This window comes from Lytechinus variegatus, chromosome 1, assembly GCF_018143015.1.
Source record: "Lytechinus variegatus isolate NC3 chromosome 1, Lvar_3.0, whole genome shotgun sequence".
Lineage (NCBI taxonomy): Eukaryota > Metazoa > Echinodermata > Echinoidea > Temnopleuroida > Toxopneustidae > Lytechinus > Lytechinus variegatus.
The window spans coordinates 45,569,697-45,641,785 of NC_054740.1; the positions used below are offsets into that span (position 1 = coordinate 45,569,697).

Consider the following 72,089-nt stretch of genomic DNA (forward strand, 5'->3'; position numbering starts at 1 on the left):
ACTATTTAAACTTTAGTATTCATTATAGCCATGCTCCCTTGTAGTTCTCTATCTCCGGGAATCATTGTCAGTGGAGATAAGTAGATATTCAGTCATTTTACCCGTGATTATAATTTTGGCGCCAAGTTTCTGTACATATATTCTGATCGATACACACATCCCCTATTTTTGTTCTGCATTACTAACTGCATTCCTGAATATATTGTTTAAATTCTGTTTGCTACTAATGAATGCTTACAGTGTATATCTTTTCCCCTTTTTATTCTGATGGGAATCAATATATTATTTTGTACTAGTACAAAAACCCCTTCTTGACAGGGATTCCTTAACAAGACCTTGAGGTAAGGTGTTATGTTAGTTGTTTATCAGTGAATAAGAGTCTTGTTTATTCATGCATGCTTATTTTTTTCCATTTTGCTGTATTCTACTTTATGCATGCCTGCTCAGTTAGTTATCTTACTACCGATTAACCACTGTATTTCTTTTAATGCTTGATCCGTTACAATAATTTGCATGTTTTCCCCAATCTACGTTCCTTATTTTTTCTTTATTATATACATATATATTTTGCTTATTTATTATTATTTTTTTACCTATTTTTTGCTTGTTTCATTCGGTATACGCTTTAATATTCACTTGCTATTTGTCTAATGATGTTGTATCCCCTATTCATGTACTGCATATGCTTATATTTTCTTGCATAGCTTCCCATTGCGGCATGCTAATTTCATAATTGATATTCTATCGCATATCTTTATATATATTGCAGATATTTGCTCCTGTTCTGTATTCGCTTGCATTAGTCGTATTTGTACATGCTTGCTTTCCCATTTGTTGTTCATTTTTAATTTTTTCTCTTTTTGACAAACTCAGATCCTTTTTCTATTTTTAGTAGATGTTAATTGCTTATTATTTTATTCCATGTAAGCGTGATTCAGTTCATTTATTTTTAAGCTGGAGCACCGCATGATACACCTCCAAAGATGAGAGATACTATTTCTGTTTTCATTTGTTACTTTTTTTCTAATGAGAGTATTTCATGTTTGTTCTGTGTTGTGTTTGTATCTGTCTTCTTGCCTGACTATCTCCATTTTTCCTTTCTTCAGATGTTTGCTGAGATGCTGCTTAAGAAGTGCTGGATTATTCCATCTTCCTCACAATTTATTCATGTCTTATGCTTCTCCTGTTTTGATAAATTTTTAAATGACTGATACAAATAACTCATTTTTCATTTTTTTTATAATGATTCATCTGATAGAGAATCCAGTGACTTTGATACCTCTTCTGCCTCATATGATAATAATTTTGCAGATAACCTTAATCTATCATCTGAGGAGTTAAATTATACCAATTATTCTAATCAATGTTCACTTCCAATTCCCTCCTCGAAATATACATGTATTACCCAATTACAATTAAAAGAAGTAACAAAAAAATTCTAAAAACTAATTTTTCTTACTGCATATGAATATCAGAAGCATAAGTAAACATTTTGAAGACCTTCAGGTTCTTTTAGACAACCAAAATAAAAATTCTTTTTCAGTTATTGGCTTGACCGAAACTTGGATTTCCACAAACACAAATTTACCTTATGCAATAGATGGATATGATTTTATTGTTAATAACAGATCAAAAAAGTTGGGTGGGGGCGAAGCACTTTATCTTTCCATTAATTCTGAATTCACTGTCCTAAACGAACTTAATTTTATGAATGAGTTTATTGAGTCACTATTTATTGAAATTTCTATTCCTCATAGCAAAAATATAATAGTTGGAATGATTTATAGACCCCCAAACTCAAATAATAATGAATTCTTTCAATTTATAACATCAATTCTGAGTAATGCTAATTTTGTCAACAAAGATGTATTTGTAATGGGCGATTTTAATATCGATCTATTAAAACATGCTAACAACAATATCTCACATGAGTTTCTTGAAACACTTTACTCAGCCTCGTTCTTGCCATTAATTTCTAAACCTACGCGTGTTAGTAATCACTCAGCCACTCTCCTTGACAATAGTAACTCATTACCACCCCCAGAATCCTTAATAGCCCTTTCTGATATTACTGATCATTATCCAATTATGTCATTTTTTAATCTTAAATGTTCCTTAAATAAAGTATATCCCCTACCAGCTAGACGTAGGGCCACCCCAGAAGAATTAGCTAGTCTTGGTGTCAGTTTAGATAGAGTTGACTGGTCTAGCGTTTATAACACTGACGATGTTGATTTATCTTTAGGCAATTTCTTAAGTATATTTAAAAAACATCTAGATGATCATATTCCTAAAAAGAATGATAATCGAGTTAATTATAAAACATCACCCAGACTTCCCTGGATTTCTAACTCCCTCTTGCGCTCAATTAATATAAATAACCGACTGTACTATAAATTCAAAATAAAGAAGAATGAACATTCAAAAATTAAGTATACTTCTTATAAAAATACATTAATAAAAGTCTTGCGTGCAGAAAAAAAGAAATATTACTCGATTCAATTAGAACAATATAAACATGATATGAAAAACACATGGAAAGTTATTAAGCAAGCTTTGAATATTTCAAAAAGAAATCAAATATTACTAAAGTAAGATTTAATAATCGGAATATAGAAGATCCCACAGAAATCGCCAATGTTTTAAATTCTTACTTTTCTACGATAGGGGAAAATTTGGCACAAAAAATTCCACAATCTAATAAGCATTTTGCTAAATTCCTGGTACAACCTACTGCCAATTCCATTTTCTTCTATCCGACTACTATTTATGAAGTGACCGATATTGTTTCCTCCTTAAATAATAAACACAGTGCTGGTCATGATGACATAAGTAATTTTATATTAAAAGGAACCATATCGTCTATTATTGAGCCCTTGACACATATATTAAATAAATCTATATTAAGTGGTATTTTTCCTAAACAAATGAAAATTGCGAAAGTCATTCCCTTATTTAAAAAGGGAGACGAGCTTGATGCTGGTAATTACCGTCCTATATCCTTACTCTCTTCTCTTTCTAAGATTTTAGAAAGATTAATTTTCATTAGAACAACTAAATTTCTTAAAATCAATAATATATTCACTAACTTCCAATTTGGTTTTAGACAAAAACATAGCACTATCCACGCTCTTTTCAATTTTGTACATAAAGTGGCCCATTCTTTAGATGATCATTCGCATCTAATTGGTATATTCCTGGACTTCTCCAAGGCATTTGACACTATTAACCACGACATTTTCCTTTACAAGCTTTCTCATTATGGAATACGTGGAATTGCCTTGGAGTGGTTCAGGAATTACCTTGAAAATAGAAAACAATATGTTTATTTAAATAATCACATCTCTGATCACCATGACATTAATTGTGGTGTCCCACAAGATAGTATATTAGGGCCTCTTTTATTCATTATTTACATTAACGATTTTCACAGATCATCTGACATTCTTTTTTCATTCTTTTTGCAGATGATTCCAATGTATTTTTTGCTCACAAAAACCCTCAAACTCTAGTTCAGATCATGAATTTGGAACTGCTAAATTTGACTCAATGGATACGCGCCAATAAACTATCTCTTAATTTAAACAAAACCAAATATATGATATTTAGTAATTCTATTGAATCTTTACCTTCTGACATTATCTTTGATGATACACCTTTACAATGTGTTTCCAAAATTATTTTTTTAGGAATTATAGTTAATAATAAGCTATCTTGGAAACCGCACATTCTTCATGTGAGCAAAATATTATCTCGTAATATTGGTATAATTAATAAGTTAAAACACTATTTTCCTCCGGTCACATTACTCATGTTATATTCGTCCTTGATTTTTTCCGTACCTTAATTATGGAATATTAGCATGGGGAAATACCCATAATTCTTTATTTGACAAAATATTAATTTTACAAAAGAAAACACTCCGAATTATATGTAATGCACCAGTTCGTTCTCATACAGATCAATTGTTTCTGGAACATAAAATCATGAAAGTAAAAATTTATATTTATTTCAATTAGGTCAATTCATGTATAGATACAAAAATAATTCGTTGCCACGCATATTTGACTCTATGTTTCACCAAAACCATTCCCTCCATAACTATCCCACCAGACAGTCAAATGAATACCACTTGCCCCTACTCAGAACGCATCTAGCACAAAATACTTATTTATATACAGGTCCAAGATTTTGGAAGTCCCTTGACGATGAGATTAAAGAAGTCCGTTCTTTACTGTCCTTTAAAAACAAATTAAAATTTATGCTCCTTATTTCCTAATGAATTATATTCACTATTTAAACTAAAATTTTGTATCATTTTTCGCTAATCTATTATCTATGTTTATACAGAACATGAGGCCTTATTATTATTTTTTTTTCCAGTTAGACATAAAATTTGAAATATAAAAGTTATAGCTTGTCTATACATTATATTGTACCTTTTATATTGTATGTGTGTATGTCCGAGTGTGTGTGTGTATGTAATGTGTATATGTATGTGTGTGTATGTATGTATATGTGTATGTATATATATATATATGTGTGTGTGTGTGTGTGTATTGATGTGTGTGTATGTGTAGACATAATATATATGCAGCAAATTAGCTTTGCATCCCTCTCCCTATCTCTATTTTCTGTCTATATTCTAGGCAGTTGACATTGTACTATTGTCCACCTCATGTTCCTGTGTTGTGTTGTTTCGTGTTATTTACTATTATTACTTACCTTTTCGTTATCTTCATGTATTACTTTACGTATATTTCTATATTCCTTGTATATATTTGCTTTTCAGGGGACCCCTCCATTCTTCTTATGATATATAATTGCAATTCAATTATATATAATGATATTGATTATATTGATTTAATTTGACATGTATGTTAATTTATATTTAAATTACTTTCAAATATGTATTTTTTTTCCAATATTGAATTTTGTTCATGCTATTGTTTATTTAAATTGAATCAATCTATCTTGTACTTATTTGTATCATTTTGAAGAATGAAAATAAATTTGAATTGAATTGAATTGAAAAAGCTAAATTATTGCATGCAGAGTCTTTGTCAATAGAATTTGAAAATTCTAGCTCAAAAAAATATTATAGGATTAATATAGACCCCTGCAGTTAACAGTTCATGTTGCATATAATAATGAGCTCATTAGAATTTAAGAACAAAGGCTATAGACATAAGAGCATCGGGAAATACATTACTATTAAAAAAGAGAAATAAATCCATGTGAAAGATCGATTTTTTCAATGATTAACTAGAACATCTTCTTAATGAAAAAAAAGGAACGAAAATAAATATATTTTCATGCTCGTCAATTTTAATAACTTCTTGCCCTCATAATAATAACTGCATCCAATTTCATGAAATTGGTATATTCGTTTGGCCTTTCTATTATCAATAAATCCACCAGGACGTAAATTATCAATTCAGATTGATAACTTTTTTCAAATGTTCATAATAAAAAACCCATAGGATTTTATGTTCTGAATTTTACCCAACTTACCCATATTTTTAACTTGTGAATGTACCCTTACCCTAGATTAAAATAATAGATAGGGGAAGGCGGGCTAAGTTGAGCCACCACCCCCAGGCCAATAATGAATGAGTCAGGCATTGTGGTGGTGTCATGTATTGATGACCCATTACATAACCCTTAAACCAACCATATTGTTTTCGACTTTGAAACAAAAAGTACTTTTTAGACGGAAAAATACAAATTTCAGCCCCAAAAGTAAAAAAGGGTGTAAAATGGAGGAGTGTTTTTTTACCACACACGTCTTTAAATGTAATAAAGAAATAAGACCAATATTGTTGGTCCAGGTATGGATCTTCATTCTTGTCATAGTCTTTTAAATGATGGATGCATAAGAAATGTGTGTATGTGAAAATATCGCATTAAGTTCGGACTGGGGTACTGTGAGCCAGCCAACATGGGGCAAGTTGAGCCATGGTAATTCCTATGGTAATAAGAAGGGGAAAAATGAAAAGCCATTGATATGCAGGCAGAAAGGTGTAAATTCACATGACAGTTCTTTTACTTTTAGAGGATGTTAGTATTTATAGAGAATTAGCAAGTGAAAAAACTTTAAATAAAAAAATTGACATGCTGCTTCTTCCCGCATACATTTTGTACATATTTTTTGGCTCAACTTACATGTACCCAAGAAGGTGGCACAACTGACCCCACATATGGGGCATGTTGAGCCATTTGACACCGTTTTTTTCAAAGGTCACAATGAATTTCAGTGTGGGGGTAGAAAGTTATACCAAGGTGAAAAATATTTCGAAGAATCAAATTTAAAGCCAAGGTTCTTATTTCTACAATATCATTAGTCATATCAATTCTAACATGCAAAATGCAAAAAGTGTCACAACTCACCCCGTTTTCCCCTACTTCAGTATCGAAAAGAATTTTAAAAGAATATACGGTAGAACTACTGAAGCAAGATTTATTGTCAGAAGCATGAGAGGATGTTTACAATGAGGTAAATCCAAATACTGTTTACAAGAATTTTGATGACATATTAAAACGTTATTATGAAAAGAATATCACTCTAGGTAAAGTAAAAACAAAGCAAAAACGTAATAAGCCAAAAATTCCTTGGATAACAAAGGGTTGACTAAAGTCAATACAGACACGTAATCGCCTATGCAAATATCATTGACGCAATCCAACTGATGATTCATTAAAGACATATAAAATATATCGTAATAAAATAACAAAATTGATTTGAATATCCCGAAATTGCACTATGCTAATAAAATAAACGATGCCAATGGAAATACAAATACAACTTGGAAAATTTTCAAAGAAGTGTTGGATACAAAAACACCCCCACCTTCCATCATCTTAATGGATCTGAAATTTATACTTTATCCCACTACTTATGCAAACTCATTAAATTCTTTCATTACGATCGGGCCCGAACTTGCCAAGTAATTTAAATAGTCACAACGCACATTTCACAGTTTTTCTCTCAGATCCAAATGAAGGATTTCGTTATGTAACCCCAAATAACCCCTCTGAACTAATCAAAATTACCCGTTCCCCTCATAATTCTAGATCTTCTGGTTGTTATGATCAGGTTGTTTGTTTTTAAGCAAATAATTCACCCTCTTGCTGACAGCACTGACAGCACCCCCCCCCCCTCACATATTTAATAACTCATTATACAAAGGTGTTTCCCTGATTTATTTAGCACAGCAAAAGTCAATCCAATCTTTAAAAAAGACAGCCCTCAAGAAATAAGTCATTACCATCCCATTTTCTTGCTTCCACTAATTCTAGAAAAAGTAGTTTACACAAGATTTTATGACTTTGTCAACAAATACAATATTCTACATTCTAATCAATATATTTTTTTTGGAAAAAATCATTCAACAGATTTAGCATTACATCAAATTGATGACAAAAGAAGAAATACCATAGCGAACAAAGAACATATTGGCACTTTTAGCGATCTTAGTAAAACATGTGACACCGACCACGATATCTTACTCTTTAAACTCAATCATTATGGAATACGAGGTCAGTCTCTCTCATGGTTTAAAGAATATTTAAATAATCGAAGGCAACATGTTACTGATTCTCTTTTAGTTCGATGTGGTGTCCCTCAAGGTTCCATTTTAGGGCCAAATTTAGGCCCAAATATTTATTTATTAATCGTGAAATTGATGACATATCACATTCGATTAAAGCCAACAAACTTTTCCTGAATACAAAAAAAGACACATATTACGTATTTCAGACACCATTCCATAAAATTAACACACCGAATCATATTAAAACTGACAGCACCCTGTTGCACCCACAAATGTAATAACGCCCACAAATGTAATAACACTTTACCCACAAATGTAATAACGCCCACAAATGTAATAACACTTTACCCACAAATGTAATAATTTTTGATCGCCCACAAATGTAATAATGACTTTACCCACAAATGTAATAAATTTGAAGGGATTTTTGGCGAATCCGTTCTAAACTAAAATCCTATAGTAATGCGTTCATATAGCACAAAAGTGCAAAGTCTTTTTTTCAGACCGGGTTAATAAAACATCAAAGTACAATTCCAAAGTCTTTCTTCCAGACCCGGTTGTTTAAAAAATTATAATATAAATCCATAGTCTTTTTTCCAGACCCGGTTGTTTAAAAAAATATAATAAAAGTCCAAAGTCTTTTTTTCCAGACCCGGTTGTTTAAAAAATTGTGATATAAGTCCAAAGTCTTTTTTTCCAGACCCGGTTGTTTAAAAAATTATAATATAATCCAAAGTCTTTTTTCCAGACCTGGTTGTTTAAAAAATTATAATATAATCCAAAGTCTTTTTTCCAGACCCGGTTGTTTCAACAATTATAATATAAATCCAAAGTCTTTTTTCCAGACCCGGTTGTTTAAAAAAATATAATAAAAGTCCAAAGTCTTTTTTTCCAGACCGGGTTAATAAAACATCAAAGTACAATTCCAAAGTCTTTCTTCCAGACCCGGTTGTTTAAAAAATTATAATATAAATCCATAGTCTTTTTTCCAGACCCGGTTGTTTAAAAAATATAATAAAAGTCCAAAGTCTTTTTTTCCAGACCCGGTTGTTTAAAAAATTGTGATATAAGTCCAAAGTCTTTTTTTTCCAGACCCGGTTGTTTCAAAAATTATAATATAAATCCAAAGTCTTTTTTCCATACCCAGTTGTTTCAAAAATTATAATATAAATCCAAAGTCTTTTTTCCAGACCCGGTTGTTTCAAGAATTTTAATAAGTCCAAAGTCTTTTTCCTGACCCAGTTATTTCAAAATTTATAATATAAGTCCAAACTAAGATACGATAATGATATTCCTGTGGAAAAAATGGGAATCGAGCTAAGTCTTTTCTCCAGACCCAGTTAATTAAAACTGGTGGAATTAATGTCTTTGTTGTTGTTTCAACTTATACGGTGTATATTGTGAATATATGCACTTAGAGTAAATTGAGAATCAAGCGTAGTCTTTTCTCCAGACCCGGTTACCTGTTATTTAAACATTATGAATAACAGTTTAAAAACAGTATAAAGACCCCATAATCTTATTAATGCTGGATATATAGCGTAGTCTTTCAGCCCGACCATTTTTTCTTTAAAAAACGCTAATAGTAAGAATTAAAAAATCAGAGTTTAAGACCAAACAAACCTTCAACCTAAGAACCTGTTTTAAAAGAGGTTTAGAGTGTTGTCTTTATTCCAGACCTAAAACGAAAAAAATCTTCTAACATAAGACCTTATATTCTTATTCTCGTGGAATAACACGAGTTTTAAAACGTACTCTTTCCTCCAGACCCGGCTATTAGAAAAAAGTAACTGAAAAATTTCGAATCTAAGACCAAATTTCCAAGGTTTCACCCTGCCAGTAAAAATACGTCTTTTTTAAATAATACTACTACCCCTACAAAACATTGTAATAACGCGTGGGTAAAGCAGACATCCTTTCTCCAGACTTGGTTACTATTTGAAAAATAAAATAGTTTTTACAAATATTCTAAAACGAATACCCAATAATCTAATTACTGTGGAACAACATGGAGACCGATTGTCGAAGATCGACTTTCCTCCAGACGCAATTATTTCAGGAATAAAAAATCAATAAAACTCAACCCCCAACAACGAATCTAAGAACCAACAATCCTCCAAATTAAGACCATGCATGTAGAAAAGCACACGTTTAGAGCGTTGTCTTTATTCCAGACCCGGTGATTTAAAAATGATTTAAACAATCCTAAAAACAAAAGACTCATATTCTTATTCTTGTGGAATAACACGAGTATTATGCTTAGTCTTTCGTCTGGACCCGGTTATTTAAAAGATAAAGAAATATTGAAAAAAAAATGACAGCTGAGACCAATCTTCAAAATTAAACCCCTTTAAATGCTTGGGCTTAGAGTCTTGTCTTTACCCCTCACCGACGTATATTATAACTTTTGAAACGACCGGGTCTGAAAAAAAGACTTTGGACTTGCATTATAATTTTTGAATTAACCGGGTCTGGAAAAAAGACTTTGGACGTATATTATAATTTTGAAACAACCGGGTCTGGTAAAAAGACTTTGAACTTTTGTGCTATATGAACGCATTACTATAGGATATTAGTTTAGAACGAATTCGCCAAAAATCACTTCAAATTTATTACATTTGTAGGTAAAGTCATTATTACATTTGTGGGTAAAGTGTTATTACATTTGTGGGCGTTATTACATTTGTGGGTAAAGTGTTATTACATTTGTGGGCCATCAAAAATTATTACATTTGTGGGTAAAGTGTTATTACATTTGTGGGCGTTATTACATTTGTGGGCGATTATTACATTTGTGGGTGTAACACACCCCCCCCCCCTGTTACACCCAAAAATGTAATAATCGCCCACAAATGTAATAACGCCCACAAATGTAATAACACTTTACCCACAAATGTAATAATTTCGCCCACAAATGTAATAATGCACTTTACCCACAAATGTAATAATTTTTGATCGCCCACAAATGTAAGAATCCGTTCTAAACTAAAATCCTATAGGAATGCATTCATATAGAACAAAAGTGCAGTCTTTTGGGGGGATAAGTCCAAAAAAAATTTCCAGACCCGATTAATTAAAAAATTATTATATAAGTCCAAAGTCTTTTTTCCAGACCTGGTTAATTAAAAAATTACAATATCAGTCCAAAGTCTTTTTTTCCAGACTCAGTTGTTTCAAAAATTATTATATAAGTCCAAATTTTTTTCCAGACCCAGTTAATTAAAAAATTATTATATAAGTCCAAAGTCTTTTTTCCAGACCTGTTTATTTCAAAAATTATGATATAGGTCCAAAGTAACATACGATAATGATATTCTAGTGGAATAAAAATGAGAATCGAGCATAGTCTTTTCTCCAGATCGAGTTATTTAAAACCGGTGGAATTAGGCTAAAGGTAACCCAACCCTCTTATTAATGTTTAATAACATGGAAATATAGAATAGTCTTTCATCCAGACCCAGATCTTTCAAATAACACATGATGAATAATAATAATAATAAAAAAAGCAAACAAAGAGCCACGATCCTATATATGTTGAGTAACATGGAAATATAGTGTGGTCTTTCCTCCAGACCCAGTTATAAAAATCATAAAAAGCACAACAACAGCCAACAACAAAACAAAGACCCTGTAATCTTATTAACATTGAACAGCATGGAAATATGGTGTAGTCTTTCTCCAGACCCAATTATTTCAAAATAACAAAAATTATTTTAAAAAAGAACAACAGAATCTAAAACCCAACTATCCTTCAAACTAATAACCTTCAATAAATAAAAGTTTAGAGAGTTTTCTTTATTCCAGACCTTGTCATTTTCAAATATAAGATAAATGAAATCTTCATAACTAAGACTCAATCTTATTCTCGTGCCTGTTCAACATGAAGAAGATGATTGTGGGAGTGTTTCATCAACATTTATGTCCGACCTTGATGTTGATTGGCTAAGATGCAGTGCTTCCATGGTGAGTGTCGGATAAAATGGGATTTGTCGGATTAAACGTCAGACAACTCCTTTCATGAAATGTTCCCCGGGCTCTAAGTTTTGATGGTTTTTATTAATTATAAATTTCTTTGCCTGGAAGAAAAAGTGAATGTTTAAATACATTATATATTACAGGATCTTAGGCTGGAAGAGGGTTTTAATTTCAAATGTTTGTTTTGTTGTTCTATTTTTTAAATAAGCTGGTCTGGTAAAATTAAGTATGCGTTATCACAAGGGTTTTATAGTTTGGAGGATGTTGGGGTCTAACTTTTAAGATTAATATTTCACTTAATTTGTATTTTTAAGAGAACTGGGTGAGGGGTAAAGACATTACTCTAAGCCCAAGCATTTATACTGGGTTTAATTTTGAAGATTGGTCTTAGCTGTGATTTTTTTTCAATATTTGTTTATCGTTTAAATAACCGGGTCATGAAGAAAGACTAAGCATAATACTCGTCTTATTCCACAAGAATAAGAATATGACAAAGTCTTATGTTTTAAGATTGTTTAAATCATTTTAAAATGACTGGGTCTGGAATAAAGACAACGCTTTAAACATGTCCTTTTCTACATGCATAGTCTTAATTTGGAGGATTTTTGGTTCTTAGATTCGTTGTTGGGGATTGGGTTTTATTGATTTTTTATTCTTGAAATAATTGTGTCTGGAGGTAAGTCGATCTTCGACAATCGGTCTTCGTGTTATTCCACAGTAATAAGATTATTGGGTCTTCGTTTTAGAATATTTGTAAAAACTATTTCATTTTTTTCAAATAATAACCAAGTCTGGAGGAAGGATGTTTGCTTTACCCATGCATTATTGCAATGTTTTGTTGGGGTCTTAGTATTATTAAAAAAAACTGGGTGTTGGGGTAAAGACATATTTCTTTACTGGATGTAACTTTGGAAGATTGGTCTTAGATTTGAAGTTTTGTAAATTCATTTTTTAAATAGCCGGGTCTCGAGAAAAGAGTACGTTTTCAAACTCGCGTTATTCCACAATAATTAGAATATGATAGGGTCTTACGTTAGATTTTTTTTGCGTATTTGTTTTAATGATTAGGTCTGGACTAAAGACAACGCTCTAAACTTCTTTTTAAAACATTTCTTAGGTTGAAGGATTGTTTGGTCTTAGATTTTGATTTTTTTTATTACTATTAGCGTAATTTTGAAAAATAAAACTGGGTCGGGCTGAAAGACTATGCTACATGTATATGTCCATGTTATCCAGCATTAATAAGATTATGGGGTCTTTATACTGTTTTGAAAATGTACATGTAATTCATAATTTTGAATAACTGGGTTTGGAGGAAAGACTATGCTATATTTTCATGGAATTCAACATTACCAAGAGTGGAGGATCTTTTTTTTTTCAATCATATCTTATTTTGAAATAATCTGATCTGGATGAATGTCTACACTTTATTTTCATGTTATTCAACATCAATAGATTGTGTGGTCTTTTTTTTTAAGATTTGATGAATGTTTTAAATGACCCGGAGAAATATGTTTGCGCTATATGAATGCATTAATATAGGGTTTAGTTTTTAGTTTTAAGTAACCGGGTCGAGAGAAAAGACTTTGCATTTTTGTGCTACATGAACGCTTACTATAGGGTTTAGTTTTAAGTAACCAGGTCAAGATTACGCTTGATTCTCAATTTACTCTTAGCGCATTATTCACAATAATACACCAAATAAGTTGACACAACTACAGACATTAATTCCACCAGTCTTCATTAACTGGGTCTGCAAAAAAGACTAAGCTCGATTCTCATGATTCCACTGGAATATCATTGTCGTATCTTAGTTTGGAATTATAATTTTTGAAATACCCGGGTCTGAAAAAAGACTTTGGACATATCGTATAATTTGTTTAACAACTGGGTCTGGAAAAAAGACTTTGGACGTATATTTCAATCTTTGAATTAACCAGGTCTGGAAAAAAGACTTTGCACTTTTGTGCTATATGAACGCATTACTATAGGGTTTAGTTTTTAGTTTTAAGTAACCGGGTCTGGAGAAAAGACTACGCTTGATCCTCAATTTACTCTTAGCGCATATATCCACAATATAAGCCGTGTAAGTTGAAAAAACAACAAAGACAGTAATTCCACCAGTCTTAATTAACTGGGTCTGGAGAAAAGACTAAGCTCGATTCTCATTTTTATTCCACTGGAATATCGTTATCGTATCTTAGTTTAGACTTATATTGTAATTTTTTAATTAACCGGCTCTGGAAAAAAGACTGCACTTTTGTGCTATATGAAGACATTAGGGTTTTAGTTATTAGTTTTAAGTAACTAGGTCTGGAGAAAAGACTATTGTTGATTCTCGATTTACTCTTATCGCATATATTCACAATATAAGCCATACAAGTTGAAACAACAACAAAGACATTAATTCTACCGGTCTTAATTAATTGGGTCTGGAGAAAAGACTACGCTCGATTCTCATTTTTATTCCACTGGAATATCATTATCGTATCTTAGTTTGGACTGAATTATAATTTCGGAAAATAACCGGGTCTGGAAAAAGACTTTGGACTTATATAATAAATTTTTAAACAACCGGGTCTGGAAAAAAGACTTTGGACTTATATAATAGCTTTTGAAACAACCTGGTCTGGAAAAAGACGTTGGACTTATCTCCAACAAAGACTTTGCACTTTGTGCTATATGAACGCATTACTATAGGATTTTAGTTTAGAACGGATTCGCCAAAAATCCCTTCAAATTTATTACATTTGTGGGTAAAGTCATTATTACATTTGTGGGCGATCAAAAATTATTACATTTGTGGTAAATGTGCATTTGTGGGTGAAATTATTACATTTGTGGGTAAAGTGTTATTACATTTGTGGGCATTATTACATTTGTGGGTAAAGTGTTATTACATTTGTGGGCGTTATTACATTTGTGGGTGCAACACCCCCCCCCCCCCCCCCTTGAAAGAAAAAAAAACATTCTAAATATTTAGGTGTAGTTATTGATAAATCTTTGACTTGGAATCAACAAATACACCATGTTACAATGTGCGTTTCAAAATATATATATTGCGATAATTCCAAGTGGAAATGATAAAACTTTATTTTTTTAACAGTTTCTTAATTCATTAGTCCTCCCTTTATATAATATACTGTAATGTAGTTTGGGCAAATTGTGGTTCTTCTAAACTCTTTAAACTATCTTCAAACTAAAAGAAGAGCAATTCGTTTGTGCCTAGGGTTACATTAATTGGCTCACACCGACACATTGTGACACAAACGCAAAACGTTGAAAATTGCTGATATCAATACGCTTCAAGAACTTTTACGGTGTCGGCTTCAAAATCTTGGAACGACCTGCCACTTATAATTAGACAGTCTCCATCATTAGCAATGTTAAAAAAGTCATTAAAAACTCATCTCTTTAGTACTTTGTAGTTTTTTTTAATATTACATTAAATAAATTAATTGTAAGCGCTTTGGGCCTAATGGGAAAAGCGCAGTAAAAAATAATAAGTAATAATAATAAGTAGATATTTATAATAATAATAAGTAGATATTTATGTTAAATATTTAATAACCAACTTCCTCCGTCCTCTATACCGCGTTTACACATTGAGCCGGCTCGAGGGTTCAACACGCGAGCCGTGCTCAACTCGGCAATTTTATGCTGTGTAGACGTTATCAGTGTGATCTGCACGCCATGTCGAACCATGGACCTACTCTAGTAGGTCCATGGTCGAACACAGCTTTTTTGATCCACCAAAATAATAGGTTTCAAGACTCGTCAGACTTGCCCATATTTTCGTATGTAAACAAAACGCCGTGTCGAACCTAGGTTATGTGAACCTATGTCAAACACGGCATATCCGTATACGTCTATTCTACTTCCGTTTGTAATCCGCGGGCCGTGTCGATCTCGCCCTTTTTGTTTCAGTGTAAACGCGATCACAGTTGCCCTGTTCGCAGCGTTCGACCCAGCTTGAAGATTCACAACACTCGAACCTAGCCATGTGTAAAAACGGTATTAATGATATGTTTAGCTTTAACTGGTCTATATATTCCTCCCAACTCGCACATTAGGAAACCTCCATCTCACCGACCCCAAAGTTATTATATAATAACTCATAAATCAATTTGACACTATGGACTACATGTGTTTGGAACGATTAGACTGTATGAAATTATGTTCGAAGATATACTCATCGAAAACGCTTCTATTAAAACAAATATCATAGAAAAAACGTAATGACATTATCATGTTAAGCAGGGCCCGCTAGGAGACCAGTCTTCGGAACTGAAGTGGCTACCCTGGGTAAAATATGACGAATTATGATGAAATATCATTATCATTATAATAATGATAAATAAATAAATGAATAAATAAATGATGATGATAATAACAATAATGATAATAAAGATTACTATTATGTATATATATATATTATATATATATTAAATAAATATGATTATTATTATCATTAATATTAGGGGGATCCACAATTTTACAAGCTTTGATTTTAGTGGATCCCCCTCATTTCCATTTCCATATCCATTTATGCTCTATATTATACTGGTTTTTTTTACGAAGTAAGAATGCCCTTCTGTAAAATTGTATTTGATTTGTATTGTTTTATATTACTTTGTATTATGTTTTGAATGGAAATGAAATAAAAGAATTGAATTGAAAAAATTGAATATTATTATTATTATCATTATCATTATTATTACTGCCCGAATACAACTGGCACTTTTCATCATATGCTGTCGCATTGCCCATCCTTTCTGGACAGATTTACGTGGTGGCATAACAATGTGCTTTTGGCTATCTATAGAATGATTAAAGAAACTGCTACAAGCAACTTCAATCTTTATGTAGACCTCGAAGGTTATTCTGTAGCACCAATCCTCGAAGGTTATTCTGTAGCACCAATCCTCCCCATATCCTCGTTACAAGCCAACCTGGTCGCAGTTTGGGAAGACACAAAGAAAATGCTTTTGGTAGAGCTGGCAGTCCAATTTGAGACTAATGTTCAGAACGCACATGAAGTGCGAACGATAGAAAGGTTTGCTATCTGACTTGAACGAAACCGGTTACTCTATTTCTTTTGAAGCCATCGAAACCCTAAGACCAATGAATTTGACAAAGATCATAAGTTAGCATGCCCTTTTATCATCTTTTGTTATTTTTTTTTTACAGTAGGAAGGATCAGCATTGGGATAACGTACAAAATCTTAAGTTATTATTTTTTCATCCAATATTCAACCCATCTGTTTCCATTTTTTTTTAAGTTTTTTTAATAAGTTTTTTCCCCCTCTCCCTCTCTCCTTAATCAAAAACACTGTGTTAATATGTACAATGATTATTGCTACCATAACGGATGTATGGAATGCTTCATTGTTGATGCCTTTTTTGTGTGGGCCTTTGCTCTTGTAAGCAAGTCTATTAAAAGCTCTTTTTTCTAATGTTAACGTAAATTCACCTACTCGGTTTTATTGTAGGATTGCTTTTTGTTCGCAATCAATATCTTATGTCTATACACTTTTTATGTACATTTTAACCTGCCTTGAACAGTCAGGACCATATTCGATTTTCCACTAAGGAAATATTAGTGTGGAAACGTTCATGGCTTACTTATGCCCATAGAGGGATTTCGATCGGCGTCGGCGTCTCTATCGATACGCTCTGTGTGATCGAAAAAACTAGCATTTTCACAGCCGTTTTCTCAAATGCGAAACATTCTACGATCTCGCATCGGCGTAACTCCCGTGTGCATGGTGTGTATGAGTATGAGAGTACATTGTGTACCCGTCTGCCCGTACCGTCTTGTATACACATAAGATTATCCGCTTCTCTTTCCCTCTCACGCTCTCTCTCTCCCTCTCTTCTGTATCCTCTCTTCCAGCCCATGGAGAAATCACATGGGTAGCCTAGCTTAGCTCAGCATTTGTAAAATAAGCGCACAACTATGATTATGAAACCACAGGAGTTCATGTATCCTACCTTAAAATGAAATCCATTGATAACCTGCCATTAGAACAGCGATACTTCACAGAAAATCATGTTATTCCAAATTAGAGTATTCCACGCTTGTCCATCGTGAGTCAATCACTGAGAAATGCATTTCATTAAGTTGTTCCAACAAATAACAAGTGGCACACTTTTCTTCGATCGTCCCAGTTTGGGACCAATCGCTTCCACAGTCATTGGTGATAAACCAAAAAAATAATATATGTATGGTTAATGAAAGTTAATCTCTCCATATAGCCCCTGTTCATGAAAGCACACACAGCAAATATGGCACAGGAACACCAACCGAAGAGATGTTGGCGGGAGTTTTATACTCTGGCATATCTGGGGTCTGTTGCATAAAACTCCAACCTGCCAACTGATTTTCAGGTTGGAATCCCAAATTCTGATTGGAGCCCAGCCTCCATAATATTACCAGTTGCTCTCAGAGTACTGCCAAACTAAGCAGCTGATTCGACCCGAAAAAAGCTAAATTGCAGTTTATGTAACAGATCCTTCTCTTATCCGTAGATTGGTAGTCTTACCGTTGAAACATCTTATCGTATTTTTGCCAATTATTTGAGTCGTCACAAAATAAATATTTTTCACCAATTCTCCTCTCACACTCCAGTGATACAGCAGTTGTCTTTTGCATCATTTTCATTACGAATGCCTTAATGATATCTATTTAAAGAACGGGAAAGGGGACGGGAAGATAGTAAGGCACAGTGCAAGGTATTACTAAAAAATTCGAATGAAAGACTATTCCGAAAAGACAAAGCATCAGTGTTCATCATGTTCATGGTGTTATGCAATGCCAGCATACCAAGCTTGCATGTGAATAGCGCATGCTCGCAGTCAATGCATATTGCATGCTACGCATACGTCGATCGTGTGCTGGCTGTATATGTGTTAATATGGGTTGACAGTCCGAACTTATATACGACTGTCCTTCCGAGACTAGTGTACGAACAACCGTTGAGGATTTCTTAGCCAAAATTCAAACTTGTTGTTTCGACGCGAATTTCGCCCAATGTACAGGTTAGTTTATTCTGAAAAATTCTGAACCGCTAGTTCATTTATTCATCTTCCAACACAGGGAACTAGAAAATAAACCAACCTGTACATAGCGCGAAATAATTTTTTGTTTCATCGAATGTCAAAACCGGAGGTCGGTTTCCCATAGCTATAGCACAGCGGCCAAAGTATTGCGCAATGTTGCATAACAGGTTGAACCTCGAAACTAACGTTTTCGCATTAACATTCTCGTTAGTGGTATATCGAATATGGTCCTGACTGTTGAACCAGTATAGGATAATGGAACTGGTTTCGATTGTGGTTCTTTCATTGTTTCACTTTGTTCATTTATACGCTGCTTTTCTTTGAAATAAAGAAATGAATACAATCAAATTTTCATCCCCCTCTTCAAGCTGCCAATTGTACAGCCCTTTACTGCACCTGCACTGCAAATTTGCACCATCATGATCAATGAATAAAGACATGTTTCCGTTTTTGTGAGGCCGCCATCATTTTTTAAGCTTAATCGCTCACGATGGAGGTCTTTTAAATTTTGATTTTACTTTCAAATGAATGTTTCTTGTTGATATCTACTTTTATTGCTTATATTACGACTATTATATTATTATTTTTTATATAAATGTGTATTCCATTTGAATAAAAAATTATGTTATATTGCATATTCATTATAAATACAGAAACAAAATGAAATAAAATTTAGAATGCAGTGCCATTCATGCCATTAGCATTTCATGGGACACGCTGTGTATCAAGAATAAGTTTTTTTTTCGTTTTGTTAAAATTTTAAGAATCCTTATTTTTATGCTCTTCCGCGTACAATTGCAAAACAAAAGTGTAAAGTTATGATTCATGACGTTGTTGTAAAAGTAGAATTCTGTCGTGAAATCATAATGTAGTGGTGTGTTCCTTATAGAATATATCAGTCCTTGAATATCAGAAATATTTGAAATTATTTGCGTAAGTCTCATAATCTAATCACAGACTTTCAAAGTAAAAGGCCTATATTGTATTGTGCGACTAATGTCTTATAATTTCAAAAGAAAACAAAAGATGGCGCGCTAATTCTAAGAAGTACGTCCATCTTTGAAATAATTTAAAATTAGAAATCAAAAAAGAATTTTAAAAGGAAAAGAAACACAACAAAACTGACATTATGAAAGGCCGATTGGGTGCATGCCATTAAGCACAGATACCGTGTACTGTAATGTCATGTCTGTAAACCCTACGTTTCTATTCCCTTATAGAAGTCGTGCACTCACAGCTTGCCATACACTTCAAGATTGCTAAGATCACCATTCCCCTGAGCCCCTGAGATTGATTAAAAACCCAGCCGAGTTCGTAATAGTTCTGCGAGCTTGAGGCAAATTAGCTAGCAATATCTTGCCGCGCCACTCTCAATGCATCGCTTGGCCCATACGTACGTCGAACGAGCCAATCCCTCCATCAGTATTCGACTGGAGTTAACAGACTGTTACTTATCTCGTTCAACTGATTGAAGCGCGCTGACTATCAACAATTTGGCGGGAAAACGTTCAGCAGTGCTCGATTATATCTAAAAACTTGTGTGTTTTTTTGTTTGACTTCCAAGGCAGTCATCTTATTCGATACAGATCTGCAAACAAAACTTAGGTAAGTATGATTGACAAATTTTAATCCACCTCAATGCGCACAGTGCAAGGCGACCAGGTTAAAGGAAAATAGAGAATAAGCAGTAATCGCGAAATCATAATCTGATGCAATCATTTATGGTTTACGTCTTTCTGTGACTGAAACTTAGTCTGAACTCCACCTTTAAAATTTCCTCTTCATTGTTCTTTCTTATTGTAAATGCATGTATATTAAGTACTCAATTATTTTAACATCTTCAAGGTGGATCCACACTTTACAAGCTTTTCTTTAAATATCAGTCCATTAATTTTTATCAGATTTAGGCCCTATATCACTTTTATTACTTTGTATTAGGTTTGAATGGAACTGAAATAAAGGATTGAATTAATTTGAATTAAATTTTATCTGAGATTCAGAAATTGATACCATTTTCTAATATCAATATTTACCAAAATAAGAACTTTGATGCATTTATTAGCATTTTTACTCCAGATTATGATGTAGAATAAGTCTGCTTTAAATCAATTGATAGTACAATAATTGCAAATATGGCGTTTTAAAGTACGTATTATGACATAGCGTTACACAGTGCGTCCCACAAAAAAACGACACCGAGATTTAGCGATGATTTATATTATATCTACCTTAATCATAAGTACAAAAGAAAAAAAAAGAGTCTCCTCTTTAATCTGGTACTACACAGAATATTTCTCATCCACGCATGAGTGAGTAAAAGCAATTTCAATAAAGGATACCAAAAAGTCATTTGGCTGGGGTATCTGAATTGCTCTTTATTTTGATGCCTCAATAAAAGAAAATGGTCAAGAAATAACAAACCTCTGTTCCTTGGAAGTATGCTTGTGTTGCCATAATTTCATTAAACAGTGCATGAAACAACCATGTTTTCACCACTTTCCCATAGAAGCTATTGCATGGCTAAAAGAAGACTTTTTGCATGGCTGATCGTTAATAAAACGTAGTGTCGAGTAAGTCTAAAAGCTAGCCTGTAAATCCTATTCATTTATTAAATTATTGAAATTCAAGCTTTATTTCAAATAAAAAGAATTATGTTATTTCTTGAAAATTGTATATGGTTGAATTATCAAATTAAAGGGCAGATATTGAACATTTAAAGAATGTGATTTTCTTTTTGAAAGTTAGATACCGCTCGTCACCGGACATTTTGGTATCCTTTCTTCAAATTGTGTTATTCACTCGTGCATGAATTAGAAGTCTTCTTTGTAGTACAAGATGAAACAGGGGTCAATAAGCTTTACAATGATAGCTCATTTGTCTATTGTATTTATGATTAAGTAATGATAAATCATCGCTAAATCTCGGTTTCTGTTTTCGTTGGACGCACTGCATTATCATGTTCACATGGTCTACCTTCTAAAGCAGTCTAACCGTTTCCATTTATAAATGTCCATTTTTGCATGGAGAATATATCATAGATCTTGATAATTCTAGTATTTAAAAGAAGGTGCAACAGTACAATGATTTTTGTTTCGTTTTCAGTGATAAAAAGAGGAGAAAATGGGAAATAATCATTATTCAAAATGAAGATAGTGAAGGGTGGTTTAGAATATACCAACAAATTCGTCAAGGGGAAAAAATGTAGAATTGAATGTCAAGTACAATTGCACCATATGGCTGTTCATAACCTATTCACAGATTAAAAAGTTAATCACAGACGAATGTTCATAGCCTACAATCATATAACATTTTTCCCGCGAAATCCGGAAGAGAGAAATACCATGTTATACACTGTAAAAAATGAAGTGCTAATTTAGCAGTTAGAGTGCTTGTATAGTGACTGCACTACGAGTGTTGATTTTCTAGTTTAAATTTGAACTAGAAAATCAGCACTAGTAGTGCAGTCCCTATACAAGCACTGTAAGTGCTATGTTAGCACTTCATTTTTTACAGTGTACATAATAGACTTTGTAATGGTAGGAAGAAAGAGATATACACATGGTTTCAGAGAAATGTTTAACTGCATAATTATGCAGTTAAACATTTTTCTGAAGTCTTTAAATAGGCACCGTTTCACACATTCAACAGTCTTCTCGAAATAGAGCGTGCTTTTTATTGAAATGAATAAAACTATCTAATGGCGCTGTCACACCTTGGCGTTTTAGACAGCGTATGCCCGACGTATGAGGAATTTGGCGAATACGCTGGCGTACGTCGAAAACGTTACGGGTAAGTTTTGCATACGTTAAGAGTACGCTAAAACACGCTGGTATACGTCGTCATACGGCGAGGTCGTCGAAAAATTTTGTGCAAGCACAAAATTTTTCGACGTATGCCATCGTATGGCTCATACGTTCCGCATACGCGGGCCATAAGTTGTAGGCAAGTTACGATATCGTTGATACACGTTGACACACGTTACTCGTAAGTTACTCATAAGTCGATGTACGTCGAGATAATGTCAAGCGTACCCTAAAACTTACTTCTAACCTATGAGTAACGTGCTTTGAACGTATGTGTAACTTTACTCCAACGTGTACTGACATATGAAGACTTGCTCCGGACGACCACAAAACTTACTGAACGTGTTTATAACTTACAGCTACTGTATAATGGCGTATTGACAACGTTTACAGGAATTGGTATATAAGGTGGGGTTCACAGGAGTTTTCTTCGGCATAGCGGTGGTGTTGATACGGTGATGTATCGTGCGGTTATGATTTGAATAGTCGAGCGGCAGCCTTTTTATAGGCTACGACACGTGTTCGTCAGCGATACGCTGCCGCGCGCTATGCGTAAGTTAGGCTATCGTAGGGCATAAGTTGTGTACGCCAGCAATACGCTAAGCATTCGTTGGAATACGTTACTTATAAGTTAACGGAGCGTTCGATATAAGTTACTAATACGTTATGTATACGTCCAACTCATTATGAATACGCTTAGTATAAGCCCAGAGTTGAAAAAAAAATCAAAGTTCAGCGTATGCCGACGTTTTAGAGAAAGTTTGATACGTCGGACATACGCTGTCTAAAACGCCAAGGTGTGACACCACCATAACGTCGGGTAAATCGTCAGATATTTTTTTCATTCGACATGCATGCAACACTCAATGTAATTGGTTTTCATCTCACCAATCATCATTGGTCATCATACCTTGATAGTGGGATCGGTTACAAACATTAAGTGCAATTTGAATTTGACAATCATTGATTACTAATGAATCAGTCTCATGGCACGTTGAAATCTGTTTGCAGTCTCCATTTAGTACGAAACACTTTGCACACTCTAAAAAACAATCAAATGTTAAATCAGCATTTGAAAGGTCTAAGGGGTGACAACCTTTTACAAATGTTATATTCCAATGTTATACTCCAATTTTATATTCCAATGTTATGTTCCAATGTTATAATCCAATGTTATAATCCAATGTTATATTCCAATGTTATGTTCCAATATGTTATATTCCATTGTTATGTTCCAATGTTATATTCCAATGTTTATAGTCCAATGTTATATTCCAATGTTATGTTCCAATGTTATATTCCAATGTTATATCCAATTTTTATATCCATAAAGCTGAATCCAAAATTTTAAGTGTTGGATCGAAACATTTAAAGTGGTAGTGGCAACATGTGGAGCGTTGTGGCCCAGTGGATAAATCTTCTGACTCTGAAAGAGAGGGTCGTGGGTTCGAATCCCAGCCATGGCGTAATTTCCTTCAGCAAGAAATTTATCCACATTGTGCTGCACTCGACTCAGTTGAGGTGAATGGGTACCCGGCATGATTAATTCCTTGAATGCATGAGCGCTGAAAAGGCAGCTAAAGCCGGGGTAATAATAATAATAAAAACAACGCGCCTTGGAATAGGACATTTCTAGATAGATGACGCTATATAGACGCCTATTGTTATTATTATTATCATTACCATTATTATTATTTTTACTATTATTAAGAAAAGGTGTCACTCCTCCAACCTTTCACAATTTTGTTGACTTTAACATTTTGTTTTTGTTGAAAGTGTGTTATAATCAGATAAACGTAACCTTCTTTAATTGGGGAGGGATGGCTGGGTCAGCCCCGAAAAGCAAAAAAAATAATAGTAATAAAAAATAAATAATAATAATAACAATAAAAATCAATGTTTGGAAAAAGAGCAAAATATTAAAAGAAATGATCATAGATATATTTGTCCTCTTTCTTTACAGTGATCAGCCTGTCATAGAATTTTGGTTGCTGAAAATGTACTCCAATAATTCGTTTTCAAAATTTTGGTATCAAAAGTGATTTTCAACCAACAAATGCTAAATCAGCAATATTAACCCAACAGAAACACATTTTAGAAGAACGGAGTAAATGTCCTTTGATTGAAAATCAGGAGTATTCAATAAAGTAGACAGAAAATATATTAATTTCAAGCAAGGTATTGAGGACCAGCCCAGTGCCCCTCACAGAGTCAATATGACACCATTTATTGGACGCCTGTCATATTAATGTTTACAGTGAACCGGCAGCGCCGCGGTACATGAGCGTGATGATAATTTAGGCCATGTATATTTACTATACTTCATTTATGTTTATAGGGGTGAGTGTGTGTGCGATGTGCTTTATAAACCAAACAGAATTTCCTCAGATTTATTAATGATTTTAGATTATTCTATTTCCATATAGTAAAAAACCATTAATTTCAAAATAAATCTATACACAATGGAGTTACATATGATTTAGTATAAGAATTTATTTTAAAAAACAAAACAAAGCATTTGTTTCCCTGATACAATTCAAACCAAACAAATGTTATTTATGCATAAATAATTACGGCAAGAACTGAAAAACATATGTTAACAGAAATAGTCATAATGTGTTTTTAACTTGAAAGCTTTATGAACATTATCCAAAATTGTGTTTTTAACTTAAAACTTTATGAACATTATCCAAAATTACCATAGTAGTTTTCTGAAGAAAAAAATGAAGAAATTACCATTGGCGTACAGATTTTAAGGAGGCCTTGGGGGCCATAGACCCTAAAAAGTGAAAGGGAAAAAGGAGAAAAGGACAGATAAGAAAATGGAAAGGGGTGAGACATTATATTATTTTTTTATTATATCAAAGTCCAGTTACAGAAAGATTATATTATTGTAAAGTGTAAAATTTTTCCTTGCTCGCTCGCAGCTTTCAAGAAAGTTTGCCACATACACCATGTCTGACCTTTGACCTTTTGGCCTATTGTGGCACTGGAAGTGACGGCTTTCTACATGATGTTAGCCCTCCCCTACTCTCCCTCTACCACTAGAGAGAGATCTCATACCAGAAAACACAAAATAATTTGTAGATGGGGACTGAAAAATGACCTTTGGAGACCACAGGAAGGAATGATAACATACTCTATTTTGGTAAATGTTTACCAATCGGCCGCTAAAAGTTAATTTTGTTGCTTTTTGAGGGGGCAGTCCTAATTCAAGATTGAAGTACATGAAGTATTAACTTTATTCTTACAAACAAGATATTGATTTATTTCACAAATTCTAAATAAATGATGCAAGCGCTTAGCGCGAGCTGAATATTTCTGTTATTCGGCACTTTATCATGATAAAAAAGGATACATATTTTAATGGAACTTAATAATAATAATAATGACGATAATTATAATGAAAATAATAAAAACATGAAAAATGATGATGATAATAATAATAATAATAAAAATAATATTAATAATAACAATAATGATAATTACGATAATAATTCGTTATTTGTTATCCGACTTTGATGAAATTTTAAGCATTTTGCTTTGTGAATTTTACTCTATCTATTTAGATATAAATATTTCCAGCCCAGACCGACCCTTTAAGCAAGAGGGTAAAGGTCTTTTTTCGGTATGACTCTACCGGTAATCGAACCCACGATCTCCCGTTCATGAGGCAGACGCTGAGCCACCATGACACTGAGCCACTATGCGCGGTGAATGTTCACTCAAATCGCGGGCAGAATAATCGTTACATATCAAAAACGGGATACTTAAGGGACAAGTCCACCCCAACAAAAACTTGATTTGAATAAAAAAAGAAATATTCAACAAACATAACACTGAAAATTTCATCAAAATCGGATGTAAAATAAGAAAGTTGTGGCATTTTAAATTTTCGCTTCATTTCACAAAACAATTATATGCACATCTCAGTCGGTATATGCAAATGAGGAACTGATGACATCACTCACTACTTCTTTTGTAATTTTTATATGAAATGTGAAATATTTCTATTTTCTCGCCATTGTCGTGTGAAATGAAGTTTCATTCCTCCCTGAACATGTGGAATTCCATTATTTAAAAAAATTTTGCTCCGGGCAAGGAGGTCCTAACCGTCAAATTCATAAAAATTGAAATATTGTATAATTCAAACAATAAAACACAAAAGACATAGTGAGTGAGTGACATCGACTCTATCATTTTGATGTAACTGGCTCGTTTATGTAACTATTTTCTTAAAAATAAGCAAAACTTTGAAATGTCATAACTTTCCAGTTATTTTACATCCGATTTTGATGAAATTTTCAGCATTGTGCTTGTCTGATTTTTCTCTATCGATTCAAATCAACATTATTTTATTTTATCTTTTTTTCTCTCTGATCATGTCATATATTTTTTTAATATTTCATTTTGTAATTGCTGAAATGCATTAGTATTAATTTCTAGTATTTTTTAAGTTTGATGTATAAGTTGTATAATTATATTGTAATGGATTTATTGTATAATTTATCATCATGTTTCAAATAGTTTGTACAAATTGTTTATAGAATCTGATTGTGTATTTTGATTTGAGAGAATATAATAAAACATCCTTAAAAAAATCATTCTGAGGCGGACTTGACCTTTAAATCCCCTTGAATATTCTCCTGAGCAGGTGGGTGTTTCATAAAGCTGTTCGTAAAGTTACGCACAACTTTACGCACGACTAGAACATGTTCTCGGGTCCTAAAAGTCAATTGCATATGGATATCACACAGCACAAGAAAGGATCACCAGTTGTGCGTAAAGTCATTCGTATCTTACAAACAGCTTTATGAAACACCCACCAGATCATTATTTCACTCAATGCAATTTTCATTTTCCTTCCTATTACAATCTCTTGTCTTTATTCTCTCTCTCGATCTTTTTCCCCTTTTTTAATCTTTCCCCTGAAGTTTTTTTTATTTTTTTTAAATAATGACCTGATTTTTTTTTCCTTCAGATTTTTGCTTGTTTGATTATCTTTTCTTTTTCTCTCTCTCTCCTTCTCTTTTTCTTATCCTTTCCTTCCCCATTTTTTTTTCTTTCGCTGCCAATAGGCGGAATGGGGCAGCCCGTTCGGCACCCGGGATCAGCCTTCGGTGTGATACTATATCATTCCCTTATTCTTTAATGTATTATTGCTCCTTCTGGAGAAAATTCTTAACAAGTCTCAAAAAATTATTGCTTAAAACTTTTTTGTCCACTACTTTCTTCTCAAAGAACATCTTCATTTTTTTCTCCTTTTCGTTCATGACTAGTTTTACTTCATTATTCCTTTCGCCATTATCATCTCCGTGACATTTCTTTTATGGCAGAAGGCTTCTCTTATTTATGTATTGTTAATGCTTTGAGTTTCTTCTTTTTTTTTGTTAATTATACATTCCATAAGCAAAAAGCGTTGCCATTTTAGGATCTCCATCACCAAATATTGGAAAAAATGAAGTTTTTTTTGGAAGGTTTTGGTTAAAACAGTTATATCATCTGTTATTCAGTAATATATCGCTGAATAATATACGACATACTGTAGAAAGTTAATGCAAAGAATGTTCGTCAGCGCACGTCTTGTTCAATTCAAGAACACTGAACTTATTTGGAATGAGAGTGTGGCCAATCTACATTGTATAAAAAAAAATCTGCCGCGAGTTGAACAATCAAGCACTGATTAACACTATAAAGACTGGGCTATTTGAGATGTATTGACGACTGGGAGGAGGGTGCATGATCTTAGCCGCCGTTCGCGCCGAAATTTGGCGTGCACATTCTTTTCCGCTTATACTACAAGCCAGTATAAATCCCAAAAAAATGAAATTATTTGTTTACATTTATTTTGAATAAAACATGCAAATTCATTCGTGGAAAAACTTAATTTGCAAATTTAACACCCGATTTCACTTCGAATTTCCTTTTTTTTCCAGTTATCATCTTTGTAATCTCATTTAAAGGTTTCCAAAAGAATAAAAAAATGCGAAAGCAAATTTTTCCCCTATGTATTTCTTTGTTCTAAAATTTCTTTGGTTGTTTTTTTTCAATGAAAGTTATTACAGACCTTTTAACAACAAAATTAAACCCTAAATTAATTAAGCAGACCAATTAGAACGAAAAACAGTTATCCTTTTATGAATTTCATATCCCATAGACTTTGTACACAAAGTATAAAAATGAGCCACTTTCGGTATAATATTGACTCGTAAAAAGTCATGTGGCGTCGCGATGCTATACCCGTATGTCGCGAGTTTGGTCTCGAAAGTTGCGCGATACTTCAGAAAAAAGTCATAAGCCGCTATCTTTTTGTTTGAGTTTTTGTCTCACCTGCATAGCAGAGTGAGACTATAGGCGCCGCTTTTCCGACGGCGGCGGCGGCGACGTCAACATCAAATCTTAACCTAAGGTTAAGTTTTTGAAATGACATCATAACTTAGAAAGTATATGGACCTAGTTCATGAAACTTGGACACAAGGTTAATCAAGTATTACTAAACATCCTGCATGAGTTTCATGTCACATGAGCAAGGTCAAAGGTCATTTAGGGTCAATTACCTTTGGCCGAATTGGGGGTATCTGTTGAATTACCATTATAACTTTAAAAGTTTATGGATCTGACTCATGAAACTTGGACATAATAGTAATCAAGTATCACTGAACATCCTGTGCAAGTTTCAGGTCACATGATCCAGGTCAAAGGTCATTTAGGGTCAATAAACTTTGGTCAAATTGGGGGTATTTGTTGAATTACCTTCATAACTTTGAAAGTATGTTGGTCTAGTTCATAAAACTTGGACATAAGAGTAATCAAGTATCACTGAACATCCTGTGCGCATTTTAGGTCACATGACCAAGGTCAAAGGTCAATGAACTTTGGCCATAATTTGGCCATAATAAGAGTAACCAAGTATCACTGAACATCTTGTGCGAGTTATAGTAGTTTTCAAAGTCAGCACTGCTGCCATTCTGAATCGTGAGATGCAGGTGAGACCGCCAGAGGCATTCCACTTGTTGAAATATCGAGCGAAGCGTTGAGGGGGCATCATGCCACCAGTCCTTTTAGGATTAACTAGTTTTGGTAACAGTTCTCAATTTTTAAGAAATTGTTGTGCTTTCTCCTGGTACCCGTGCAATGAACGATTCTGATGTAATTAATCTAATTAACAAATATACTCCTGTCAGGCCCCTGCGTTCATCTAACTCCGGTTCCCTTGTTGTTGCCAAATCTTTGAAAACATGACAGGGGGGTGGGGGTACAAGCTTTTTCTCACGCTGGCCCTATTAAATAGAATGATCTTCCCTGGTTATCCGTGCATGCGCTTCCACCTTGAGACGCGTCTATTTAATGCTCCCTACTATTAATTGTTTCGTAATTTATCATTGCATTTGTAATTTTCTCTCTCTTTCTTTCACTGCGCCATGGACACTCTGCAGAGTGGACTTGGTGCATTAAAAATCTCATCTATTATTATTATTATTGTTGTTGTTGCTTCTGTTGTTATTATTATTATTAGCATTATTATTATCATTATTATTATCATTTGACCTATTTGGGGTCCTTGGGGGCGATCCTCATCTTGGAGCTGGCAATACTGTTGGCGAATAGATTTTTTGTAACTATTGTTAGGGGGTTAACAACATCAAAGCGATGCTTTTCAGCCTGGATCGCTCTATTTCCACAGACATTTTACATCATAATTGTGTATTACAATTATATTTTTTGTAATTAATCTAGTATACAATTTTGTCGGTGAATATTTTGTGTACATTAATTATTATCAGTTATGTTATTTCAATGAATGTATGTTAATAAATCCTCACTGAACTTGATGCAGGTCTATGTTCATTAAGGTCATTAAGATAACAGCAAGACTCCATTTATTCCAAGCGTGCTGTAGTAAATTAATGGGGAATTATTACTGAACGTTGTGTCGACGACAGCACAATTTTCACTACAAATTCTATGTAACCAAAATACTTCTGATCAGGAAGCAATCTTTGACTGTTCACATCAAATCATGACAGGCCATTACGAATTCTCGCTTCGTATAATCAAGCAGGACATTTGACACTCTACACCTAGTAAATCCATACACTCTCTTTTCTTTTTATCACCGCATCTTATTTCAGGTTCCTGACGTTGACAGAAACATGGAGAGAGCACTGAAAATGATCGATCTGTTTGGCATCACATCAGTTCGCTTTGAGCAAACTGATTACTACGGTATCCCACATTGCAAGGTGATACCTGTTAAGCACTTTAGGGATAAAGCGATACACGGCCAAAACTTCTGCCTAGGGTATTTATCTTTCAATCCCCATGGCCAGCCCATCAGTGGTACAGGATACGGCGAGGAGATCCACTACGAAGACGCAGTTTGCTTTCCAGACTTGGCTTCCTTTCAGACCTTACCTTGGTGCAAGAAGACAGCACGGGTTATCGTAGAGGGCGTCTATGAAGGGAAAGTGTGTGAGGGGTACCCAAGGGTTGTTGCACGTCGACAACTTGAACGCCTGGAGGAGATAGGATACTCACTATTTTCTGCCCATGAGTTTGAGTTCTACTTGGTCGATAAGAAGACGCAAGGACCAATCGATAATTCCACCAACGCAAATGCCACATCGCGCCTCTTTAAAATTGAGGATTTTACGCAAGACGTATTGGAAGAATTACCTAAAGCTGGTGTGGATTTAGAGTTCATCGGTAGCGAATCGGCCACGGGACAGTTTGAGATCGTTTACCGTCCAAGCTTTGGTATTCGTGCTGCAGATAACGCCCACACATACAAGATGGGGATCAAGGAAATCGCACAAAAACATGGATACATCGCAAGTTTTATGTCGAAACCTTGGCCAGATAAAAGTGGTTCATCAGCGCATTTTTGCCATTCTCTTTGGGACGTCACCGGAGAAACACCCCTACTCTACGATCCGTCTCAACAATACCAACTTTCTAAGCTAGGCCAGTATTGGGTAGCAGGTCTCCATGCTCACGCATGTGCACTAGCAGTTCTAATGGGTCCGACGGTGAACTGTCTCAAACGTTACAAACCTTTCAGCTTTGCCCCAAGCAACGCAACGTGGGGGATGGACAATCGAACGTGCGCCTTCCGCGTCAGGGTCCAAGGTGCCAAAGGGACCTATATCGAGAACAGAATGGGAGCGAGCGCGTGCAACCCCTACATCAGCCTAGCTGCAACAGTAGCAGCTGGAATTGACGGTATCGTCAGAAGGTTACCTCTACCTGAGTGTGTAGTTGGAGATGCCTACAAGGACGAAGACGTCCCACCGCTGACACAAAAACTACCTAACAGCATGACGGACGCGATAGACTGCTTACTGAATGATGAGGTTATTGTATCTTCCCTTGGGCAAGAATTCATCAAGTGTTTTATTGCGGGGAAGCGAAACGAGGTGGAACTCGAGAGAGCGGCAGTTGAAAGGGGCGAACTGCATAAATGGGAGCATGATTATTTTTTTGAAGTGATGTAATGGACAATAATAAGTACAAAATTCGTGACCAAATATATGTTGTATCGTAGCGTTAGTGGTATGGAGTGTTCAATTTTTTTCTCGCTGCTCAATGTTACGTATTCAAGTACGGTGTATTCAATATAAGTACGGTTTGTCTTGACGTGAATTTACCGCTAATGTTGTACATCTGGAGCCCATTGCAGAAAGAGTTGCAATCAAACGCAACTCTAAAAATCATGCGCAACTTGATTTTCAACCAATCAACAGCGCGCATTTTGGACTTGCGATTGATTTTTTGACTTGCATTTAAACGCAACTCTTTCTGCAACAGACCCCAGAACGATCAATCAAACTACAAACATGGCAAAGTTTTTTCTTTAGATGGATCAATGGAGTTTGCAGGCTGAAGGGGCATACATGACTCCATTGTAAATGTCATATCTACTTTTCGAGCTGATCAAAGGATTTCTTCAAATCTTTTTTTAAAAAAGTACATCGGTAGCCAATCCGGAAGCGTATCGAATTTAAAATACTGTCTACATTATTTTGGCACCAAAATATTTACAAGATCTTGTCATGACTTACACATTAGCTCGTAGCATGTGATCATCACAACAAATTCTTCTAATGAAAAATAAAATACGAGAAGCCTAGCTATGGTGAGCGAGCTTTCTCTGCGGCAGCACTTACTCTGCCATGTCTGTGGGACAACTTACCAGTAAATTTTAGAAATATATCATCATTAGTGAAACATAAGTCTTATCTTTTCGAACACTATCAGCACCAAGGTACTCATGCAATCTCTCTCATATTTTCTATTTTTAGTGCAACTTGGAATAGAATATTTCTAGTTAGAAGATTGTAACGGATAGCTTTACATTTACTCAACCAACACAGATTCAATGGAACTCGTTTTAATAAGTTCCAAATATTTTTGAGAATACTTATACCCATATTACGAAAAAAATGACCCGAAGCAGGTATCACAATCGGATATATCAGATTAAATGCATCACAGAAACATTATCAACCCAAGACAAGAAGCTGATCTTTGTGCTAGCTATATAAACATGCAAGAATGAGTTCATTTAGTAAAATTGTTAACGATATATATATTTTTTTCCGCTTGTCATTCATTCCTTAGTATTTTCTGAGAGAAAATGACTTACGCAATTCATCGTTTCAATGAAGACTGCATGTCCGTCCTAATCCAACTAAAATCAACAACCAATTTCTTCTTTTTTGTGATTAAGGGTACAACGTAACATAGACTAAATGTATATAAATGCACAAGGGGAAAAAAGTAGCAGGAGGCTCACAGCTATTATTACTGTTTTGCCTGTTTAATATCTGCTGTAATTTTTATTGTTCTAGACTTAGTGTCTTTGTATGTAATCTACATGTGAATAACATTATAAAACTATAGCTAGTAGAATGCCAACTGTTGTAATGTTTGTCATTTTATGTATTTTAAAAAGATTTAGACAACAAAAAATAATACAAGTAAAGCCAGCTTAACGGGAAAATAGATTTTAGCGTTTCAGAGCATCATTTTTTTTAAAAAAGCAGTAGGCCTACTCGAGCAATTATTTTGGGGTTTATCAGACATATTTAACATTTAGTTACATGTACAATCAATTTCATGAAATTACATTGTACGGTGCGTCACAGGAAAAACGAAACCGAGATTTAGTGATGATTTATCATAAGTTAATCATAAATAAAATAGACAAATGACCTACCAACGTAAAGCATAGGATCTGCCCTTTCATCTGGTATTACTTAGATTAATCCTCATTCACGCATGAGTGAGCAAAAACAATTTTAAAGAAAGGATGCCAAAACTCATTTGGCGGGGTGTATCTAAATTTCAATACAAAGTCACATGACTAAAAATTTCAATATCTGCTCTTTTATTTGATACCTTAATCACAAAAATGGTCAAGAAGTAAAAAAGTTATGATCCCTCGAAACAATCCTTGTATTTCCACAATTTCATTAAATAAACACGTTTTCATCAGTTTCCCACAGAAGCTATCGCACGGTAACAAAAAAGTTAATGCATGGCTGATCGTCAACAAAACGGAGCGTCGAGTGAGTTTGAACGCTAGCCTGTAAACATTTTATGAAATTATTGAAATTCAAGCCTTATTTCAAATATATCCAGAACTTTGTTATTCCTTGACCATTTTCTGTAATTGAGGTATCAAATTAAAGAGCAGATATTGAACTTTTTTAAAAATGTGGTTTTCTTTTTAAAACCCAGATACGGCCCGCCAAGTGACTTTTTGGAATCCCCTTTTCAAATTGTTTTTACTCACTCATGCGTGAGTGAGAAATAATTTAAGTAATGCCAGCTGAAAGAGGAGATTCTAAGCTTTAAAATGGTAGGTCATTTGTCTATTGTATTTGTGATTAAGTTATGATAAATCATCGATAAACCTCGGTTTCGTTTTTTGTGGGACGCACTGTACATCAGAGTTTCTCAAATGGTGGCGCACACGCCACTTGTGGCGCAACGAGCCTTGCAGAGTGGCGCGTGGGAGCCGGTATAAAAAAATGAAAAATGGGGGTGCAATAAATGTATCTACCAGTAAGCCTAACCTGGAAATGAGGATGTGCATGGTGATCATTTTGTTACAAGAGAAAACAAAAAATCCTTACCTGACACTTCATTGTCAATTGATTTCCTCAGATTGTGTCAAATTTTGCAGGAGGATCGATATGGTGTTTTTATTTTTATTTATTCTATTCTGTACAAAGTTTCTGTGCCACACAAGTGATTTGAAAACCCCGTCCATAGGATTGCTATTTCTACGGCGAGTAATTTTGCATTTCCAGAGTATATATTTTGGTTAAGTTATAAACATCAAATAATATGAAATTCAAAGAAAATCCTGTTCATGGATGAATTTGAGACATATTAATAAGCATAAATTTTGTTTCCTAAGCCGATTAAAATCCAAAGATGTAAAAGTGAAATATGCTCCGATGTATTGTCTCTAACGTGATTGCCTGCATGCACTCGCGCTTAACATGAACTGAATGAATGATACTGTACGTGAATTGTAGAGAGAGTGCAGTTTTGGGCGTTAAGTGCAGTGCAACGCCTTATTTTTCAGCCCTTGCAAAATTAGGGAATGTATGGCGTACATAAAAAGGGTGGAGCTTGGGGGGTCCCCAAATGTTTCCAAAAAAAGAGAAAAAAAAGAAAGAAAAGGAAAGGGCAAGAGTGGAAAATTATATCATTTTCTTAATATTATGTCAAAATCTATTCTAAATATAGATTTTTGTATTGAAAAGTTCAACATTTTTTATAGCTCGCTGCGCTCGCTCGCATAGTTTAAGAAATTTGCTCCAGCCGCCATTTCTGGCTTTTCAATTTTTTTTTTACTCATTACGCCACTTGCTTCAGCCGCTGGATCTGGTGTATCACTCACTGTAAAAAGTATATGTATTATTACAACTAATGCTGTCAGCAGAGTTTCCATTGTGTGCAAAATTACAGAAGTGTTGTTTATTTTTTTCCAGGAATATTCAAGTGAGAGAAACAAAATAAACATTGGTCTGTTTTAACTAAATATGTGGTTACAGCCCGATAGACCGCGGGTCCGATAGACCGCGGGTCCGTTAGACCGCGGGTCCGATAGACCGCGGGTCCGATTGACCGCGGGCCCGATAGACCGCAGGTCCGATAGTCCGCGGTGTGTGTAAAATTATGATCAGGTCAACATAGTGAAATCCATGTTATCAAGAGGTCAAAAGGTCATTGATACGAGTCCATGGGGTTCTATAACGATGACCCACAGGACAAATCGCCCCCTGACATCTACTTCAAGGAAAATATTATCTCCATATTTTTATCGTCGGGGACTTATACACCCCCCAGAAATTTGCCCTCTAGACGCCATACGGAGCCTCTATATGCCATCGACGTGACGACATGGCGAGATACTTTATCTTGCCATGTCGACTATATAAGCTTATTATGTCCGCATGGCGAGATACATTATCTTGCCAAGTCAGTCCACTTATAAAAAGTTATATGTCAACATGGCGATATATCGGGATTCTTGCCGGGAATTGTACACTTCATATCTCGCCATGTTGACATATCGACTTGACAAGATTATATCTTTATGTCGAAATAATAAGCTTATTAATTACTTTAATAGGCGGCGGGAGCGGGGGGGGGGGGCTTTCCCCCCTAAATTTGAGGTGGGAGGACGGTCCCCCTAAATTTTTAGTTGACAACCTTTTTTGGTCAATTTCTTTTCTACGCCCCCCCCCCTAAATAGGTATACCACCCTAGAATATTTTTGCTCCCCCTAATTTTGGTTGATAACCTTTTTTTTCCTTGTCAAAATATTTTGGTGGTCCCTCCTAAAATTTTGGTTGATTTGCTTTTCAATTTTTTACCTGTGTCCATCCCAAAATTTCAGGTGGATCCCCCTAAATTTTTTGCCTTCGGCCGCCAATGATTAATTAAGACATGGTAAGATGAAGTACCACGCCATGTCGTCACGTTAAGGCATTTTCACAATTATTATTTTCATAATTATCTGGAGAGTAAATTTCCGGGGGGGGTAACAGTCCCCGGCGGTAAAAAAATATGGGGATAATATTTTCCTTGAAGTAGTTGTCAGGGGGTGATTGCCCTAATTGGGTTATTGTTATAGAACCCAGGCGAGGATCCAGGATTTCAAGGGGAGGGGAGCAAATTTGACCTGATGTTTGGCGCCCATGTGTACTTTTCGAAAAATGGCGCCCACTCCCTCCCGGCCAGGCTAACTTAAATTATCTTATAATCACATTTAAAAAAATAAAGACCACTTTTTAATGTGTTCTTGAAAAAAAATCCATGAATACATAAATACCAAAAGGTAGGGGGGACACAGGAGTGGTTCCAGCCTTCGCCAAATGGGGGGGGGGGCTGGGTGGGTAGGAAATTTGTTTCAGCCATATTTTCCCCGATCGGCAGCTCGGAGATAATTTTTGTTTGTTTCTTTGAAGGCGTAGTCCTCATTAGTCACTTCTTGGCTTTATTCTTATAAATTAATACATATCATAATCCTCATTTATATGATGCGAGCGCGAAGCGCGAGCTAATTTTGGGGGGAATTTTATGTATTTTTTTCCTAAAATTTGAACTGATACTGGGCAATTTTTGTTATCCTGAAAAAGACATGTATGCAACTTCATAATTACTACGAACGCAAAGCGCAAGGGGAAATTAACTGATGAAAAAGATACCTGTTAAAGTAGCATTTAACAATCCAATAATGCGAGCGCGAAGCGCAAGATGAATCTTTTTGAAATTTTCACCCAAAGAAAGGAAATTCTTAGCACTTTTTTTAATCAAGCAGAATAGGTATATGAGTAAACAATTAAAGCACGAGCGGAAAATTTCTAAATTTAGTCCTATATTATTTACTGAACGAGACACTCTATTCATGATTTGAAAATCCTAAAAAAATATGAGTATTAATAATACGAGCGCAAAGCGCGAGCAAAAAAAAATTATACGTTTTAAACTGGTACCTATTAAGGACTGCTTGCACTTAGCCATGAAGGCGTCACACATTTCAACAATCAAAAAATGCGAGCGCGAAGCGCGAGCTGAACATTTTTGAACTTTTTTAAAGAAAGAATGGAAAATTTCAATCAGTTTTGTAATCGTGAACAGGATAGCTATGTAATTTAACGATTGATACGAGCGCGAAGCGCGAGCAGAAAAAAAAATCGAGATTTAGACCTAAAAGTGGGCCACTCTGTTCATGTTTTGTAAATCATCAAAAGGATGATTAATATGGCGTCTACCTGCATTAATAATGCGAGCACAAAGCGCGAGCAGAAAATTTTTGATATTGTGATCTGAAACTAATTTAAATTAGAGAACAAGTTGGGTATCTGAATAAACATGCGCGATTGTGTTTCATATTTAGACCTAGAATCTAGGCATTCTGAATACAACTTTAATCATGAAAATCATGAAACTTTGATAGTCCGATCTGAAAAAAGGAGTCAATTTCAGCTTAATATTTCTAGCACTTAGTAGAAAAATTGTAAGGTTGATATGGATCGCACTTAAAAAAGAGCTGATATTATTATTACTTTGAATTTTGACATAGGACCGGGACATCCTTACGACATGCCATCATATGAAAATGATGACTATCTTCCTATTCATCTAAATAAGCGCGAGATGAAACAAAGGGACAATTCAATTATTAAATTGATATCATATTTATTAATGCCTAATGAGGGCGCGAAATCTGATGATATCATGGCATAAAACTGGACATTTCACTTTTGTGATTATGAATAGAATGCATCAGTTTATATATTTTTAACCATTAATGCGAGCGCAATTCGCGAGCTATAATTTTTGATAAACTGTCATGAAAAGGGGATTTTAAGTAGTTTGTTGTATAAACAAAATTGAAACATTTATATAACTCGCCAATCAAAATGCAAGCGTGCAGCGCGCTAGCTGATGCGTCTAAACAATCAGACCAGAAAAGGGATATTTTGAAAACTTTATGGATTACACAAAAATATAGGTACCTGATAAATCAAAATTTGCGAGCGCGTAGCGCAAGCAGCAAATGTTAACATTCAAACCATAAAATTGACATTTTTACAGAGCACTTTTTAAAAACCAATTGTAAATTACTCAAAACAATGAAAGTTCGATTTCCGAGGTGAAATATGTGTTGTATATTGTTTTCCAAACTTGATATTCGAACTCCATATTGAACAAGATATGTAAATCACCTAATAGGCAATGTGAGCGCGAAGCGCGAGCGAAAGTTTTATATTGTTGCACGAAAGATTCTTTTTATTTTCCAAGTCTTCCCCTCATCTTATTTTATGCCTTCGTCGTCTTTGTCTTCCTTTTCTCCTCTCTTTTTTCATCCTTTTTCCCTTCTTCTTTTCCTTTTTTTTCTTTTTTTGCTCCGCCAAGGGGGGGGGGCTCGGCCCCCTTGATCCGCCTATGGGGACAAGGGGTGGGGAAAAAAGGTTATCAACGCCAAAGTAAGGTCATCTCGTCCCAAAATACATGTTTTATTTCGATTTAGAATGATGTATTTCTATGATTATCAAAGACCAAAATAGTAGGGGGACATTTGATATTGTGTCCCCCTACTATTTTGAGTAGGTGGGACACGTCCCCCCTGGGATTTCCGCCCATGATGTAATATCAATGGGAGTGCGAAGCACGAGTGATTTTTTTTTTTTTGGGGGGGTTCAATTTGGTTTAACTTCTCACCAGAATAGGCCCTACTAGAATATTGTGAACGGGAGCTGTAGTTTCTGTACTGTTGTTTTAGTATACCCTTCAATATTATCAATGATAACCTCTAGGAAATATGCAATCTCGACTAATTATCCCCATCAGTAGCGTATTTATTCAGCATGGGTGCAGGGGGGGGCAAGGGCACCAAGATAAAAAAATAAATGAAATGGGGGGGTAGACGTTAAAGAAAATCTGAGATTTTATTCTTGAAAAACACATTGAGGTTTCTCGCAAGGCCTAAATAAATAATGAGAACGCGAAGCGCGATCTGATTTTTTAAATAGAATTTTCCTGTATTTTATCCTGAAAGCCTAAGTCAGGGACGGACCCAGCTTCCGCCAATAGGGGGAGGGGCCATTTTTTCACCCATATTTTCCCCGATCGGCCGCTCAAAGTTGATTTGTCCAAGTGCCATAATGAGCCAACAATTTCGAGGGGGCTCGATATGGCGTATCGCATAAAATTAATAATAAGTTGGCAGTGAGCGAAGCGAGCAAGCAAATATGTTGACACTTTTATTACAAAAATACAAGGTTGTGATAGATTTTGACATAATATTTGGAAAATAATAGTATATTTCATCCTAATCCCTTTCCTTTTCTCTCTATTTTTTCTTAGCCTTGATTCTCTCTTTTTTGTTGGGGGGGGGGGCAAACGCCCATGTCCTCACAGTCATTTCCTAGATTTACTTTATAAGCAACATAAATGTGTTATAATCTCATAAGCCATATGCAAGCTAAAAATTAAATTTCATGTATATTGTCCTGAAAATTTAACATTCTGGGCAATGTTTGAGAACCTGAACAGGACGCGTATGTAACTAGATAATTACCATGAGCGCGAAGCGCGAGCAGAAATGTTAAATATTATGGACTGGTCGAAAAGTTAGTCATCAATACGATACATATTTCAACGATTAAAGTGAAAATTTTTGATATTCCAACCTAAAAAGATGAGATTCAAATCCCCCAATGGGACATTCGACATTCATTTCCATCTCTCCTTTTTTATCTTTCTTATCCCTCTTTTCTTTTTCTTTCCTTTCCACTTCCCTTCCACTCTCTCTCTCTATATTCTCTTCTTTTCCCCTCTTCCTCTATCTCTCTTTTTCGTATCTTTCTTCCCATCTTCCTCTCTATTTAAATATTCTCTTCCTTCCTCTTTTTTTCTTCTTCTTTTTCCTCCTTTTCCTTTCTCCTAGCTTTCTTTTCTTCTCTTCCTTTTCCGTCCTCTCTTTTTTCTCTTCTTTCCCCATGTTCTCCCTTTTTCTTTGTCTTTCCTTTCCCCCTCTTACTCTCTTTTTTATTATCTTCTTTTCCCATCTTCCTCTCTCTATTTAATTTTCTCTTCTTTTTCCCTCCCCCCCCTCTTTTTTTGAGCGGGGGGAAGGGGGGTGAGGCAGTTCCCCCTCGCCCCCCCCCCATGGATCCGCACCTGATAGAACCCCATGGTCTCGTATTCTTTGACCTTTGGACCTCTCGATGACATATGATATATCTGATCATAATTTTACACGCACTGCGGAATATCGGACCCGCGGTCTATCGGACCCGCGGACTATCGGACCCGCGGTCTATCGAACCCGCGGACTACCGGACCCGCGGTCTATCGGGATGTCCCCAGATAGGTAGGCCTACTCTATAAAAACTCAGATTTTATCATTTTTCTTTCTAATTCACGGAAAAATTAACATCAATATTGAAAAGAGAAAATACAAACATTTTATGGCAACTCTGCTGACATCAATTTTGCTGTAAAAATACAGATTTTTTTTTTAACAATGCTGGTAGGTCTATGTTGTGAAAACGTCACTAATCATTTTTCTTATAATGAATTGTGTAGATTGTTGGAATTTGTAGTTTTTCTATTGATATTAAAGAGTCTATATTCCAAAACTTCGGGGCTCTGCCCCCTCGACCCCCACCATGGCCCCTGGACCCCCTCCGCAATATTTCGCTTGTTTGCGTAATGTATAATGGAGCATAATAGATTCTCAACAAGAAAAGTGGAGCTTCAAAAAAAGTAATTAAGAATGGCTTGAGTATAAAACACAACGATGCTATATAGTTTTGTGTATTTTCACCTCTAACTTGGAAAGTAATTTGCTTAGCAGAAACTCACGTTAGAGGCAGTGGCGCCACCAGGATTTTTTTAAACGGGGCGGGGTTGGGGGCATATAGGGGCAAAACGTCATGGAAAACGGTTAAACACGATTTTTGTTTTGCCTGTTTCACGAAATCGAGAGCGGAGCGCGAGCTAAAAATTTTAATGCAGTTCCTACTGACTTAAAAGGGACCTGCAATAAGGCCTGTTTGCAGTGACTCGTGAAGACGACACCTCACTGAATAAATAATGAGAGCGCGGAGCACAATCTGATTTTTTTTTAAATATGTTGAGATGATAACTGGAGATTTTAATTACCTTTTGTAACAATGAAAACGACGGGTGTCTAAGCAAACAATAGATGCTAGCGCATTGCGCAAACTGGTATGTCTTGTTTGATATTCAGCACTTTGGTAATTTGAAAATGAAGGACTGCTTATCTCGCTAAAACAAAATAACGAAAAGAATAATTTGTTCATATTGACTTGAACACTGAAATTTTAAGCCCAATGTTATCCTGTTAAACAGATCATTAATTTTCTCAATCAACAGCAAATACGAGCGCGAGATAAATTTGAATTTAATTACCTGAAAGGTTTATGTTAGTGACTAATATTGTTGAGAGCTAAAGCTGACAGGATGACAAAATTGTCAAAATTTTCAGAGTAAGTAAGTGCTGTTTTGGATCACTTTATAGCTTTCGTAGGATTCTAATGACAGCGTGTACTATACATTTTATTTTTATTTTTTTTTAATTCCTGTGGGGCAAATGTTACCCCCCCCCCTCCTTGGTGCCGCCACTGATTAGAGGGCTTCAATAATTGGCTAAGGTGTGTCTGGTCTATTACTTTTATGATGTCATTCTGTGTCAGGAATGTGGTGATAAAGAGGGTGTATGGAATTTTTTTTTAATATTAATAGTATATTAATTGGGTGGGCCAATATATACAACCAGTTGGTGTAAAGTCCATTTTTTCCACCTCCTACTCTTTGCTCCTTCTCAGTAACTTAGATTATATCTCATGGATTTCATTATCTCTGTCATTTCGTATCTCCATTATCTCAGTCATTCCAGTAATTAATATCTCCGTAATTTCAGTATTTCGGAACATCAGTAATTTCAGTACTCGCAGTAATCTCAGCAAATTCCGTATTTTCAGTATCTCGGTAAATTCAGTATTTTCCGTATCTCAGTAAAGTCAGTGTTCTCACTCAACCTCTAAAGCCCCTTTCACGATTGACATACGACCATTTGCGACCTTTAGGTCGTGCGACAGGCTGCAACAGGCATCAATCGCTAGCCATCTCATTAGATCCCACAGAGGCTTTCACAAATGCAAAAAAAATACAGCTGTCGTACAACAAAAACAACGAGTAAAGCCCGGTCGTTGCACGAGTAAGTCGCATATGCTCTTATTGTGCTCGTGCGATCGCATACATGCGAATGAAACGGTAGTGCAATGTTGTAAGCCGTTGTGATCGGTTTGGCAACAGTGTAATGTGAAAGGGGCTAAACTGTCGCATACATGCGAATGCAACGGTAGTTGAATGTTGAAAGCCGTAATTTCGATCGGTCTTGCATTAGTCTTTAAATAAGCGCACCCAGTCGCAAGACTTGAACAGAATAACGTTTTGAATCCTCTTACTACCAAGTGTTGTACGACCTCCAGTCGACTAAATGCGACTATACGTAGTTACGACGGTACCTCTCGCACCAAGTCGTACAACGTTGAACAACACTCACACGATGATCGCCCGACCGATGGTACGACCTGATGCGAATGAATCAATCGTATTTGATCGCGTTTGGATTTTGAACATGTTCAAATTCAGATGCGACCTGCCAGTCACGACCACCTTCGACCAACTCGAATTCGTGCGATCGTGTACAACGACTGCGAGTGCTCGCAAGACACCAAGAGATCGATAGTTCAACAACTAGAAAAAACTGTTGCAGGCGGTCGTAAACAGGTCGTACGTCAATTTGTGAAAGGGGCTTAAATCAACACTTCTGCTCTTCCGACCATGTGTACTTGTAGCTCCATACAACATAGCGACGAGCAGGCATCAGGTCATGCAGTTCAGAAATAATGCTCATCCTGTCGCAACAGGTTTCAGTAATAATTGAACAGAGTTCCGTTCAGAAACCACCAAGGGCCCATAGTTGCCAGAGTTGGCATAATTATGCTTTTTGGCATAATTTGGACCGCTTCAGCATCTGGCATTATGCTTGGCATAATTTGACAATATTTAGCATAATTTTAGAATAATTTGGACTTTTTTGGTGAAACCATTTTCCCCGACCCTACAAAATGTGAGACAACTCGCCCTTGCTGAACCGAGGCCGTGTATTGTATTTCTGTGGGCCGGATGAGCGGTCTCGGGGTGACTGAGTTGTCTACCGGGTGAGTTGTCCAAAACATCTCTATCAGGTCTATGGATCTTACGTGTACGTAAGCTCCCGAAGGGAGCTAGAGAGGCAACTCTTTTCGCGCGGTTTTGATTTTCCAAAGGTTTTATACATAACAAACATGGCTGCCATTTGGCCAATTTGAAGGTTGATTTTGGAAGGTCAATGTTTAATTCATGATAATGACGTCAAAATACGCATAATGCACTTGTATGATTGGATAAAACGCTAATGTTTTATTCATGTCCTCATGCATTAAACATTATTTTCCGTCCCACAATTCCCTACGATATCAGTGCGAAGTGTCGTTCTTTTTGATTCTGCGAAATTCAACTTTATGAAATACAAAAGCAAGTCTCAGTGGCGTAATTACGGGGGGGGCATGTGGGGGCACGTGCCCCCTCCCAATCGGCTGGCCAAAAAAAAGGGGGAAAAGGAGAAAAAGAGGGAAAAAGGAAGAGAAACGTAGTGGGGGAAGAAGAAATTGTTTATCATAGTATTATATTATGTTATGTAACATAAGAAGCATTTTTTCACAACTTTACTTTTTTGCTTAATTGTGTCTTCATTGTTCCTGGCGCTCACATAGACTTTTTAACGAGATATATAAAACTGCTGTACTAAAGCCTCCCGTTTTCAAATCAATGTACAACAAAATAATACATTTCCTCTCAATTAGAGTTATTATTGTTTTAAGTAGTAATATATTCTTTTTTATGACTACTGAAAGTTATTGCCCTATTTTAAGGTCTTAATATAAAACATTTTCTGTCCGTGCTAACGTTCGCATTAGTGGATTGGTGAGATTTATGCTCTTCATGAACTCCTAAAATCAGTCCTTAAATGTCAATTTTTCTAATCTGAATATCAAAAAATTTTAGCTCGCGCTTCGCGCTCGCAGTATTTCATTAGTGAGATGCGTATGATAATCATGATTACAATGACTTCAAAAAGTGCTCCATGTGTTTAGATATAATTCTAACAAAATCAGCAAGTGCTTGGCACTTGCATTAGATTACTATGGTGAGATGTGTATACTCTGACTTAATGGATTCGTAACTATAGTCCTTAGAATGCCCCTCTTCAGGTCTATATTTCCTAAATTTTCAGCTCGCGCTTTCGCGCTTGCAGTATTTGATTAGTAAGATACGTATGATAATCACGATTACATGACTACAAAAGGTGCTTCATGACTGTGTTTAGATGTACTTCTAACAATTTAAATCAGCAAAGGATGGCACCATAGCATTAGATGACTATGGTGAGATATTTATACTCTTAATGGATTCTAACATATAATCCTTAAAATTTCCTTGTTAAGGGTCAGTATATACAAAAATTTTAGCTCGCGCTTCGCGCTCGCATTGTTTAACGAGACAGTTAAGTATCATGATTACAAAACAATTCGCTTATAATGTCAATTTTTAGCCCTCAATATATAAAGTTTTCAGCTCACGCTCGCATTATTTAATCAGTGAGATACATATTCGTTTGATAGCACTGCATGTCCTTAAAATATCTCTATTAGGTCAGTATACCTGGCAACTGAGCTCCCTAAGTGACCCGAAATTTTTGCTGGTGCCCCCCCCCATGCCGTGACCCACGGTACGCCACTGGCAAGTCTAATTATATGTTTTTAGAATTGATGTTCGAAATTTGTTTAAACTTTTTTTTCCAGATGTCTTGTTAAACCTTAAACTTGAATGTTGTAGGTGTTTTCAGATGCCTTGATATACCTTATAAACTTGAATGGTTTAGGTACATGTGTCATCAGATGCCTTGTTGGACCTTTGACTTGACTTCTGTGTTTTCACTTTCCACATGCCTTTTTATACATTAAACTTGAAACTCGTGTGTTCAGATACCTTGATATACCGGGTACATACATGAAACTTGCTGCTGTCTTTCCACTTGTCTTTTTTATACATTACACTTGAATTTTACTATGAGATGCCTTGCCATACCTCAAACTTGATGACTTGTTATACCTCAAACTTTACTTTTGTAGTCATTTTCATATGCTTTGCAAACTTTGACAACTAACAAATATACATGCCTTGTTATACCTTATTAAGTAACTGCATAGCCTTACAACCAATTCTATTCAAAACCAAAAAGAGGTACTCCCTCCCGTTAGTGTGCGAATTGCAGAATCGAGCTTATATGTCGGTCAATTCCCATGTAAAATGTATGCAGTTGGCAAGTACATGTGTACTCCTGTTTTCATGAAGTAAGACTGTTATCTGCTTCTGAATTTTGGTAGCTATGTAATTGTTATACATGTTGGTAGATGCATTGTTATGCTTGTATATAGATTTGATATTAAGTCATGAGTTTAAAGGTCAGAAGTCTGAGGTATTTCAATTTGTGCATGCACACATTATAGATTATATCAAAATACTTATGTTGACTCAGGGTCTCCGTGAAAATACCTCACAAATAAGCTGCAGATGCCAATAATTATACCAGACATATATGGAAATATATGCGTCATTTTGTGTTGTTCTAAGCTTCTGGTTGTAATTCAGTTGTGCATAGTGCATGACAGATGTTGATTCATGATGTCATAATCGCAGTTAAAGAACAAATGGGTTGAGAAAAAAATATACCATTTTTAAATTTCATTTTAAGCAGTCACAAAATTTGAGACGGAAATATTCAATAATGTTGTTAATCGTCTTTTATAGATTTGAAGCAATTCCTGCAGCATCATACAGAAAAAAAGATATAACATGAATTTTACATGCTTACGACAAGAAAGTTTCCCCCCTCGGTTACTATGTCAACCAAGTATTCCCATGCAGGATCTAAAAAACTTATTTTGAATATAGAACTATACCCCTTTTCAGCAAGCTTAGAATAAAGACTAGAATAAAGACAGGCAGGGTGTGAGTGGCGATGCAAGGCTGGATGCATTTTGTGTGTGGGGGGGGGCTCAGGCCAATATTTTGTTTATGTTTTTTTTTTAAGTCTTCACAATCTGGACAAGATACATACAGGTTTTCATACCCGCCGCCCCTTCTTTCAGGCTTCTCCCAGTGCATGAGAACCGTGCAAGTCATTGAATTTTTGTATCTACTTAGCAAATTGTTTATTGTAATTAGATTGTCAATTTTTTTTATTATTTTTTTATATTTGATATTATAATTTTCAAAAAAAAATCAAATTTTATTTTTCATTTTTTTGTTTTTTTAATAGTTTTTATTTTATTTATATAGACCTATTTATTTATTTCATTTGATTTCAAAAAATTGTTAAGTCATCTCACCCATTTTTGCATAAATTTTAGCGTAATTTAGTATTTTTTGCTGCTCCATGTTGTTATTTCATTTGGCATAATTTTAGCATAATTTTGCGGTCCTCCCTAGCATAATTTCATTTTGAGCGCTGGCCACACTGCAAGGGCCAAGCATATTGCATGGCTCAAAATCGAGCATGGAGCTCGATTATGCTCATCTTTTAAAAACAGTTAGGGTCATGAAATAAATCTTTACAACAACAGCATTGGTAATTATCACTACAATTTATTCTCGAAAGGTAAAGAACATTTGAAGATACATATTTAACATAAGAATACAGTTGTAAACATCGTTATTTTTCAGCAAATAGTGCTTATACATTTCAAAGAAAATGCCTACATAATCGATTACAAACGAATACTGGATTTCCCTATGCAACTATATACATGGATTAAAAATTATTCCAGGCTCTTCGCTGTTCTGAAACAATGCTCATAATTAATACAAACCTTTCATTTCGTTGTTTATATATATATATATATATATATATATATATATATATATATAGGTAAGCAATTGAGTAGTGATATACTGCAATATCTAATAGTGCTCGACTGTGTAGGAGCTCCTACACAGTCGAGCACTATTAGATATTGCAGTATATCACTACTCAATTGCTTACCTACGTAGCTCCCTTCGTCGAGCACTCTACCCTGCAACCTACAAGGATGGATAAGTTTAGCTTCCAATACAGTATGAAGAACATACCAGTACCAACCAATAGCGAGTACCTGAAACGACTCATCGAGAAGATAGAAGACTTCACAAAGAGACTTCGATGGAGAGCATTCTTCTTTCTCAACCAAGATACTAAGACAGAACAGAAGGAAACATATTGGTTCAAGAGCACAGCTTCTCCACCACCTATTCATCAACTCAAACACTTTGAAGACGTTCATCGAAAATATCAAATTCAGAAAATACAGCTCACCACTCCAGAATAAACTCAAGGAAGACTCAAAAAAGATTCGAAAAGAGAAAAACCTGCTAGTACCAGCCGACAAGACAAACAATTTCTACTCTCTCAGCCCACACCAGTACGAGACATTGATGAGAAACAACGTCACCACTGCATACCAGCAGGCTGACCAACAATCAGTTCACACAACCAACCTGGAAGCAAAAAGAATCACCAACAAGCTAGAACTGGCTGACAGGATCGATGTACTCGCTCAAAAACCTGCATACATTACACTCAAAGATCACAAGGAAAACTTCAGAAGCCACCCCACATGCAGACTAATCAATCCAGCCAAAAGCGAAATCGGCATCATATCAAAACAAATACTGGACCGGATCAACAAAAGAACACTAGAAGCCACCAAGATCAACCAGTGGAAGAATTCTGGAGCAGTGATAAACTGGTTCAAAACTAGACAAAAAAGATGCAATTCTTCATTCATCACATTCAATGTCGTCAACTTCTACCCATCTATCACGAAAGAACTGATGGTCAAAGCACTCCAGTTCGCAGAGAAGTTCACAAAGATAACACCAACAGAAAAAGACATCATCATCAAAGCTAAAAACACCTTGCTGTTCCACAACAACACATCGTGGAAAAATACAAAGTCATCAGACTTGTTCGACGTCACAATGGGCTCATATGACGGAGCAGAAACATGTGAGATGGTAGGAACGTACATCCTGGCCGAAATCAACAGCATCATACCCAAAAAAAACATTGGCCTCTACAGAGACGACGGATTAGCCGTGATTAGCAAACCACCAGCCATAGCTGAACGCATCAAAAAACGGCTCTGCGACAAATTCCAGCAACTAGGCCTCCAAATCACAGCCACAGCCAATGCAACAGTCACCGACTTCCTCGATGTCACATTCGACCTGACCAAGATGGAATACAAGCCATACGCCAAACCAGGAAACACCCCTACGTACGTTCATGTTGAATCCAATCACCCACCCAACATCACCAAAAGAATACCCACATCCATAGAAACCCGGCTCTCCAATATCTCAAGCAGCGAGGAAATATTCAACAATGCCAAACCGGAATATGAAAAAGCCCTGAACGAAGCCGGCCACAATGCTACCCTCACCTACAACCCCAAGAACAACACGGATCCAAGGCCACACCAACAGCAAAGGAAAAGAACGATAACCTGGTTCAACCCGCCATATAGCCAAAATGTCAACACAAACATCGGGAAAAGATTTCTGGCACTTGTGGACCAACACTTCCCCAAGGAACATGAACATCATAAAATCTGCAACAGAAACACCCTAAAAATAAGCTACAGCTGCATGGATAACATGGGCAAATCCATAAAGGCACACAACAACAAAGTATCGAATACAGAAAAAAGCCGAGAAACCGAAAAGTGCAACTGCCGGAAAACAGAAGACTGCCCTCTACCAGGAAAATGCACAACAAAAAACGTGATCTACGAAGCCAAAGTTACCACCCCCCATGACAAAAAATCCTACATCGGACTGACCTCCACCACATTCAAAACCAGACATGCATCTCACAAAGCATCATTTAAGGATAAAGAGAAGAGGCACAGCACCGAGCTCAGCAAACATATTTGGAAGCTGAAAGATGAGGGCACACCCTACAAGATAACCTGGAGGATCGTACGCCATGCACAACCATACTCTCCACTCACAAAACGCTGCAACCTCTGCCTATTGGAGAAATTGTTCATCATCACTGCAAAGAAAAACAACAATTTGAACTCTCGAACTGAACTCATATCTACCTGTAGACATAAGAAAAAGTCCCTCCTTGCTGGATATGGATAGCCCTACCCCCCCCCCCACACTTGTAACCATGCAGTAATGACCCCTAAGTACCCCTTATGTAATAAACAAAGCACATGTACCCCTTCAGTAACCCCATTCATATTTACATGCTCTGTCAACCCAATGTTATACCCTAATGCACATGCTCTGTATATACTTTATTCTGTCTCAAAAAATTGTGTTCTTCATACTACCAGTCGCTGATGATCCTTCGGGTGAAACAGTCTGTACGACCAGCTTAAGTTAAACATCCAACCAATATATATATATATATATATTGTCACGAAATGGGTTTTATTTCGTGTTAGGAAATTATATTTGGTTGATTTATAATGATTTTGTCGTAGCTGGCGATATTACATGCATGTTTCTACACTAATAATGACGTAGATAAGACATTGAAAGTTATGCATGTTCTGAACCGTGTTTGTGGAATAACAATTTCCTGGAGATGCTTAACTGATTATTATGGTTATCACTAGCTGGATCTAAATGAATGCTTTAATTTGATATGTCATTCATGCATATCCGGTTTCGGAGAGCAAAGTTATAGCTGTTCTAAGATTGTAACAGAGGTTAACTATAACAGATATTGTATAATTAATGCATAAGTACAGTAACTTGGTGTACTCGTGAGGCCTTGCCGATGATCTGTTGAAATACGGCGCCCACGGGGTGCATTGCACGTAAAGTATGCAGATCGATTTGGATTCGCTATCCAATAAATAAAGTTGGTGGATGCGATCGAAATGATTTATATGATCGTTCGCATGTCTTTCCACGGGGAAACCTAGAATTCTAGGCGACGACTGTGGTTAGATTTCCTTGTGTTACGATACTGCAACAAATAACAAGTAATTTGATTTTTAATTTCCTCTTTTTTTTATTACAGGAAATAATTATACATAAATAAAACAAATAATGATCTTACATAAATCTCTTGAAGTGTCCGATGTAAAATCCAGAAGTGATGATACTATATCCAAGTAATAATCCAAATGATAAAATCCTAGTTGACCGGTGAAAATTCACAATGATGGCGATGATGAAACTGATGTTGAAGTCCGATGAATAATAAGAGTCACTGCAACGAGTTGAAATGTCCGTGAAGACGATGTTGATGATGATTAACAGTTAATTTCAGCAATCCATGGGTTGAAGCGTGTTCATTGAACAGGTTGATGATGTTGATGATCTCGATGAGAACTGATAATTTCTCAAAATAACTGCAAACAGTTCATTGATGCATAAACTGCTCTGATCTGATCTGATCTGGTGAAGTGATCTCATATGATGTGATGTGATCTCCTGCTCTCATATGATGTGATGGTGTGATCTAATATGATGTGATGATCATCTTGAAAAATCTGCAGCTTTTATACTAATTACAAGTGTTCTAGATCATTCTCAAATTTCGACTAATCTACAAGCTTCTAGAATTGTCTTCCAAAAGAACTTTCTCCTTTCAGGAGCAGTCAAAATCCAGAACACTCTTGAATGACTTCATTGAAATCAACAGTGTAAACAAAATACCTAAGCCTATTCATTTCCACTACCAATACAATTCTATTGTTTGGCTTTTCCTTATTCAACAATAAAACTCCTTGGCCTTTAAATAGGCAAGGCCTGCATAATAAAAAGACATCCTGGAATGTTCTTTACAATTCTTGGCTATCCTTAAAGGGAAATAACTAATAGATAAATGTAATTGCCTTTTAAAATTCTTTTACAATTATTCATATATGTAACACCTCCCCCACCGGGGAAAAGAAAGCTTTACCGTAGTAAAGGTTTCTTTATGATTATTTTTTCTTTTAACTGTTCAAAGTCATCTTGATAAATCATTTACAGTTATCGTGTACAAAGATAGTACTTAACGAACATGTTAAAATAAATGAACATCAAAGATGTTTTCTTCAAATGACACACTTGGTCAAAATCATGAATAATTTCACTTTTTATACTCTTGATAGAGCATCAGCAATTACATTATTCTTTCCCTTTATGTGTACAATTTTCAAAGGGAATGGTTGGAGCATTAGGCTCCATCTGTACAGTCTTTCTTTGTTTTGAATTTCTCCAAAAACACAAGAGGATTGTGATCTGTATAGACTGTAATCTCTCCATTGGTTAGATACACCTCAAACTGCTGAAGGGCTAGTGCGAGACTCAGGGCCTCTTTTTCAATAGTTGAGTATTTCTTTTGAAACCGATTGAGTTTCTTAGAGAAGTAGCACACTGGTTTTTCGATGCCTTCTTCATCTTCTTGGAGCAATACTGCTCCTACTCCAACATCACAAGCATCAATAGCTACTTTGAATGGCTTTGTGAAGTTTGGAGCTGCCAAAACAGGCTCATTCACCAAAATGGCCTTTAATTTCTCAAATGATCTTTGACATTCGTCAGACCAAACATACTTCACTTTTGCCTTCAGCAGGTTTGTCAGAGGACTAACCACTGTACTGAAATTTGGAACAAATTTCCTGTAGAAGCCACTCATACCTAAGAATCTGAGCAATTCTTTCTTAGTTGTGGGAATTGGGAAGTCTAAGATAGCTTGTATCTTGGCTTCTCTTGGTAGCACTTGCCCTTGACCAACCACATGACCAAGATATGTGATTTTTGCCTTGGCAAATTCACTCTTCATCAGATTCACTACTAGATTGGCTTTTTCCAGCCTGTCAAACAGTGCTCGCAAATGATTCAGATGATCATTCCAAGTATCACTGTATACTAGGATGTCGTCAATGTATACGACACAATTGTCAAGTCCGGCAATCACTTGATTTGTCAACCGTTGGAAGGTTGCTGGTGCATTTTTCATTCCAAAAGGCATGACTTTGCATTGAAATAAGCCTTCGGGTGTGACAAAGGCTGATATCTCTTTGGCTCGGTCAGTCAGTGGCACTTGCCAATATCCTTTAAGCAAGTCTATCTTTGTGATATAGGCAGAATTTCCAACCCTATCAATACAATCTTCTAACCTAGGAATTGGATACGAGTCAGTCTTAGTTACTGCATTTACCTTCCGGTAATCAATGCAAAATCTCTGAGAGCCGTCTGGCTTTGGAACCATTACAATGGGGGAACTCCAACTACTCTGACTCGGTTCAATTATGTCATTATCTAACATAAACTGTATTTCCTTATTCACCATTTCCAACTTGCTTGGATTGAGCCTATAAGGATTCTGTTTGATAGGTCTTACATCACCTACGTCTACATCATGTACAGTTAAAGGTGTACGACCTGGTTTGTCTTTACATACATTCTCATATTCTCTTAACAGGCCAGATATATCATTTCTTTGATCTTCAGGCAGGTGTTTTAATGCCTCATCCATGTTTCCTAACATCTCTGAGTTAGATAACTTTACACCACATGGTTCGTTCTTAGATACATCTGTATAAGACAATTCATTATCTGTCTTTTCATAGCATTCTTCATGTACATTTACATGTTTTTCTTCTTCTTTGACCTGTGTTGTACCCATTGGCTGACTAGCCTCTCGCTCAAAGTATTCTTTCAACATGTTTACATGACAAACTCTTTGAGACTTTCTTCGATCAGGGGTACTGATCACATAGTTGACATCATTCAATTTCTTTTTGACTATGTAGGGACCACTAAACCTAGCTTTCAAGGGCTCACCTTGCAAAGGCAACAACACTAACACTTTGTCTCCAGGCTTGAAACTTCGCTCTTTTGCATTTTTATCAGCATGAGCTTTCATTTTTCCCTGCGACTCTTTCAAGTGTTCCTTAGCCACATCACAAGCTTTTGAGAGCCTTTCTCTAAACTTTGACACATAGTCTAGAAGGTTTACATCATCATCCTGAACCATAAACCTCTCTTTGATAAGCTTTAGAGGACCCCTAACCTCATGACCATAGACCAATTCAAATGGACTGAAACCTGTGGACTCATTCGGGGAATCCCTGGTTGCAAACAGTAGGAATGAGATCCCTTTATCCCAGTCATCGGGATAGTCTTCACAATAAGCCCTAATCATGGTCTTCAAAGTCTGATGATAGCGTTCTAACGCTCCTTGGGACTGTGGGTGATAAGCAGAAGACTTAATCTGCTTTATTCCCAACTCCTTCATAACTTGCTGAAATATTCCTGACATGAAATTTGACCCTTGATCAGATTGAATTTCCTTCGGCAGACCGTACCTAGTGAAAAACTGCACTAACGCCTGCACCACTGTCTTCGCAGTGATACTCCTCAAAGGTATCGCCTCTGGAAACCGTGTAGACAAGTCCATAATCGTCAGGAGAAATCTGTGACCCGACCTCGTTCTGGGTAAGGGTCCGACACAATCAACAAGAACCCTAGTAAAAGGTTCATCAAATGCAGGAATGGGTATTAATGGAGCAGGCTTGATAGAAGGCTGTCCCTTACCAATAATCTGACATGTGTAACATGTCTTACAGAAATGCACAACATCTTTGTGCATCTTAGGCCAATAGAAATGCCTCATAATTCTATCTTCTGTCTTCCGAATACCGACATGACCTGCCATAGGTAACTCATGAGCCATTTTCAGAATATCTGTGCGGTAACAAGGAGGAACTACAACCTGGTGAATTATACACCAATCTTCATCAGCTGGTCTCCGGGGAGGTCTCCATTTCCTCATCAAAATGTCATCTTTGACATAAAAGCACTCAGGAACCTTATCAGCCTCAGCCTCAGAACATGCTTTCTGTGACAAGCTTTTTAATTCTGGGTCTGCCTGTTGTGCCTGTACAAGGGAGGATTTACTAAACAAACTATCATTGTTAGCAACAGAGCCTTCAACACTATCCCCATTCAAATCCTTGAAAAAGGTTTCAGCTAACCAGACATCAGTACTCTCCTCTATATCAGCAGATTCCGCATCATCCTTTTCAGCTCTACGAGTCTAAGACCTAGTAACAACACAATCCGGGAAAATCCCTGGAAAATCTTCCTGCAACAATTCAGTTTCAGCTACCTAAACAGGCTTTTCCGAAACCACTGGAGATGCAACAACTTTATCTCCAGCCAAGTCGTTACCTAACAAGAAATCAACACCTTTCATGGGTAATTCTGGAACGACACCAACAGTCACAGGACCACTAACTAGGTCACACTTTAAGTCGACCTTATGCAAAGGAACCGACATGAAATTTGGGCCAATACCTTGAACTAAGACGTTGGCATTCTCTGAACTCTCCGGAGGAAGAGCCGAATCCCCTGGCACCATCAGGGACTGTGCAGCCCCTGTATCCCTAAGGATCACCACTGACCTACCAGCAGCACCAGTCGAACAAGGGGATACTTCACCATCATGCAAAAAACTTCTAAAAGTTTCATCAACCTGCTTGACTTTATCAGCAAATACCAGAGAAACACTCTCAACATCTTGATTGGGCTCTGATGGAACAAACTCCATCGAGGGAACACTTGTTTGCTTGACAAAACCCATGTCTTTCTTAGTTTTGGTTGGCATTCCAACCAATTTCCAACATGATTCTTTCAAATGTCCCGATTTATGACAATGAGTGCAAATTTTGGAACTACGACTCTCAGACCGTTTGGTTGATCCTGTGCCCCCACTAGCCTGATTCTTATTAGCGTCTTTGTCCTTGCTTGCATATTTTCCCTCACTAGGTTTATTGTGGGATTCAAATGACCCTTTACCTTTCTTTTTCCAATAATTCTTGAAAGGAGGCCTATCTCCACTACCTTTATGTGTGACCTCAAATTCATCAGCTACTATGGCTGCTTTACTGACTTCAGTAACTCTATGGTCATCTAAGTGAGATTTAATGCCAAAAGGAAGACTCTTTTTGAATTCTTCTAGGAGGACAACTTCCCTAAGGTGAACAAAATCTTTGTCAACTTTCAGTGATCTGTACCACTTATCGAACATCATTTCTTTTTTAGAATTGTTTCTTTTACTGTAGCATAGTCACATGATTGCATTTCAGAGAGCGAAGAATAGACTTTTGCAGCCTTTCCAACAAAAACACTTTGAAGGAGAAGAGTCCAGTATTCCTCGGGCCAATTCAGTCTCTTGGCCACTTTTTCAAATGACACAAAATATGTATCAACTCCCTCTTCATCAAATTTTGGCACAAGGCGAATGTTCTTCGCCACATCAAAGCCTTGGGGAGATTTATCTTTAACAGAGTTAGTATTAGTATTTGCATGAGTTAACTCCATTTCTTTCAATTTCAACTGGTACTCCAATCTCATTCTCTCCTTTTCAATGTTTATTTTCTCCATTTCAAGGTTTTGTTTGATTCTCTCTTTTTCCAATTCAATGTTTGCCAGTTGGATCTGAGCATCCTCTGACATATTGATGGAAGTTTCAGGCTCCTCTGTAAGCTTCATGTGACTAGCTAACAAGTCAATTATCTCTGCCTTCTTTAAACCTGGGGCTAGAGATACACCCAAATGATCACAAACTGTTATCAAATCATCTTTCTTCAGTGACTTCAAATGATCATATGACAATTCTGTCATTGCAAGAAATTCTTCAACATCAAATGTAGCCATAGTGAATATACACAAATACAACCAAGTAATAACACAGTACGGTATATTCTAGAACTTTCCAAAAATTTCCAGAATGTTTTCAATTCAAATTGAGATTTGTTTCAAACTGACTTTCGTCTCAAATTGGCTTTCGTTTCCTGAAAAACTGGTTTTAGTTTCAAATTGGCGTTAAATTTGGTTTTCGATTCCCGGACAACTGGTTTTAGTTTCAAACTGGCTTGTACAAATTTGGTTTTTGTTTCCCGGACAAGCCCCCAAAATTATTTGTTACGATACTGCAACAAATAACAAGTAATTTGATTTTTAATTTCCTCTTTTTTTTATTACAGGAAATAATTATACATAAATAAAACAAATAATGATCTTACATAAATCTCTTGAAGTGTCCGATGTAAAATCCAGAAGTGATGATACTATATCCAAGTAATAATCCAAATGATAAAATCCTAGTTGACCGGTGAAAATTCACAATGATGGCGATGATGAAACTGATGTTGAAGTCCGATGAATAATAAGAGTCACTGCAACGAGTTGAAATGTCCGTGAAGACGATGTTGATGATGATTAACAGTTAATTTCAGCAATCCATGGGTTGAAGCGTGTTCATTGAACAGGTTGATGATGTTGATGATCTCGATGAGAACTGATAATTTCTCAAAATAACTGCAAACAGTTCATTGATGCATAAACTGCTCTGATCTGATCTGATCTGGTGAAGTGATCTCATATGATGTGATGTGATCTCCTGCTCTCATATGATGTGATGGTGTGATCTAATATGATGTGATGATCATCTTGAAAAATCTGCAGCTTTTATACTAATTACAAGTGTTCTAGATCATTCTCAAATTTCGACTAATCTACAAGCTTCTAGAATTGTCTTCCAAAAGAACTTTCTCCTTTCAGGAGCAGTCAAAATCCAGAACACTCTTGAATGACTTCATTGAAATCAACAGTGTAAACAAAATACCTAAGCCTATTCATTTCCACTACCAATACAATTCTATTGTTTGGCTTTTCCTTATTCAACAATAAAACTCCTTGGCCTTTAAATAGGCAAGGCCTGCATAATAAAAAGACATCCTGGAATGTTCTTTACAATTCTTGGCTATCCTTAAAGGGAAATAACTAATAGATAAATGTAATTGCCTTTTAAAATTCTTTTACAATTATTCATATATGTAACACTTGTATGTTGGGTCTTTTGCACGCCAGCAAGAGACTATACCAGGGCTTGCTATTTTGGTAGTCTGGTTGGTCTGGAGGCGGACGGTTCGGAGTCTGGAGCAGACGGCTGGTGGTCCGGAGCAGACGGGTTGGTCTGAAGCGGATGGTTGCTGGTCTGGAAGCAGACGGTCGGAGGTCCAGAGCAGACAACGGGGAAAACTACAAGTAGAGCAGAGCCAATGGGTGTGGTCGTGGGAGCCTGACTGCAGAAGGACCCATACATATGGTCGAAGAACCAGACGTCGTTCCGGTACTGAACAGAGGTCACTGGTTGCAGTACGGTAACAGACGTGGTTGCAGTACGGAATCAGACGTGCATGGTTGCAGTATTGAACAGATGTCAGTGGTTGCAGTACGGACTCAGACGTGGTCGTGGTACTGAACAGACGTGGTTGCAGTACTGAACAGATGTCAGTGGTTGCAGTACGGACTCAGACGTGGTCGTGGTACTGAACAGATGTGGTTGCAGTACTGAACAGATGTCAGTGGTTGCAGTACGGACTCAGACGTGGTCGTGGTACTGAACAGACGTGGTTGCAGTGCTGAACAGACGTTGTTGCAGTACGGTATCAGACGTGGTCGTGTACTGAACAGATGTGGTTGCAGTACGGAAATTCAGACGTGGTTGCAGTACGGAGCAGACGTGGTTGCTGTACTGAACAGACGTAGTAGCTGGTCGTAAGCAGACGACGGATGAAATTAACAGAGTCCATGGGTATGGTCGTAGGAGTTTAACTACAGAGAAACCCATACCTATGGTCGAGAGAGCTTAACTACAGGAATCAGATGCATATGGTCGTAGGAGCTTAACTACAGGAATCAGATGCATATGGTCGGGTGAGCTGTTGGAGCTGATAACAAAGAGTGTAGCCGTCTGGAGGTTGCCTGGTGGTGGTACTGACAGGATCGAGGCGTGTGCAAGTGTCAACTGCGGCAGTATATCTCTGCCAAACGGATCCACGACTAAAAGTTTGGAAATCGACGTGGCGACACACCCGCCGGCGGCAGGCATCCTGACAAGAGCGAGCTGCCGGCGGACCGAACCCACGCCGCCGCCGAGCGGTTCCGTCACAATATATATATATATATATATATATATATATATATATATATATATATATATATATATATGTATGTATATGTATGTATATGTATATATACAATGTAGGTCATAAAGGTGGAATAAAATATTTTTGAATAAAAGTCGACAGTTTTGTTGGTATTTGAAAGGGTACGCGTAGACAAAATGGTAATTGAGTGATTACATAATGTTTCCCCATTACCCAGGTGACATAATAACATGAGAAATTTGGATTACGTAATAAATTCTTTTGTTGTAGACTATAAAAGCCTATGCATGTGATATTCTATCCCTTTCCCTGATTTGGCACTGTGTATAAGAAGGTTGCATTTTTTCGAGTTCCTTGTACCGTTTGAAATAAAAAACGGTGAAGACGTTTCCTGGACTATGCCTGGTCCAACGGCAACAGCAACACGCGAGAGAGTGGTAGCACTGCGACAGGAGGGCTACAAGCAGACTAATATCGCAGAAGTCCTAGGGATATCACAGAGTGCAGTCTCTAAGATCCTGAAACGTCAACGTGAGGAGGGGAATGTGCGGCCACGGAAATCTCCAGGACGTCCCAGATTGACCACAAGAAGGATGATCGCCAACTGTTGAATTTCAGCCGCAGAAACCGGAAATTGGCCACGAGCCGTCTTCGTCGATTGTGGAGGAGGTATCATGGGATCAACGTTTCCCGGTCAACCGTTAATCGCAGATTGCTCCAACATGGTTACCGAGCACGACGGTTGACCAAATGTCCACGCCTGTCTGTTCACCACAGAGTAGCTCGTCTTCTTTGGGCTAGGGAGCACAGAAGGCTTCATCCAGGACATTGGCAACATGTGGTCTTCAAGGACGAGAGCCGGTTCGTCCTTGACCGAAAGGATGGGAGACAACGAGTTCGTCAATTGGCCGGGGAAAACCTTGGTGATGAATGTATCCACGAGACGACCCAAGGCGGAGGCGGCTCGGTGATGATATGGGCCGGCATCCATTATGGAGGGAAAACGCCACTGGTGGTTCCGGACGGAAACGTCAACGCCGCCGCCGACAGGGATATCTTGGAGTTCCACTGTCTTCCATATGCAAGACGAGCGTATGGGCACAATTTCCGACTGCAGGACGACAACGCTAGACCGCACAGGGCCACTGCAGTAAGGGAATTCCTGGAGGCAGAGGGCGTCGTACAGTTGCCATGGCCAGCTTGTTCGCCGGATATGAACCCCATAGAGCATGCATGGGATGCCCTAGGCCGAGCCATCAATGACAGAGAGGTCATTCCTCAAAATCTGCAGGAGTTGGCAGATGCTCTGAGGTAAGAATGGGACGCTTTGCCTGTTGACGTCATCAATAAGCTTGTGGACAGCATGCCACGACGTCTGCATGCGCTGGTTCGTGCCAGGGGTGGACATACTCGATACTAGCGACTGAGTAAGAACAATGACTCAAGTTTGATGCAAATTTGTCCATGAAATCACAAAAAAGAAGTCATCTGGAAAACTGAGAGAGATTGAAAATAAATATTCATGATCCTTTAATTTACTGTATATTGTTGTCACTGTTGTTCTATGCTCATGACATCCATCGCTTAGGACATAAACTTGTAAAATATCACTGTCAAACGTGTGTAAAAGGCAGAATAATAAAGTGAAGTGGTTATCATGCACCATAAATGCCATATTGAAATCATGTTGTAATAATTACGCTGTGAAAATTTGGTGAAAAAAAATATTCCACCTTTATGACCAACAGTGTATATACACATATATATATATACAGTGCGTCTCAGAAAAAACGAAACCGAGATTTAGCGATGATTTATCATAACTTCATCATAAATAAAATAGACAAATGACCTATCAATGTAAAGCTTAGAATCTCCTTTTTCATCCGGTATTACTTAGATTATTTCTCATTCACGCATGAGTGAGCAAAAACAATTTGAAAAGGGGATACCAAAAAGTCACTTGGCGGGCCGTATCTGTGTTTTAAAAAGAAAAACACATTTTTAAAAAGTTAAATATATGCTCTTTAATTTGATACCTCAATTACAGAAAATGGTCAAGAAATAACAAAGTTGAAATAAGGCTTGAATTTCAATAATTTCAGAAAATGAAGAGGTTTTACAGGCTAGCGTTCAAACTCACTCGACACTCCGTTTTGTTGACGAGTCTCGCTTTTGTTACCGTGCGATAGCTTCTGTGGGAAACCGGTGAAAACAAGTTTATTTAATGAAATTAGGGAAATACAAGCATTGTTTCGAGGGATCATAACTTTTTTAATTCTCGACCATTTTCTGTGATTAAGGTAGCAAAGAAAAGAGCAGATATTGAACTTTTTAGTCATGTGATTTTCTTTTGAAATTCAGATACCCCCCGCCAAGTGAGTTTTTGGCATCCTCTATTCGAATTGTTTTTACTCACTCATGCGTGAATGAGGAATAATCTGATTAATACCAGACGAAAGGGGAGATTCTAAGCTTTACATTGATAGGTCATTTGTCTATTTTATTTATGATTAAGTTATGATAAATCATCGCTAAATCTCGGTTTCGTTTTTTCTGGGACGCACTGTATATATATATATATATATACACAACAAAAAAAGTAAGTCCCCCCTTGAACAAACATCAATAATTTCCGAACCAATTCGAATTATTGATATATTTTTACATGAGCGTGTAGGTAATTTCATAGGCTACCCTCTGAGTAAATGTTATGGACGTATTTTACGTCATGCTTCAGTGAGCACCGTCAGAAGGCAAAAATGTCACTTTTCAAAAGTCACAAGCCAAATATCATGACTTTGATTCCATTTTACTGGAACTTATTCCACATTCTCATCATGAAAAATAGTCAGAAGGCTTGTAAAAGGTACTTTCTAAAGTACGATACAACTTTTTTGCTAAATTTCATGGTTGAATAAACACAAGTCCAAATTTACAATAATTGGATTTTTACACATTTATATCACTAAGAATGAAAGAATATGATGACAGTTATTTTCGGGAAGAGTATCTTCAACAACATTCATCGTTTCACGGTTCAATGAACATTTATTAAAAACAAAAAATACGATTTTCAAATATCATAGACAAGTATTGTTTCATTTTGGAACTGAAAATGATCTTTTCTCAACTTTTTGGTTATGTTCACGACCATTTAACATGCTTCAATGATTCAAAGGCGTTTAATTAAATTTTCACGCTTGAATGAACATGTGGAATGTGATGCTCTCTTTTTACGTTATTGGAAAAAATGCAATTCGTAACTATGGATATCTGTTAAAAACCTCCTTGCATAGTTCATTTGATTTGATTTTTATGAAAATCCCGATGTTTAATGCATCAGTGAGCACATAATATTCGAAAATTATGCAAATGAGAAGAAAGTTCAAAGCCTTGGCCTCACTCTGTGCTGTGTTGAATGGTTATTTTGGTGTGCGCGCCTTTTGGATAGTGTTACTCTGAAGCCATGTGCGAAGTTTCATGAAAAAACTGTTGGCAGAAGTAGCAAAAACCGTCCATGAAACAAACCCTCATTTCATATTTGTGAAAATTTTGACTTCTTCTCTCATAGACTTGTGTACATTATGAGTGCATATGTTTAAGAATAAGTAAACCCTCATTCAATATGGTGGAACTTTTTTTCAAGGCTGTCTTTAGCAATGTCATTTAGCAGTAATGTTTATTAACCTATGGGCAAAATTCTGTGCAAAAATGAAATCGATATGTTTGTTCATGGATGAGTGAGCACGCATCAAAGTGGGAAAAATGGTATTTTCAATGTCACAGACTCATTTTAAAGGGTCATAAAAGTGCATATTGAGGGCAAATTCGGTTTCAAATGTATTTGTTTTATCATCCATCATTTCTATCACCACACACTTTTCGAACTTAAAACATTTTCATGGTTGAGCGAGCACATTCGAAAACTTAGGAATAAGTACTCTTTATACGGCATAAGTGTATTCTTTTCGTAACAATTTTTCGTGATCAGTTTAATTTATGGGCAAATTAGTGGTGGACCGAGAATTTTAAAATGGGGGAGGGCCTATAATCGGGGGAGCCACCAACACTTTCAAATTTTAACATGATCTATAGCAAGTTGAAAAGGATACTACCATAACCCCCTATGATGATACGTCACAGGGGCCGCGGGACGGTTTTCAAAGTGGGGGGGGGGAGGTGGGGGTAGCTGAGCCAAAAGTGGGAGGGTGGGGGCTGACCATGAAAAAAATCCCAATGGTATGATCATTTTTACATTTTTGTACACACTTTTTGAAAAAAGTGGGGGGGGGCTAAACCCCCTCCCCTGCTTCTGCGGCCCCTGCAATACAATGTGATCACTCAACCATGAACATACGATATCAAGATTGTGTGTGGAGTGGCTAAATGATGGATAGTAAACCAGAATAACACCATAAAATTCACCTAAAAAGAAACTTTTGTCCAACATTGTATTTGCACAATCTAAAACACGACTCTTGTGACTTTAAAAAATGGTCATTTTTAATTCAATCTTTGATTATTCATGCATGACTCAACCGATCAATTTCATATTTCCCCAGGAGTTGCCTAATGAGTGTAAAAATCCACCTACGAAATATAATATCTCAAAATAATTCCGTTCAAAAGTTACAGCAATTTGATTTAGGGGGGACTTACTTTTTATGTTGTGTATATATATATATATATATATATATATATACATATATATATTGTAGCCGAACCGACTTTGTATCCTGACGAGCTGGTTCGTTTCGGCTGCAATATACAACGAGTTGGTGTAAAGTCCGTCTTCTTCACTTCACTTCAGACTCTTTGCTCCTTCTCAGTAACTTAGATTATATTTCATGGATTTCAACCTCTCCCTCATTCCGTATCTCCATTATCTCAATAGGCGGTGCTGCACCATCCCGAGTTTGCTCAATCTCGAGATTTTAGCCCGATCGGCCCTCTTCGCAATTAATCTCGAGATTCAAGAAACCCTGTTTCCACCATCGCAAGAAGAGCGATTCCTGCTCGAGCGAGGCAACAAGCCCGATATTCCGAGCATGCGCACTTTCGATCTTGGAGTTTCAACTGCCCGCGCTTTTGAATAACCTCCCGCGATATGCAATCAAATACATGTACTCTTTTCTATGGAAGCTTAAAAGTGCCACCGAGATGGTGAGATAATTATCTTGGGAAGTCGACATCTTGATAGCAAAGGATAAGATGACGAGATCCCAGATCTCATCATGTCGACATCTTTTTGAAGAGATGATGAGATGACAAGATCCCGAATCTCATCATGTCAACATCTTTTAGAAGAGATGATGAGATGACAAGATCCCGGATCTCATCATGTCAACATCTTTTGGAAGAGATGATGAGATGACAAGATCCCGGATCTCATCATGTTGACATCTTTTAGAAGAGATGTTGAGATGACAAGATCCCGGATCTCATCATGTCAACATCTTTTAGAAGATATGATGAGATGACAAGATCCCGGATCTCATCATGTCAACATCTTTTAGAAGAGATGATGAGATGACAAGATTCCGGATCTCGTCATGTCGACATCTTTTAGAAGAAATGGTCAGATGACAAGATCTTCGATCCATGGTCATGTCATCTAATCATCTCTTCTTCAAGATGTAGACATGACGAGTTACGATATCATGACATCTGATCATCTCTTCCACTGGATGTAGACATGACGAGATCCAAGATCTTGTCATCTGATCATCGAATTAGCGAGATGATTCGTAAAATAGCGCGCTATGTTGCAAATAAACTCGAGTTGACTTGGGATTGCAATCTCGAGATTAATCCTACAAACTAGCGCGATAATTGCGTCTGCATTGCAAAAATCTCGAGATTTTTCAGATCGGGATAATTTGCCGGATCAGAAATAGCGCGCTAATTTGAAAACTCGGGATGGTGCAGACGGCCCTAATCATTCCAGTAATCAGTATCTCCGCAATCTCAGTATTTTCAGTGCTTTCAGTATCCTCACTCATCTCAGTATTCTCAGTAATGTCAGTATTTCGGTAAAGTCAGTATTTTCCGTACTCTCACTTCTTCCAGTCAATACTTCTGCTTTTCCGACCAGGCGTACTTGTATATAGTAGCTTCGTACAACAAAATAACGACAAGCAGGAAGCGAGGCATTCAGTTATTTTAGCTTTACTGAGGAGAAATCAAGCTCATCCTGACGCAGCAGGTTCTAATATAAATTGAATAGAATAACGTTTTGAATCCTCTTACTACCAATCATATCGCCTGGCTCATAATCGAGCATGGAGCTCGATTCGCATCATGACCTTCGCCGAGTGAAGACGCAACCTTGCAGCGGCTCCAAACAGCTCACCCACGTGTAATTTGAATAAGAAAAATCTTGTGAGCAATTTAAGTCACCACGCGGCAACAGGAGTGAAAGAGCGAGAACTATGGAATCTGGAAGGGGAAGCGGACGTACCCTGCTAAAACACCAACCAGCCCTCTTTCTTCTGAGGCGGCAATTTTACCGGCTATTCAGCTTATGTTGAATGAACAGTCAACTAAATTTGAAAATCGTTTTTCGGTTTTGGAAAGCAAAATTTGGAAAGAAATTAAGCTGATTCGTGAACAATGTGCTGAGGTGGTTGCCACCGTTGAACATCATTCCATACAGCTGAAGGAAATGAAACAGGAAATGGAAAAGCTAAAAGAAGAAATGGCTATTTAGTCCGGGTTATAATTGAGCAAGGTGCCACACGAAAAAGGAGAAATTTTCATATAGTGCTTATAGACCAGTTTTTTTACGCTGAATATGAATATATGAGGTAACCAGGCTGTATCCTGAAAATTATCCCGTGAGGGCGCTTTTTTCAAAATGGCCGCCAAATTTTCAGAACATTAGAATTTTCGTACATAGATTTTTACATAAACACAAAATTAGTGTCATATGTAAGACAAATAAATTTCCTACAATTTGGTACCATTTACAGGGGATAAGTGGGTTATTTGGCTGAGATTTCAAGTAGGAAAATGCATTTTTTGTCATTTTTCCCCCAAAATTGAAAATTTTGTAAATACATGATTTTACATAATTCTAAGAAAAATGAATCAATGACCTTGAAATGTTCCAGAAAACTTTATTGATATAATATTAATATGTGGATGAAATTCCAACCCTGTACCATTCTTCTTAGCAAATTTATAAGGTATCAAACTTGAATACTTCAGTTTCAGAATTGTCGCTTTTTGTATGCATTTCCATAGACTAATACGTATAACATGTATAATATGTATAATGTATACTGTAGTTAAAAATTAAATCCAATTATCTCCGCTCGTTAGTCACTTGGATAGTTAAGAGTAGGCTTTTCTATATCAGCTACATAAAGCAAAATGTTGGCACATCAATTAAGGCCTTACACTCTCATGGGGTGGGGTGTCAAACCCCCCACCCCGCCCCCCTTGGCTATATCATGCTGTTGTATATTGCCTATTTATTGGAAAATCACCACTTTTTGAAGCACCCATTGAGGCAAAAACAGATATTTCTACCACAGTACAGCCTCTTTGATTGCTTTGAAACCACTTTGAGAGGAAAAAGTAGGCTTTAATTGTTCTACCAGCTACATCCAAAGAAGTGGCACATCGAAGTTTACCCCTCTTAGGGGGGGGGCTTTTGCTTAATAGTGCATATTTATTTGAAAATTCATAATTTTGGACCCAACATTGAGGCCAAAGAGTGTTTCTGCTTTGTTGCACACCCCATTTTATTGATTTGAAACCACTTAGGATAGAGTAGACTTCGTTCTTCCAGCTTCATATAAGTAAGCACTGGCACATCGAACCCTAGCCCTCAGGGGCTGTGTAAGTCACCCCCTCCTCTATATCATGTATATTGCAGATTTATTGGATATTTCACCATTTTGGATCACTCATTGAGGCAAAAGCGCATTCCTATATACTATATAGTACAGCCAATTTTATTTTCTTGCAATGACTTGGAGAAGAAAGAGTAGGCTTTGCTCTAATAGCTCCATATCGAAGCCTTTCTCCTTCAGGCGGCCGTTGAAGTTACCCAACTAATTTTCAGCATTTGGCTATTTGTTGAAAAGTCACAATTTAAAGCCCCCATTGAAGCAAAAAGGTGTCTTTGATATATAGTTCTGCCACTTTTATCGCCTTGAAACCACTTAGAGAGGAAAGAATAGGCTTTGCTCTATCAACTACATAATTTTGTGCTGGCAAATAAAAGCATACCCCTTCTGGGGGCTGTCGAAATCAGCCCCCTCACGCCTTTGCGTCATTGCCTATTTATTGGAAATTCACCATTTTTGAGCCCCCATTGAGGTAAAAGGCATTTCTGATATATAGTACTGCCACTTTTACTGCCTTGAAACCAATTAAGGAAGAAAGAACATACTTTGCTCTATAAAGAAATGCTGGCACATTGAAGCTTACCCATCTGGGCGGCTGTCAAATCACCCCACCTCTCTTGCATTATTGCCTAATTATTTGAAAATTCACAATTTTTTAGCCCCATTGAGGCGATATGCACTTCTGCTTTATAAAACACACAATTTCTCTTTCTTGAAACCACTTGGAGAGGAAAGAATAGGTTCCCCTCTTTCAGCTATATATAAAAAATTTCTGCCATATCGAAGCCTGACTCACTTCAGGGGACTATAATTATGTTACCCCACTTTTTTTAGGATTTTTGCCAATTCATTGTAAAAATCGCCATTTTGGAACCCCCGTTGTGGACAAAATGTCTTTCTAGTATATAGTAGAGCCACTCTTTATATAAAGCTGTTAAAGCAAAGCCTATTATTTTTCTCTCCAAGTGTTTTAAAGGGTGAAAAACGGCAGAAAAATAATCAGAAATGACTTTCTGCCTCAATGGGGGCTCCAAAGTTGTGATATTTTCAATAAATAGGCAATAATGCAAAAGGGATGGGTGATTTCGACAGCCTCCTGGAGGGGGTAGACTTTTATTTGCCTGCACTTCTCTATATGTGGCTGATAAAGCAAAAACCTATTATTTCCTCCCAAATTGGTTTCAAGGCATTAAAAGTGGCAGAACTATTTATCCGGGAACGCCTTTTTGCCTAACATGATGGGGGCTCCAAAATGGTGAATTTCAAGAGAGGGAGGGGTAATTTCGACAGTCCCCTGAAGGAAGTAGGCTTTTATTTGCCTGCACCTCTTTAAATGTGGCTGATAAAGCAAAAACCTCTTCTTTCTTCCCAAAGTGGTTTTAATGCAGTAAAAGTGGCATGGCTATATATCGGAAACGCCTTTTTGCCTAAATGGGGGCTTTAAAATGGTGAATTCTTCAATAAATATGCTATAATGCAAAATGGATGGGTTAATTTCAACAGCTTCCCGGAGGGGGTATGCTTTTCTTTGCAAGCACTTGTTTATTTGTATCTGATAGAGCGAAACCTACTCTTTCCTCTCCAAGTCATTGCAAGAAAACGAAATTGGCTGTACTATAGTAGAAACGCACTTTTGCCTCAATGGGCGATTCAAAATGGTGTAATTTCAAATAAATAGGTAATATACATGATAAAAGAGGGGGGGTTGACTTATCAGCCAGTGAGAGGGATAGGTTTCGATGTGCCCGCGCTTCCTAATAATATGTAGCTGATAGAGCAAAGCCTACGCTTTTCTTTCCAAGTAATTACAAGAAAATAAAATTGGCTGTATGATTTAGAAACGCCCCTTAATATGCCTCAATGGGTGATCCAAAATGGTGAAATTTTCAATAAATAGGCAATATACATGATATATAGGAGGGGGTGGCTTAGACAGCCCCTGAGAGGGCTGGGGTTCGATGTGCTAGTGCTTATTCATGTAGCTGGTAGAACACACTTTACTCTCTCAAAGCAATAAAACACTATAATGCACAAACGCTTTTTTTGCCTCAATGTTGGGTCCAAAATGGTGAATTTCAAGAGAGGGAGGGGTAATTTCGACAGTCCCCTGAAGGAAGTAGGCTTTTATTTGCCTGCACCTCTTTATATGTGGCTGATAAAGCAAAAACCTCTTCTTTCCTCCCAAAGTGGTTTTAATGCAGTAAAAGTGGCAGGGCTATATATCGGAAACGCCTTTTTACCTAAATGGGGGCTTTAAAATGGTGAATTCTTCAATAAATATGCTATAATGCAAAATGGATGGGTTAATTTCAACAGCTTCCCGGAGGGGGTATGCTTTTCTTTGCAAGCACTTGTTTATTTGTATCTGATAGAGCGAAACCTACTCTTTCCTCTCCAAGTCATTGCAAGAAAACGAAATTGGCTGTACTATAGTAGAAACGCACTTTTGCCTCAATGGGCGATTCAAAATGGTGTAATTTCAAATAAATAGGTAATATACATGATAAAAGAGGGGGGGGTTGACTTATCAGCCAGTGAGAGGGATAGGTTTCGATGTGCCAGCGCTTCCTAATAATATGTAGCTGATAGAGCAAAGCCTACGCTTTTCTTTCCAAGTAATTACAAGAAAATAAAATTGGCTGTATGATTTAGAAACGCCCCTTAATATGCCTCAATGGGTGATCCAAAATGGTGAAATTTTCAATAAATAGGCAATATACATGATATAGAGGAGGGGGTGGCTTAGACAGCCCCTGAGAGGGGTGGGGTTCGATGTGCTAGTGCTTATTCATGTAGCTGGTAGAACACACTTTACTCTCTCAAAGCAATAAAACACTATAATGCAGAAACGCTTTTTTTGCCTCAATGTTGGGTCCAAAATGGTGAATTTCTAAATAAATTGGCAATAAGCGAAAGGTGAAGGGGTGACCCCCCCCCCCCCCGAGAGGGGTTGGCCTCGATGTACGTGTCACTACTTTTGATGTAGCTTGTAGAACAAAGCTTACTCTTTTCCTCTCCAAGCGGTTTCAAAGTAATTCAAGTGGCTGTACTGTATAGCAAAAATGCTTTTTGCCTCAATGGGTGCTTCAAAAAGTGGTGATTTTCCAATATGATGGGCATAATGGCAATATACAACAGCATGATATAGTCAAGGGGGGCGGGGGGTCGACACCCCCACTCCATGAAAGTGTTAGGCATTAATTGATGTGCCAACATTTTGTTTTATGTAGCTGATATAGAAAAGCCTACTCTTAACTATCCAAGTGACTAACGAGCGGAGATAATTGGATTTAATCTTTGACTACAGTATACATTATACATGTTATACGTATTAGTCTATGGAAATGCAAACAAAAAGCGACATTTCTGAAATTGAAGTATTTGATTTGATTTGATCTGATTTATTGTTTTCTTCTGCATCCATAACATTTGTATAATACATTTTTCATAACATAATAAACATAATATGTTAGCATTTTTGGCATAAATTGTAAATAAAGATTACTAAAAAGATAATTCCAGACAAAAATGATTAACTATATAATGTTCACAATTTGCAGGAGAAGGATTGTCATCATAAGCAGATTGCTAAAAAATGACAATCCCAAACTTATACTAATTGAATGAATACATTTATAACATTGATAAAGCAGAATGGGCATATTCTTTCAAATAGCTGAGGGTGATGGTGATATGATGATGATGTTGATGATGATGATGAAGGCCATGGAGATGATGATGGTCAAGATGAAGATATTGGTAATGACTAAAACGAAGGAGGAATAAATTCACGATAAAAAGGATACGACACAGAAATTTTACTTCAAGTATTCTGATAATAACATAGATTTAACGTTTGCCTTAAATGAGTGAAGAGACGAACATTGTTTAACAGGCACTGGTAGAGAGTTCCACAAATCTGGACCATGGTGTCTTATGGATCTCTGCGCAATAAGCAATTTGGGGTTAATTAAATGGAAATTTGAAGAGTTACGGGTAGGGTATGAATGAATAGATGTATTCAGAGTATAAAAATTGTGGAATGAAGGTGGGAGCATGTTATTTACGTACTTAAACATAAGTAGTAAGCTTTGAAGAGTATTTATGTCAAATACTGTTAGAGTCTTTAGTTTATGGAATAATGGATTTGTGTGTGATAAATATTGGGAATCAGTACAGATTCGAATTGCTTTTTTCTGTAATAAGTATATTGTATTAATTTTATTTTTTGCAAATGTTGCCCAAACTATGTTGCAATACGATATATAAGGCAATATTAATGAATTGTATAGTATGACAAGAGTTGTATGTGGAATTATATTCTTCATTTTGTAAAGTATACCAACGTTTCTAGAAATACTAGTAGTTATACAACGTACATGTTCATTCCAATTTAAATTTTCATCTATTGTGACACCTAAAAACTTTGTTTCTCTTTTCCTTTTGAGAGGAATATTGTCTATGTTTATATTATAAGGAAATTCGTTACCATGTAAGTGTGTATGCTTGAAATATATAAAGTTTGTTTTGTCTATATTGAGTGAAAGCTTATTACACTTAAACCACAAAGATAGTTTTGGTAACTCACGGTTAATTATATCTACTAAAGTTTCTAAGCTATTATGTGAACAAAAAATGTTGGTGTCATCTGCAAATAATACATATGATAATAAAGGTGTTACAGAAGTCAAATCATTAATATATATTAAAAAGAGCAAGGGGCCTAGGATTGATCCTTGTGGAACTCCGCATTGTATTAACTGAAAATCAGAAGAAATATTATTGTGAATTACATATTGTTTTCTATTGGACAAATAACTCTTAAACCAAGATAGTGTAATTCAGCGAATTCCTTAATTTTCAAGTTTTTTAAGTAATATCTGGTGGTCAAGAGTGTCAAAGGCTTTGCTTAAGTCCATGAATACGCCTATTATATGTTCTTTATTTGCCATTGCATTTGTAATTTTATCATATATTTGTATTAACCCCTGATCAGTCGAATGTCCTTTCCTGAATCCATATTGGTTAGAATTTAGAAAATGAAAAGTATCTAGAAACTTATAAAGTCTATTGTAGATAATCTTCTCTAATATTTTGGAAATGCTGGGAAGAATAGAAATAGGCCTGTAATTTGTTATTTCATGCGGATTGTCTATTTTAAAAACAGGATTTACCTTTGCAATTTTTAGGGAATCAGGACATATTCCAGTGCTAATTGAGAGATTGAAAATATGACACAAAGGAGAGGCAATATAGTGTATGATCTGCTTAAGAAGGGAAGTACTAATTCTATCGATTCCCTGTGATTTGCTTGATTTTAGATTTTTTGTTATTTCAATTAATTCCTGAACATTTGTTGGGTTAAAGAATAAAGAAGAGTTAATGGATGTGGGAAGAAATTTTCCAAAATTTGCATCAGTTCTGTCAAGTTTGTTTGCCAAGGAGGGTCCTAAGTTAACAAAAAAAGAATTAAAGGTATCAGCTACATCTTCTGAATTTATTGCAAGATTATGAACTGTGAAATTATCTTTGGGTAATGTTTTGGGTTTCTTGCCAATCAAATCATTTATAATCTCCCATGTTGCTTTCATGTTTGATTTGACTTTGTAAAGCTTCTCGGAATAATATAATTTGCGAGAAGCTCGAATTGTATTGGTT

General features: G+C 36.4%; 1 protein-coding gene across 1 annotated transcript; it reads left to right on the forward strand.

The window, feature by feature from the left end:
• Positions 1-19,966: 19,966 nt before the first annotated feature.
• Positions 19,967-32,133, forward strand: LOC121406449 (lengsin-like). Its single transcript, XM_041597467.1, has 2 exons — positions 19,967-20,195; positions 30,526-32,133. The coding sequence occupies exon 2, from the start codon at positions 30,547-30,549 to the stop codon at positions 31,885-31,887; it is 1,341 nt and encodes a 446-aa protein (XP_041453401.1). The 5' UTR covers positions 19,967-20,195; positions 30,526-30,546; the 3' UTR covers positions 31,888-32,133.
• The last annotated feature ends 39,956 nt before the right edge of the window (positions 32,134-72,089 follow it).

Coding starts and splice junctions, on each gene's coding strand:
- LOC121406449 (XM_041597467.1), top strand. CDS start 30,547: ATGGAGAGAGCACTGAAAATGATCGATCTGTTTGGCATCACATCAGTT.